Below are 72089 nucleotides of genomic sequence, written 5' to 3' on the forward strand. Positions count from 1 at the left end.
CAGAGACTAAAGAATTCATAACCTTTCGTTCCTTTGGGGTATCCTATAAACAAACATACCTCCGTCCTAGATCCTAGCTTAGTTGGATCCTTTTCCAATACATGAGTCGGGCAACACCAAACCTTGAGATGTGCTAGATTGGGCTTACGCCCAGTCCACAACTCATATGGAGTTTTAGGTACGGATTTTGATGGTAAATTGTCTAAAATATGACTTGCGGAAAGCAAGGCATGTCCCCAAAACGAAATAGGCAGACGTGCATAACTCATCATCGATCGAACCATGTTTAATAAGGTCCTGTTCCTTCTTTCAGCCACGCCGTTCTGCTGGGGCGTGCCCGGCGCAGTCAGTTGGGATTGAATTCCCACTTCCGATAAGTAGTCCAAAAATTCCGCACTGAGGTATTCGCCTCCACGATCAAATCGTAGGCATTTGATATTCTTCCCATGATACTTCTCCACAAGAGTCTTAAAGTCTTTAAACTTGTCAAAAGACTCTGACTTGTGAGCATCAAGTAGACATATCCAATTTTTGAGAAGTCATCAATAAATGTGATGAAGTATCGAAAACCACCTCTTGCCTCAGTTGACATTTGTCCACATACATCGGAATGAACGAGCTCAAGTACTTCCTTGGACCTATTGCCCTTAGCCTTAAAAGGCCTCTTGGTCATCTTGCCTTCTAAGCATGACTCACACTTATGAAAAGGTTCCTCCTCTAGACCTTTGATAAGATCTTGTTGAACAAGAGAATGGATCCTCCTTTCATTGGCATGACCAAGTCTAAGGTGCCACAAGTACGTTTCGTTCATTGAACTTGAAGGTTCCTTTCGTTTCTTTGAAATTGTCGATGTTGTATTGAGTTCTGATTTGCGATTATTAAATTGTGTAGAAGTGATTGTGTACAGATTGTTTTCCATGATACCACGACAGATATAAGAACCATCTTTCTTAATAACGCAGTTGTCATTAAAAGAAATCGAATATCCATCATAAACCAATTTAGAAACTGAAATTAAATTTCTTCTAAAAGAAGGTATCAACAAAACATTCTTCAAAATAAAAAATCTATCACTACTAAAACGCAAATAAATGTCTCCCACTGCAACGACCGCCACTTTGGTAGCGTCGCCCAGCTGGACTTCGATCTCACGATCATGTAGCCGTCTTGTCACCTGCATTAAGTCAGGATCAAAACAAATATGATCAGTGGCTCCTGTGTCAATAACCCAAGTGCAAATTGATGTCGAAGTCAAACAAGACTCGACAACTAGAGCCTGGTGCATACCTGTAGCCTTGCCCCGTTTAGGACAGTTTGGCTTCCAATGCCCCTTTTCTTCACACTTGAAACACTTCCCCGTGGGCTTCTTGTTAGCCCTCTTCTTCTTCTTTCCCTTAGCTATCTTGGTCGGTCCTGAGTTCGGTGCCTGCCTTTTTCTTTTGCTAGGCTTTAAGCAAGAGGAACGAGGCGCCGAAGTCATCATGGTCGCCTTAGCCTGGACCATAAGGTCCTCTGCCGACTGAAGTTCAGTCAACAACTCTGCCAAGGTGTAATTCCTTTTGTTCATCTCGAAGTTGAGCTTGAACTGTTGGAAGCTAGGGGGAAGACTTTGAAGGATGATAGTTACCTGGGACTCGGGATCGATTGTCCCTCCCAAGACCTCAATTTGGTTGAGGTGGCCCATCATCTCGAGGACGTGGTCCCTCACAGACGAGCCTTCCTTCATTGTCTTCGACATGATACTCCGAAAGGCTTGAGACTTCGCCGTTCGATTCTGAGTACCAAAAAGATTTTTGAGATTCTGCATAATCTCGGCTGCTGTTTCCATGGCTGAATGATGATGCTTGAGTACTGAAGACATAGAAGCCAACATGTAGCACTTAGCCATCTCATTCGCCTTATGCCACCGTCTGTGTGCATCTCTGACTCCTGCCGCAGCGGTAGCCGCCGGCACTGGAGGTCGCGGGGTGGTGAGCACAAAGATGTACTCATCTGCTGTGAGAACGATGTCCAAATTTTGTTTCCATTCTATGTAATTTTGGCCCTCGAGTTTATTTTCTTTGAGAATTGCGGAAAGAGGATTAAACGACATAATGACGATTTGATTTGCACTACAAAACAGAGTATTTTACTATTGTCATAAACTTATGTAAGAAGTTTGATTAGATTAACCATGAAACTTTTCAAAATCTTACAACTGTAAAATTAAAATTTTGTACCCTCCAGAGGAAGTCAATACGCATTAAAATCTTACAATTTTACTGGTCACAACACCGACGAATAGTCCAGAGACCACAGAGTGGCATGGCCGCCTAATGTTGCCTAAGCAAGACCATCTCTTTAGCATTACAAAGTCTCATTTCTGCAACACACTCCCATAACAATTTTTTTTTTTTTTTTTTTTTCAAACACACCCCAAAGGGCGGAGGGTTGAGGCGGACCCACACCTGTGCATTACTAAAACCATTGATTACAAACAAACATACACCGAGTCGCCCAAAAGTGACGACTCGCCAAGGCATGACAAATTAGAGTACAACGAGGGCCTCCCTAACAACTAGAGGTGGTCATCTATATACTCTCAAAATCCAATTACCATTTGATACAACCTTTGTATCCCCAACACTTCAATCCATCACCTAGCTAAGGCCCGCAATAGGGATACCTCCGCTAGGCACATGCTCTCCTGGATCAAGGTCCTCGATGTGGCCCTCGATCTCCCGGTTGGGGCGCCCACATGCTACACTCATGGAGCTAAGGCTCGCGTCATTCGCACCCGATGAGACACTCCCAAATGTCACCGTAACAACATTCTCCTTCAAATGCCAATCATCCACGTGTGGAGCCTTGGTGTGCATATCGCCCTCATGCACTTTTCCTTTCCTCCTCCTCGACACCAATTGGAAACCATCCTCATCCACATTTGGGTGACTCCTACTAGCCACTCTTGACTTCGACGATCCCGCACCCAATGTACCCTCGATGTGCTCCGCGTGGTTGTTACAATCTTTGGACTTCTCCAACTGTCCAATGGACGATGGAGTGCCATTCGCCTTTGGGCGCCACTCACGGTGGATGATCTTCGCGGCATGGCTTGAAAGGTTCTCCTTGTATGATGCTCGGCGACCCTTGTCTCTACCCCGAGACTTCCTTCCCGCTGCATGGCAATCCTCTTTCTCATGCCCAACATGTTTACAATTATCACAAAACAATGGAATACGGTCCCATGCCACTTTGTACCTCGAGTCTTTGCCTCGGATATTAAGGATGATCTCATCCGTCGGGGGAGTAGAGATGTCAATCTCTACGCAAATCCTTGCGAAGGAGAGTCGGCTTTGATGAATTGTGGCATGATCGGCTTGTAGTGGCTTGCCAAGGAGCTTACCGATTGCCAAGAGGGCCGATTCCTCATAGAGATGAGCCGGTATACCAATTATGTTGCACCACACGGCAACAATTGGCGACTCAAAGAACGTGTCAAAATCCGGCGCCCACTTGAACACCCTCATCGGATGGCAATCAACATACCAATTCGGACTCCCATTAGGGCCATTTAGCACCTTAGCATAATCGGTCACCTCTTGAAATTGGAGTAAAATATGCTTAGCATTCAAGTATTTCCATGTGAATGCTCCAACTAGCCCCATGCCACTAAGACTTTTTTGAATTTGGGTTGTGGACGGGAGTGAATAGGAGAACTTCCCGACAATAGCTAGCCCTAGCTTCTCCGAGAGAAAATCCGTTTCAAAATCGGAAAAGGAGAGCGATGGCGTACCTTCAAAAGAGCCGGCTGTACCCAAAGGCTTGGTCTTGCCGTCGTCCAAGGGGATTGGCTCGGACTTTCGATTCGGGGCCGATGAACCCTCCACGGCCCCGGTCCCCCCGCGGTTGGAATGATTCGTTGCCGCCTTCCACACATTCGCCGGCGGTGCCAGCGTTTCCGGCGAAGATTCCGTCGGTGCCAGTTTTTCCGGCGACGGCTCCGGCGGTTGTGCCACCGAGGCACGGTCTTCCATGCGTGCATCAGCCTCAAGGTGGATGTAAGTAGCACATGGTATTGCTTGTGAGTATAAATTGTCATTTTCCCCATTTGGAGCAACACCTCCTTCCCCATGCAAAGTGGTCTTTGTTTCTACCTCTTTTTGCAAGTCACATGATTCCAACACATCACATGCCAACCTATCTTCTAGCCTAGGACCCATAACAATGCTCATGTGCTGCTAACAAGATCAAGCTATCTCATAAATCCTGTGTGAACTTCTAAATCTCGCAGTTTCTTAGGATTATTGTCCCCACAGAGCAGGTGGCGATAATATTGGAAAATACATTCTAGTTCATACTATTTATATTTGAGAAGTCCGCCCTCATGAACTTGCTACTTTCTTAGGATTATTGTCCCCACAGAGCAGGTGGCGATAATATTGGAAAAATGCTTCATAAATTGGAGACCAATTGATGGAGACCATATACAAACGTTGAGTTCGTAATTACAGCTTAGATATTTTGGGTTATGGTTTTACTTTAATTATCCTTAGCCTTGAGGCTGTTTAAGGCTTAATTAAATTCTGTTGGTATTTAATCTACTGGATAATTAAATCTTTTATTAATTGGTATCTTCCTTTCGGGAATAATTATTCTAGAATATAATTCTTATTCATGTCTACTATAAGATTTGACTAAAATAAATGAATTATTTAATTCTTAATAAGACATGAAAAATTAAATTCAAATTAATTCCATGTTCAAGATTAGGAAGAGATATGTCATTATTTAATGTATTCATACATATCTATCCTTTTTAGGATCTTAGATATATAAATATTAGGAAATCATTAAATTATTCTTATCCATATCATCTAGGAATCAAAATATTATTATTTATTTCCGTAGATATAGAAAATAATAAAAATATTCCTTAAATCTAGATAAATATTAGGAAACTATTAAATTATTCGCATCTATATCATCTAGGAATAAAATAACATTATTTATTTCCATAGATATAGATAATAATAAAAATATTCCTAAAATCTAGGTAAATCTTAGAAAAAGATTTTATTTCCATTAAATAATAATATTTTAATGATATCTTTTAATAAAATAATAATATACTCATTAAAATAATCTTTCATCGTTATCTCATCGTACGAGGTTCGCACGAACGATGAACGATGAAAATCCGACGAGTTCTTCGTCGGACCACGACGAATGTAGCGTCTCGGCCACCAGCGCGCAGATGGCGCGCCAGCGTCTCGGCCGCCTGGCTCGTCGGGTGTCGCTGCTTCTCAGCCAGGCGCGCACACGGCGGCACGCGCCTCTCGGCCACCTGCTCAACGCCCGTCTCGGCCCGCCGTCTCGACGGGTGGCGTGAGGTCTCGGCCAGCGGCGCGCGCGGTGGCACGGCTGCTCTCAGCCAGCTCGAGCGCCCGTCTCGGTACGTAGGGTGACGCGGTCCTCGGCCAGGAGCTTGCGCGGTGGCGCGGCTCCTCTCGGCCAGTGTCTCGTCGCCCGGCTCGACCCTCCCGAGCCTGGATTCTCCCCTCGTCTCGGCACGTCGGGCCATATGGCGCACACGTCTCGGCCACGACTGGAGCTTCGTCTCGGGAAGCCTTCTGCCTAGGGTTGGCCTGGTGTCTCGTGGTGTCTCGGTGGTTCTCGGATGAACCACCACTCCGCGCCAGTCACCGCCATGTCGGCCTCTACCCGGATGTCGTCTGGTACGTGTGGTCTCAGCCGGCGGCGTGCACGAGTCTCTACTCGTCTGCGCGTCGCCCCGTGATCACGGCTCCTTGCTCCCACTGTCTCGACATCACTATCTCGATCGCACGTGGTGCGTTCGAGCAATTCAAGTTCATTGATTCGATAGTTCTTGAGTTCATCATGCATAAAATTTAACAAAAACACCAAGAACATGCTTCGCAATCAAATAACACATGCATACATGAATTTCGCGAAATTTAAATCCAAATAATCAGAGCCAAAGACTGGCTCTGATACCAACTCAAGGGGCTGGCAGCGGAAGCGTGAGTTCATAACGGATCACATGAATTTGATCTATTTAGCAGATTATTTAGACAAAATCTATTCGCGTAATTATCACATGTATCATGCTCATAACATGAATTAAAACATGCTTTAGCACATAAAATCCCTAAAACATGCTTACTGCGGAATTAGCCAATTTACCTCGTTGATTCAATCAAGAATCGTTGATGGCTTGCTCTGTCTCCACGAGCAGCCACTACAGAAGTAATATTGCACTGCCTTCCAAATCCGAAATTACAAGTATTACGAGTTTCCTTTAATTGCATTTGATTTATTTCCCGCGCTAAAGATAGAAACATTCATTAATTAATTAACGTCTGCTATAGACTTAATTAATTAACATATTTTGAATTCCAAGAGTGGACTTAGCAATAAACTCTTATTTATTATTCATAGAGTAATCAAACTCCAACTAGCTAGGTTCCGAATAATAAAACCTCGTTTCGAGCTCCTCTTGTGGATGTTATCAAACGAGACTCTCCTCGCGCACGTTTCAACATAATAGCAATCCTAGCACTCGAAAGGTGATTTCGAAAGGTGATTTCTAGTATACAAAACCCTAACACTCCAGTCATCATGGTTGGGTTACCACTATGACAATTCTTTAGTTTGTGGATTTTAAACTCATTCCCTCTAGCAACTTATTCATTTGATCACGGTTTAACCCTTTGGTTAGCGGATCCGCTAGATTATCTATTGACTTCACATAGTCAATTGTAATCACCCCTGTTGTGATCAAATGTCTCACGGTGTTATGTCGTCGACGTATATGTCGAGACCTACCATTATAGAAACCATTATTTGCCCTTCCAGTAGCCGCTTGACTATCGCAGTGGATCAGCACTGGTGGCACTGGCTTAGACCAACATGGAATATCATCTTCAAGGAAGTTCTTAAGCCACTCGGCTTCCTCTCCAGCCTTATCTAAGACAATGAACTCCGATTCCATTGTTGATCGGGCTATACATGTCTGTTTTGTGGATTTCCACGATACAGCACCACCCCCAATAGTAAAGACGTATCCACTTGTTGAAAGTGAGTCTCTATTATTGGATATCCAGTTTGCATCACAGTACCCTTCAATTACCGGGGGTATCTCGAGAAGTGTAGCCCAAGATTTTGAGTATGTTTTAAATATCTCAAAACCCTCACAAGAGCTCTCCAATGCTCTTTGCTTGGATTACTCGTGTAACGACTCAACTTGTTCACGGCACAAGCAATGTCAGGTCGAGTGCAATTAGTCAAGTACATAATGCATCCGATCACCCGTGCATACTCTTCTTGTGCAACAGGTTCGCCTTTGTTCTTGCTCAAGTGAACGTCGAGTTCAATTGGAGTCTTAACCGGCGCGCCATCATAGGCTTTGAATTTATTCAATATCTTCTCAACATAATGTGATTGTGTTAAGATGATTCCATCAGACGTTCTTAGAATCTTCATTCCAAGAATTACATCGGCTAGACCCATGTCTTTCATGTCAAAGTTTCTCTTTAACATGGCCTTTGTATCGTTAATTACTTGAGTGTTGCTACCCAAGATTAACATATCATCAACGTATAGACACACTATGACATGACCGTTATTAGTGCTCTTGATGTAGACACATTTGTCGCACTCGTTGATTTTAAACCCATTTGATAACATCACATTATCAAACTTCAAGTGCCATTGCAATGGCGCTTGTTTCAATCCATATAGAGACTTTACGAGCTTGGATACCTTTCTCTCTTGTCCAGGTACTACAAACCCTTCGGGTTGTTCCATATAGATTTCATCTTCTAGTTCACCATTTAGAAACGCGGTCTTTACATCCATTTGGTGAATCTCAAGATTGTGCAAAGCAGCAATAGCGAGAAGCACTCGGATAGATGTAATCCGTGTTACAGGTGAATAGGTATCGAAGAAGTCAAGTCCTTCCTTTTGTTTAAAACCCTTTACTACTAGTCTGGTTTTATACTTATCTACTGTTCCATCGGCCTTAATTTTTCTTTTAAGGACACATTTGCATCCTAAAGATTTAGCACCTTCGGGCAGATCAACCAACACCCACGTGTGGTTTAGCAAAATTGAATCAATTTCGCTTTGAACAACTTCTCTCCAATGTAACCCGTCTGGGCCATCGAAGGCTACTTTTATAGATGTCGGTTCTTCATCTAACATAAAAGCAATGTAGTCAGGACCAAATGTTTTTGGTGTTCTGACCCTACTACCACGTCTTAGTGCTGTATCATTTGGATCGGGCCTTGCACGCTTGCGCGATTCAGGTTCTGCATCCACTTTTAGAACTAGTGGCTTCTTCTTCCACTAGTTTAGAACTAGTGGCTTCTTCAATTCTTGTCTCAGAATTGGTTGAGACTTTTTCCTTGTCTTTGCAAGGAAATGTATTTTCGAGAAATACAGCATTTATTGACTCAATTGTTGTTCCTACTGTAATAGTCAATATTTCAGACTTGTGAACAATAAATCGATATGCACTACTATTAAGTGCATATCCAATGAAGATGCAATCAACCGTTTTAGGTCCGATTGTAACTTCTTTGGGTAGAGGAACCATCACCTTTACCAAACACCCCCACACTTTGAGGTATTTATAGGATATATTCCTTCCCTTCCACAACTCATAAGGAGTAACATCTTTTCCTTTGAGAGGGATTTTATTCAAGATATAGTTGGCTGTCAAAACAGCTTCCCCCCACATGTTATGCGGTAATCCTGAAGTTAGAAGCAGTGCATTCATCAACTCTTTTAGAGTTCGATTTTTGTGTTCTGCAACACCATTAGATTGTGGTGAATATGGTGTAGTCGTTTGATGAATTATACCACTTGCGTTGCATAACTCCTCAAACGGGGATACATATTCGCCTCCTCTATCGCTTCGAATCGTTTTGATTTTACAACCAAGTTGATTCTCAACTTCGTTCTTATAATTTTTGAACGCTTCTATTGCTTCATCTTTACTTCTTAAAAGATAAATGTAGCAATACCTTATGCAATCATCTATGAAAGTGATAAAGTACTTTTTACCACCTCTATTTTGCACCATCTTTAAATCACATACGTCCGTGTGAATTAATTCAAGGGGTTTTGTACTTCGTTCAACCGAGTGAAATGGCAACTTAGTCATTTTTGCTTCAAGACAAATTTCACATTTATCTTGGATATCCAATTCATTAACCTTTAGTAAATCTAAATTTACTAATCTTTTAATGGCTTTTGAATTTACATGTCCCAATCTACAATGCCACAAATTTGAACACTCAGTCAAGTAAGAGAAAGTAGATGCTTTATTCTTATTAGCCAAAGGCTTAGCAACACTGCGAGTCGTCACACTAAGCTTGAAAAGCCCGTCGGTTACATAATATTTTCTGAGGGATTTTCCAAACTTATACAATGCGAACCTATCAGACTCAAATATAAGTTTAAACCCCTTATTAACTAGTATTGATCCTGACACTAGGTTCTTGCTGATGTCTGGGACATGCAGCAATCCTTCAAAGTGATAGTGACGCCAGACGTCATCATGAGAATCACATTGCCGATCCCGAGGACTTCGGACGATGCTTGATTCCCCATGTTGATTTTCCTCCCTTCAACAGCAGTGTAGGAGGAAAACTTGCTTCTATCTGAGCAGACATGAGCAGTAACGCCGGTGTCGATGTACCAGCCACCCTTGTTATCTACAAGGTTAACTTCTTCGGTGACCACAACAATGAGGTCATTCTCGTCCCAGTCCTTGAACTCCTTCTCAACGACATGGGCTGTCGGCTTCTTCTTCTTGCTGCGGCAGTCTTTGGCAAAGTGGCCCGGTTTGCCACATTTGTAGCAATCGCCTTCAAACTTCTTTGTAGGCTGCTTTCCCTTCCCTTTGTCATTTGGACGATTTGGGCGAGGGCGTTAGTTGGAGGGACCGCCCCGCTCCAACAGATTGGCTTTGGCTTCAAGTGGGGTGAAGCCCTTAGCCTTTTGGTCGCTTTTGCGCACATCAGCCTCAATGCGCAATTTCACGATCAAGTCTTCAAGGGTCATCTGCTTTCGCTTGTGCTTGAGATAGCTCTTGAAGTCCTTCCAACTAGGAGGAAGCTTGTCAATGATCGTGCACCTTAGGAATTTCTCGGGCAAGGTCATCCCTTCAGCCACTAATGCGTGGATGATCATTTGGAGCTCTTGAACTTACTCCATGATGGGTCGAGAGTCAACCATCTTGTAGTCCATAAACTTGGATGCTACAACTTGTTCAGTACCTGCAGCATTATCTATGTTATACTTTTTTTCTAGGTTTTCCCATATTTGTTTAGATGTGGTTACATTGGACTATACATTGTAGAGGTTATCATCTAATGCACTTAATATAAAATTTTTACATAGATAATCCCCTTTTCTCCAAGCTTCATAGTCCGCCATGACTTCGAGCCTAGTCTCTTGATCACTTGGCGCGGGCGGCTTGTTTTCCGTGAGGAAGTTGGCGACGCCCAATGTTGTCAAGTAGAACAACATCTTTTGGTAACACCAAACTTTGGTGGCTTCTCGGCAGGTGGCATCATTCTTGGTGCCAAAGGTGCCGCACTTGGTCCATGGAAGGAACCAATTCCGTTGCCCCCGAAGGAGCTAACAACATGGTTGGGCATAGAACCCCTACCATTCATGTTGGGCATAGAGCCCGCCATGTTCGTACCAGCCCCGAAGGAACTAGCATCCGCGTGAGACCCGAAGGCCCCCGCATTCGTGTGAGACCCAAAGGCCCAAGCACTCGTGTGAGACCCGAAGGCCCCAGCACTCGATCCATTAAAGGATCCGAAGGAACCACTAAAAGTGGAACCAACCGATCCACTAGAGGTGGATCCACCAGTGGGCACAAGGGGTTGTTGATGAAGATGGGTAGCGCCCGGGAGTGGGTATCATCATCGGAATCGACGAAGTGTTGGCAGGTCCAGTGGTCGCCATGGTGGAGGGAATGGCAGCGACGGAGGTGGCAGCAGCGGTGTTGGATTTAGTTGACATCTCTAGCAAAAGGTGTTAAAGTTTCGAAAGTTTTAGTTCAGTTTAAGGTCCAAATTCCTTCAAAGGCAAGTTATCTCGTCTTGCGATTGTTGGTTTCTCGGATTACAAGAGATAAAAGCCGGGCATAATACAACCCAAAGAAGGAATACAAAAGAGGAAACTGAACTAGAATGAAATTACAATTGGAAAAACGAAACAGTAACCGTAAAAGTGTTGTTTAGCCGTGTCGAGGAGTCCTCTTTCCCCAAGACGAGATACGCCCCGGTAGTGCTCTTCGGATTGGCGTTTCGTCCCCAAAGATAAAACGGCTACGTCTCTGGTGAAGCAGCACCGCTATCAGTAGAGCTCCGGCGAACGGGATGGAGGAGAGGGCAGAGCTTCGACAGAAAGACAATGCAGAGAGAGAGAGCTTATGATGCAAATGCTTGTGAATGTTGTGCAAAGATGCATGGAATGGCTAGCCTATTTATAGGCTCAGTCCACTGCTGGGGGGTAAACAGCCATGATGGTTGTCATCATTGCGAGAGTGTAACTGCCGAACGTTACAACCGTTACGGGAGCTTGTGGCAGGTGTGTGCCTTTCGTGTGTGGAGCGTGTGGATTTCTCACGTGGTAGCCGTGTAGGCTTTGACTGTGCCACGCTTGACAATGTGTCAAGCCACTTGGATTGCTGACTCGGCGGTGGTCTAAAAAGATTAAGTTTGGGCCAAGCACCAAGCCCAAAGACCACCCAAAGACCAATTGACAAGATCCAAGTCCAAGTCCAAGTCCAAGATCGAGATCGGGATCGGGATCGGGACCAAGGCCCGCGGCCCCGCGGCCGATGACCGCGAGCACGAGCACATGCACGGGCTCTTTCACCCATCTTGGTCCACTATAATTATTAAGTAGCATAAAGTCACTTAATTTAAACACATTAAAAGATGTGTTACTTCTCCAATGTGGGATAATTAACACTAGTTAATTATTCCGTAAGCTCAAACTCCAAGCTTTAATTAAAAGCTAATTATGCCCAACTTTAATCCACTATTTCTCACTCACCGAAAATCGGATTTGAGAAAGTGAATATACTACATTTATCTACATAAAATTTAGATCGATGCTATATCATTTAATTTCACAAAATTAAATGTCTCGTCACATTTATTATTTGGTCAAAATCCATTGACCGGGCATATTTAATCCATGATTTTTACAGTTTGATTTTCGATTGGTCTCCTGTTCCTTTTCTTACCATTCATTCATTACCATCTTCCCATGTTGTACTTCTCTCCTTGGAGACTCAATGTAACATCCCAAATTTTTGTGACTCTTCTTATATGTTATTCGAATTTTAGATTCTTGGAATTATGAAACTTTCGTTTCTATGTGATTAAGTGTTTTGCGTGAAATAAATTTTCGTGGTTAATGTGGAATGATGAGCTTGATGTTTTATATTTTCCAATGTGGGGAAATAATTAATAGGATCATGCATTTATATTTTTCGAGCCAATTCATTGGAATTTTCGGCCCTTCCTAATTATTGAAATAGTATTTCATTTCTTGGATTTAATTAATTGTCTTGGGATACTTATCCAAATTAAATCCAAACCAATTGACCCCTAAATGGTACTACATGGAATTCGAACTCCATTTTTATTTTCCTTGGGAGTTTTCGAAAATCTCCTATAGGAGAAAAAATTATTTTCATTTGATTTAATTGGTGCTTTATTGACTCTCTTCCTATGAATCTAATCCAATTAATTTCTTCACCTAAAATAAATAGAGAGTTGGGACATTCCTTGGTTAGTAATTTTCGGCCCCTCCACTAAATTTTGGAGGATATTTTATTTGTTTCCTAATTTGTGGAATCCCTTTTTATTCAAATAAATTCATATGTCTAATTAATTGGGGATGTGAATATTTTTCTCCTACTTTTCTTCCATATCACACGCCCCCTATGCAATATTTTCCTTGTGGGAATTTAATTAATTGTTGCCTATTTTATGGGAGCCTTTTTCCTATAAATAAATTGCCTAATTTAAATCCTATTCTTTTAATTGGGGATTTAAATAATTTCCTTGTGCAATTCCTTATGGAAATTTTCGGCCCCCACCATTATTTCATACTTGGAGATTTAATTTATTTTGTTCCCTTGTTCATGAAATATTCACTTTTATTTCCTAAGTTGTGAATATATTCTCTCCAAGTAAATACCAAATAAATTCCTTGCTATTCCTACATGGAATTTTCAAAAATTTCCTCCCCTTCCAACATGCTTATTTTATTCTTTTAATTGTGGGATTTATTTAATTGTATTTTTCCCCACAATTAATTAATTAATTGATTTTAAACCTAACCCTAATCCTATAAAAACACCTAAACTAAACCCTAGCCCCCATTCTCCCTCAATTTTCATGCCTCCCTCCTCCCTCTCCACATTCTCTCCAAAAAACTTCTTCCACCATTGTTTCTTGCATCCATTGAAGTTTATTTTCAAGAATCTCCTACGAATCACCTCGTTTCTTGGTTCTACCGATTCGTTTTGTCAAAGAAGGTATATTGGCTTCACTTTTCCTCATTCTTTTAATTTGAACCATGTTCTTGAATCCTACATGCATGTAGTGGGTGTAGGAATCGTAGATCGCAAGTTTAATCGGGGGGAAAAGTGAGTTTGCTTGAAAACTTTGATAAATATACGTTTTCAATTGATTTGTGTGAAGTTTGATTTGAATCTTTGGTGAATGATGTAAGTTTATGTGCAAACATGTTTAAGAGAGTCTTATCAAGCATGATTGGGTGTTATAAGCATGAGAATTGGTGTTTGGATGATTGAGAAGGAAACCCTAATTTAGAAATTGTGTATCTGTTATCTGTGATGTTCGACCAGTAGCTTCTGATGAGTAATTGACCTACCAAACGGCCGAATTTTGATATGAAAATTTTACTGAGTAAACTTCAAGGTGTTACCTATGTCTCGTGTGAATTTCAGCCCTTTTTATCGAAAAATGAATTTTTAATAAATTTTGAAGTTGACTGCGCAAATCAGCTAGAAACTCGTGTTCTCGCCAAGAATGTTTCAATTTCTGTTTGACTGACCAAATGACCTCCGATTGATGTGATTCTTGAACAAGATGAAAATTTGAAGTGTCATCTGAGTCGTGTTAAATTTTTATCCTTTTTGGGCATTGGATAAATTTATGGTAAATTTTTCAAATGAACTGCGCAGTGCTGTCAGAAATTGTATGTTCCGACCAGAGAGTTTAATATGTGATATGACTGACTAAATGACGTGATTTCGGTGTGAAAATTTTCATGGATGAACTTGAATGTGCCCTCTATATTGTGACCAAAATTTAGCTTCATATGAGGTCGGGTGAATTTATAGTGATTTTTACAAAATGGTCGCGCAGTTCTGCCAATTTTCTGCCTTGTTAAAATGACACCTAGTTTCAATTCTCAAAGTATTATATGATGCATGTATGTCCAAGGAATGTGTTTAAATGTTGAAATCACTTGTGATAAGTTGGAATGTGTTACGTGTGTCTTTACACCATTTTGACGTATGTTGGGTTGGGGAATGTGAGAAAAACGATGAGAGAGAAAACGATAGGACATGCATAGTAAAATGTTGATGTGGAAGGCTGACTTGTGTTGTCATTGACAAGGGTGTTGTGTACTCGTGAACTCGAGGATCGTGAGTTGCTATAAGTTGGGTTGTGAATTTGCTAAGCGATCGAGGTGGGCTTTCTTTTCAAACCTCTTTATTTTTTAGAAAATATGATGTGGTCTTATAAGGGTGGTTTAAAGTGTTATGTCATGCCGTGATTGTTTTGATGCTGAGATTTTTGCCTGATGCCTAGTTCGTTTGAGCTTGCTCCGTTAGGCTATAGGGCTATGTTGAGATTGTGCTTGATGCCTAGTTTGTGAGTTCGCTCCATTAGGCTATAGGGCTATGATAAACGAATTCGGGTCTGAGTAGGGCCGCAAACCCTATCAGGCTGTGTACATAGAGGGGATCGTGAGCCGCCCTTGCTAGTCGGCCGGTCTCGTGGGCGAATAGTGTGGCCACACTTTCGTCGCACTATGGTAAGAAGATGTGATTGATTGATTGATGTGGAAAATGAGGAGATAAATTGTCTGGCCAGACTTGGATTTTTTGTGTTCTCGTGATATTTCTTACTATATAAAACTCGAGATCACTGGTATGGATGACATAACTTATTAAAATGTTTTCGGCATGAGCCCATTGAGTACATCAAGTACTCAGCCCTGCATATTATTTTCTTATGTGCAGGTTGAGCAGGATGTTGCGGAGGATGTTGAGCTAGCCTTAGGATGCGTCGTGTCTTCATACATAGGCGTGATCCTTGACTCTCCCTTTGAACCTTATTTCCGCTGCTAGGTTTTGAATCATGTTTCAATACTTAAATCTTTTCGTACTATGTTGAGCATGTTTTGATCACGTTAGGTTTTAAACGTCTATTTACATTATTGTCTGGAAATGATGTCTTTCAAGTGAGTCAAACTACATGTTTTTCTTAGAAGTTGATTGGGTCTTAAATAACTATTTTTCTCCGCTGCTTCTTTTAAAAATGTTTATCATTTGTTGTTTTATTTAATAGCAAAGTTATAATTTTAAGTTTCTTTAAAACAAAAAGAAAATTTTTCTTCATCCTTTAAGTTAATTAAGTTTTCAATAGAAATCTACCCTTTACATGTTGTATCACGATCGCCGCGTTTGTAGCAACCCTAGTATGGGCGGTCGTGACACTCAACTCCCTAATTTTTTTGTCGGGCCGGGACATCATTGTAGTTTCTTTTCTCTGGTCTCTCTCTTCTCCCGGAAGCTTAGCAAACTGAGGCCGTGTGCCCGACGTGTTTGCAATCAGAGCAGAATGATGGGATCTTATCCCATTTGATTTGTTGTATGGTTTCTCTCCCGCATAGGTCAATGAAAATCTCTTCCGGAGCTGGTTTCGTAATATCAATTTCCACGCAAATGCGGGCAAATGGGAGTCTGGTTTTATGCGCTGTTGCCCGGTCAATCTAAATAGGATTTCCTAGGACTTTCCCAATGGCAAACAACGTTGACGCATCAAAGAGGTGGATGGGGAGTCCGATCATGTTACACCAGATTGCCGCGATAGGAGATTCACGGAAGACGTCAAAGTCAGGTGCCATTTGAAGACCCTCAACGGGTGCCGATCGACATACCACACCGGGGGTGCCTTTAGGTCCGCTAAGTATACGTGCATAATCCACCATGTCTTCGAGTTGGATGAGGATATGCTTCGCATTGATGTATTTCCATGTAAATCCCTTCTTCATCTTCATGTTATCAAGAGCTTTCTGAATTTGTTTTGTTGCGGGGATTGAATGTGAGAATTTTCCCACAATAGCATGGCCTATGTTCTCAGCTAGATGTTGTGTTTCGGCTCCGGAGAAGTAAATTGAGGGGATACCGTTGCTGAGAGATACATGGCCCGTGTTCCGTAGTTTCTCGGGTTCAAACACTTGAGGGTCGGTGGGGTCCGGGCGTTCGAGAAGGAGGTTCGCCAACGTCACCGGCCTGCTGGCCTCCCCGTCGCCACTTGAGTTGCCAGCCGGGTGTGGCCTTGCTGAGGATGTGTCGCTTGCACCCGCCCATGCCTCTGCACTCGGCACGCTCGGCACTTCTCTCGGCGTTCTTTGTTGCCCTGATTTGGGTGGTTTCCTGTTTTAGGCTTTCCCTGCAACGCCGAGGCTTCCCCAGTTTCTGACGAATTGTGCAGCTTCCTGTTGGAGTGTGGCGCCAGGGGTGGGAAGTGAACAAGTGGGGCAGTGTAGGGTGCTACTTGTTGTACTGGTATCATCGCTCCACGGTCGGAGCAGGTGTCATTTCCGAGTTCACCTCCCTCATTGACAATTGCCGCCGGACGTATTACCATTGGTTCTAGACTGAGGAGGGGCTGAGTCCATCTCCTCGGCGGTATCGGGGTGGGCTAGGTGAAGTAGGGAGTAGGCTGGCTGGGCCTGTGTATCGGTTTTGATGCTGTCATGTGATCTCTCAAGATGGAATGGCACCAATTGTCTTTCAATGAGAATATTTGTTTGTTTTACCAATTCTGGTAAGTTGACAAGACCGTCCTCGGTATTCTTTGTTTCGACTTCTGTTGCAGGTACACCCACCCCAGTCCAGAGCCTTTGTCCTAGCGGCAAGGAGCTTAGCCATTATTGCATGAGGTGCCGAGTTCGAACCCTCTTGACATCAGTTATAATTTCCTCCTTTATATAGGAGTTAATTTTTTAAAAAAGGTACACCCACCCCAGCGTCCAGATTTGTCTCTTCCCCAACTTCAACGGTCATCTCCTGACACTCCCGGGGAACCTCCTTTTCCGGTGGCTGAGTCTTACCGGGGCGCAGATTGTCTTTTTTCGCCGGCAGGGGTGCAAAACTTACCTCCTTCATGTTTTTGACCATCTCCACCTCCTTTTTCCGAATTGGGTCCTTGTCTTCGAAGATGGAGCAGAGCATGGCCACCTTGCATTTGGCTCTATCATCGGCATCTCCAGCCACTTCCACGTCTCCAGAGCCACAATCAATTTTCTTTCGGATCTGCTTATCTTCAGCGATTGGTGAGAGGATGAGTGTCTTCCGCCCTACTCCTTTGGTTGGCTGGACCGGTGTGTTCTTCCTTGGTCGGGGTGTCGCCTTCGAATTCTTGGCAATCACTTTTTGCACCGGCCGTTTTGACACCAGCGATTATTGCTTAGACTGGAAGATCATTGAGTTGTTGTGGTCATTTTCACCTGAAGTTACTGACTGAGTCCCGTCGCCGGGGTCCTCCGCCATTGTTGGCGAGTCAGCCGTTACTCCGCCGGCAAAATCGATGGGAGGGGTGAGATCAGGCCTACTGACAAAGTGAAGCCGAGCGCCCACTAGGGGTTGCGCGCCGCTGGAACTGGTGGGGCACGAAGGTTCCTCTCAAGGCAGGTAGTGATCACGGCAAAAGAACGAAGTCCGGTGGTGGGGATTCCGTTGAACCGTGCGAGAGAGAGAGACGTTTAGAGAGAGACAATTTTTAGCCAAGATAACTTTTATTATTTGGGTTTACTTAGCTAACAAACAAATCATTTCAGTCCTTTTTTTTCTTTTTTTTTCAACCTAATGCTATGCTGGTTTGGTTTGTTGATCGTCACCCCATGAGAGTTTTTAAATGGACGCCAGACTTTGATCCATTTTTTGAATCACCTATTGCGGCGGTGTGTTGCAATTTAATAGGACTTCCAATACACTTGTTTGAGAAATCTGCATTGTTTGCAATTGGGAGCCTCCTTGGTGATCCGTTACAGGTAGACCATGTGACAGTCACTCGGTCTAGATTGTCCTTTGCGAGACTATGCATTGAAATAGATATATCCAAGGCTCTGGCCCAGGAGATTATAATCAACCTACAAGGGAGGGAGATCAGACATGCAGTTAAGTGGGATCGTATTCCCCTATTTTTTCAGGAGTGTAGACATGTGGGACATTCTAGTGAGGTGTGCTACGCAAATGGTAATAGGGAGAAGCCAATGCGAAGGGATTTCAAGAGGTCGGATGAGAACGAAGAGCATCAGGAGGGAAGGGAGGAAGGGAATGGCTCGGGAATGGATGGAGAAGAGTGGAGTGAGGGTCTAGGTTCAGAGGGGGGGGAGGAGCAAGGGGGTGGGGAGTTTCTGCAACAAGGAAAGAGGCGTGAGAGAAGGAAGGGGAAAGGAGGTGGGGGAGCCTCAGGCCTGAAGGGGGGATTCCTGGGGAAGGGGTTCATCGGGGTGGTGTCGAGGATGGAGGGGGAGGGAGTAGGATAGGGGTTCCTGGAGCCTCGGACTTTTCTGTTTGGCCAGGTGGTCAGGATGGGAGACAAGGCGGTGTAAGGGAGCAGGTAGGGGGAGAGTTGGTTCGGACAGAAAGAGGAGGATCTGGCCATGCATCTGGGAACATATATTTGGTTTTGAGTTCTTTATCCTTAGAGTCAGAGGACATCTCCTTTGGACAGCGAGCAAGGGAGGCTATGACGAAGATGCAATATTTAAAGATGCTTCCGAGTGGGGATTTTGATACTGAGGTGTATGAGGATGAGAAAGAATGGGAGGATGAGGAGGATAGGGAGAATGAGACCATGTTGGAGCAATTGGTGGAGAAGAGGGGGGCTGACTTAGAATTGGAAAGGACGGTGGAGCAAAACTTTGTTAAAAAAAGGAAGATTAAGTGAGGGGGTTGCCTCGGCGATAGTTTCCCATGTCGCTTAATATTCTGATTTGGAATGCCCGGGGTGTGGCTAATGTAAACACTCAGAACGTCATCAAGAGATTGGTGAAGGATAATAAGATCTCAATTTTGGCAATCATTGAGCCGCTTATCAGGCCTAAGCCTGACTTCTTCAGTAGGGTTTTTGGTCTGAGATTTAAGGGATCGAACATTAATGGACATATTTGGGTGTTCGTTGCGGAAGGAATTGAGGTGGATGGGTGGGATGACTCGGAACAAATTTTTCATGGTAGATATAGCCTCCCAACATTATCTGCCCCGATCTTTATTTCAGCGGCCTATGGGAAGTGCTCGAGGGAGGGAAGAGTGGAAATGTGGACTAAGCTGAGGGAGTTGGCAGCAAGGTTAGATGGATGTCCTTGGTTGGTAGGAGGTGATTTCAACATATTTGTTTCAGAGGAGGAGAGACAGGGAAGTATGAGGAGGCAAGGTAGGAAAATCAGGGAGATGATGGATTTTGCGGAGACAATTAGTGACTGTCAATTGCTAGATGTGGGTGCGGACGGACTCAAATTCACATGGGCAAGAGGGGAGACGTTTGAAAGATTAGATAGAGTGCTCCTTGGTGAGGGGTGGACAAATGTCTTTGAGACGACTAGGGTAACCAATTTATCTAGGGTGCTCTCTGATCATAGTCCCCTTTTGGTTGTCTGCCGAGTTCCGGGGCCTCGGGTTAAACCATCCTTTCGGTTTCAAAATATGTAGGTTCGTCATCATTTGTTTCTAAAGGAAGTGGAAAGGTGTTGGAGGGAGGAAACGGGAACTAAGGGCATGATTAATGTGCAAATCAAATTGAGCCGGCTTAAACGTAGCTTGAGGATCTGGAATCGAGTGGTCTTTGGCAATATTTTTGAAAGGCTAAAAGAAGCTGAGATGGAGGCTAAGCAGGCTGCAGAGAATTATGAACATAACCCCTTGCCCTGATCTTCGATCAGAAATGAACAGAACCGCGGCGGTTTTTCTTTTAAAACTTAAAATGGAGGAAGATTTTTGGCGACAGAAGGCGGCTCTTAAATGGGTGGCCGAGGGGGAAAGGAACACAAGATTTTTTCAAGGATGGGTGAAGCAGAAAAGGGTTAAGTCGAGAATCCTTATGATTGAGGAGGGAGAGCAGGTGCTTACTGAAGAGGAGGACATCCGTAAATCAGCAGAGAATTTCTTTAAGGGGTTGCTGACGGAGGATGTAGGACCGCTTGTAGATCCAGATCTGGATATTATTTCTTCTCTACTCCCGCATGTGGACATGGATTTGCTGGAGAAGGCTCCTGTGGCAGAGGAAGTTAGGCAGATTATTTTTAGCATGAATGCGGATAATGCTGCAGGGCCGGATGGGTACTCTGCATTGTTCTTTCAAAGTTGCTGGGACATTATTGGTGGAGATGTGACCGAGGCTGTTTTGGACTTCTTTGGTGGCTCCCAGATTCCAAGAGGTATTGCAGCGACTCTAATTGTTCTTGTACCAAAGAAGAAGAATCCGACAAGATGGGCAGAGTTCAGGCCGATCAGCTTGTGTAATGTAATGAATAAAATTATTTCCAAGCTTCTTGCCTCAAGGATGCCCCGCTGCTACCTTTGCTCGCAGTTCCAAATCAAAGCGGCTTTGTTAAAGGACGGCTACTTAGTGACAATGTACTTTTGGCTAAGGACTTGTTTCATGAAATCTGGAAAGGTGTGACGTCTCCAAATATGGTGTTAAAGCTTGATATGGAGAAAGCTTATGATCATGTCCAATGGTCATTTTTACTCAAAGTTCTATGAAAGATGGGATTATCGGAGAAATGGCTAATGATGATTGGGAACTGTATAACCCCCTGTTGGTTTTTGGTCTTAATTAATGGGAGTGTGGCTGGTTTCTTCAAGTCGGCAAGAGGGCTCAGACAAGGAGATCCAATCTCCCCCTCGCTATTTATCTTTGCAGCTAATTACCTGTCGAGGTTGCTTGACCGCCTTATTTTGGATCGAAAGGAAATGTTATATCGCACGGCAAGATACACTATGGGGATCTCGCATTTGGCTTATGCAGATGATATAATGATCTTCTCGCAGGCCAAAAGTTCTTCTATTTTGCAGATAACGGAGTGTTTAAAACACTACATGGAGGTATCGGGCCGGAAAGTGAATGTGAGTAAGAGCTGTTTCTACTTGGATAAAAAGCATATTGCTTGGGCAAGAGAAGTGAGGGAGGTTAGCAGGTTTCAACAGGGGAGTCTTCTTTTCTTTTACCTCGGAGCTCCAATCTTTAAGGGTCGGAAAAAAACAAGTCTTTTCCTCTTTATCCGAGAAAAAATCTCGGCCAGAGTCCATAGTTGGAGTCACAGGCATTTGTCATTTTGGGGTCGGCTAACTCTGATAAAGAGCGTCCTGGGAGCTCTTCCAATACATATTTTTCAGGTGCTGGAGCTCACAAAGGGGGCGATGAGACAGATTGAGCAAGTGATGCTCGGTTCTTGTGGGGTTCTTGTAATACTTCAAAAAAGACACATTGGATTAAGTGGCAGGGAGTGTGTTTGCCCTCAGATGAAGGGGGTTTGGGCATTCGAAGCTTGGCTGATACTGTGGAGGCTTTTAGCATAAAGATGTGGTGGCGGTTTAGAGGGCAGGAATCTTTGTGGGCTCGTTATATGATGCAGAAGGATTGTTCAATTTCTTTTCCTTTGGTGATTTATAGATCTAACCGATTTAGCCCGATGTGGAGGAGATTGTTCAAGGTTGGGGAATTATGCAGGGAGCAGGTCAGGTGGGTGGTGGGGGATGGAAACATTAACTTTTGGTATGATTCCTGGGTGAAAGAATACCCGCTAGCAAGCAGGTATAACTCCAGGCCGTTGCTTCCTTCTTTGAAAGTCAGTGATTTGTGGACGGGGGAACAGTGGAATGAAATGGAACTCTGGAGGATGATGGAGGAAGAGGGGCTGCCGGAGGATGTTGTTGTGCAGATTTTGCAAATTCCTTTTGATAGGAGGGTTAGGGATAGGGGTAGATGGAAATTAACTGGAAATGAGGAGTTTTCTGTAGCCTCAGCTTGGGAATTGGTGAGAAGTAAAGCTGGGAAGAGGCTCATCTTTGAAATGATTTGGGGTAAAGGTATTAGACTTTCTACCTCCATATTCCTATGGCGCCTTCTTGCCAACAGAATTCCTGTGGACACTAAGTTGCAATGGAGGGGAGTTTCCTTGGCATCCATGTGTAGATGTTGTCAAAAACCCCAGGTGGAATCGAGGCTGCATTTATTTGTAAATGGGGAGGCAGCTAGGAGAATTTGGCAGCATTTCTCGAGATGGTTCCCCCAAGCTTCGGAGTTTGGGGAGGTCGGTGAGAATCTGGAACTACGGTTTAGGTGGTGGCAAAGACAACTGAATGTACGTTCAGGTCAGCATATTAGTACCATTATTCCTTGCCTCATTTTGTGGTTTATCTGGACAGAAAGAAATGAAAGTGTGCATAGGGAGAAGGTGTTTGAGGTTGGGAATGTGATAAAGAAAGTAAATACTCAGTTGAGATACTTGGTCTTAGCAAAGTTGATAGGCCCAGATCAGTGGAGGGGCTGCTGCCCACAATTGGATGTGATGGTTGGTGTGACGAGTGTGGGACGGAGGGGGAGAGTTGAGAGGGTGCAGTGGCGGCCGCCAGATATGGGTTGGGTGAAAATCAATGTGGATGGTGCTTTTTCGCCTAATACACATAGGGCCGGTGGGGGGGTGTGGTAAGAGATTGTGAGGGAGAGATACTTTCTGCATTTGCTGCAGGTTTTGAAGTAAGATCAGGTTTGGGAGCTGAGGTGGCAGCTGTTTTGGTTGGCGTGGCCCTGGCAAAGCAATATGGCAGGAACATTTGGATTGAATCTGACGCGGAATCAGTGGTTCGATGGCTTGACACGGGTCAGCTGGGCCGTCGGAGGTATGTGTTGAGTTGGCCAAAGTTAGGAGAGAGCTGGGGGGAAGTAACTGGAAAATTTAGTCCAAAAGAATTAAAACCAAATCATTTCAGTCCAAAAGAATTAAAAACTTTCATTGTATGATCCCTGTTGTGTAATAACATCAATATATGATCATTTTGGTTGATATAATATTATAGTAATTGTCATATCTTAAAGAATTTTGATTTAAATCTATATTTATAACAATAAAATTTAATAAATTACAAAATGTTACTAAACTTTAGTTGATGAGAAGTATAATAAAATTTTAATAAATTATTAATATATACTTAAAATATTAAAAGATATACAATTAGTATATATATACACATGTTAATATTAAGATTTAGTGAATAATAAAATAGTAGAAATAAAGTTTAGTAAATAACTTATACATAGAATATTAGAATAAATTAGTTGGCTTAAAATGTAATAAATAGTATTTATAATTTAGATTACTGAAATATATAATTAAATATTTAATAAACGAAAATATTCTATTATGTATAATTAAGGTTATCATTATATCAAGACAAATGAAGTCGCACAGTGGTTAGAAAGTTGGGTTTGCATCCATGAGGTGCAAGGTTCGACCCCTTTTCGGGTTAGTTTTTTGAAAAAAGCCTCACAATTGAAAAAACCGATCCAACCAGCCAGCGGTTCACGGTCCAACCGGCCGGCCCACTCGATTCAGAATGGCCCAATGTGCTGACGGTTTTATATAGTGAATCGGACCGAACTGAGCACCAGTTTGCGGCCGAACCGGTTCAACCGACCGGTCCGGTTCGGTTTTTAAAACACTAGTCTCCCCCATATCTCTCCATCAGTTAGCTTACATAGCTAACCAAGTCTGCCATCATTGACTATTTTGTTGACTCGTACTTGGTCAAACCACTTCTCCATTTGCACTCTCCACACTTATCAGTCTACGGCAAGAAACAAAAACATTACTCCCTTCGTCACTAAAAAATATGAACTTTTTCATTTTTAGTCGGTCGTGAAAAGTATGAACTTTCTAATTTTAGAATTCACTACACTACTAATAATGTGGACTCATCTCCACTAACACTATTTCTACCACCCTTTCTCTTCATCTCTCTTAATTTATCAATTGTTCATTAAAACTCGTGCCTAACCAAAAGTTTATACTCCTCCATCCCATAAAAGTAGGGACTTTGGGGATGACACATATTTTAATGTGAAATTGCTAAAGTGAGAGAGATGTAGAAAGAAAAAGTGATTGATGTATTGTTAGTGGAGAATGGATCTCACCTTATAAGCTATTTTTGTGAGATGAGCTATTTTTGTGAGATTGGCCAAAACACAAAAAAAGACTATTTTTAGGGGACGGAGTAAGTAATATTTAGGGACGGAGAGAGTATATTTTATTGTATAACTTTTGGTTCTCTGTAAACATGTTCTAAAGTCATCTTCGTCAAACATTTTCCATGGTCGCAACCCCAATTATGCAATCATGATCTTGACCTCATAACAACTTGGTATGAAAGCCAAGCTCATTTGGACATAAGAGCAAATGAAGCAATTGGGAATTTCCTATTTTCAACTTTGTTTTTTACCTTGTTTTCAAAAATATTGGCCCTAACCAGGTCAATGCTTGTGGACGGAAAATGGTTTCTCTAGGTGGAAGACTAGATGACTCCATCATGATCAAAGTTATCAAACTTTGGATGGATACGGAACTTGAGTGTCTAGCTTTTTTAGGGGTTATTACCTCCTTGGTAGCGCATTATGCTAAGACTTCAATCAGGCATATCAATAACAAGAAAAGATGACAAGAAATTATTTTGACCGGAGATTCATGATCTACAAGGTGAATGCGATACTTAAGAGAGCTTGAATCTCAAAAATACAAGTTGCCTAAAGCAATGAATTCCAAGAGTTTTAATATGCGTTGTGCAAGTTAAGTATCTATGATCCCCTCAGTTAACTTGGGTGCGAGTGTTGGAAATATTATATATAAATCATGAGATAATATTAGAGATTGATATAAATCTACAATAGACAGGAAATATCCCAGCCCGGTGAGATTTAGGCCCATCCCATTCTGGGCCCATGTCTAGAGCGGACCGAGCCGGGCCTGGGCTCTGATATGCATAGGTGGGCCCAGCCCAGCCCGAGCCCATCTGGTAAGTGGGTCGGGCCGGGCTGGGCCGAGCCCGAATTAACTCCCAAGCCCGCCCCATTCATTACTGGGCTGTTGGGCCGTGTCGGCCCGGCCCACTTGACAAGTTTAAACCCAATAAACCTGATATATTAGGTAGTGGTAATTAATATCTAACCGTGCTAGGATTGCTATTATATTCAATCGTGCGCGCGGTGAGTCTCGTTTGATAATGTCCTCAAGAGGAGCTCAAAACAAGGCTTTATTATTCGAAACCTAGCTAATTGGAGTTTGATCACTCTATGAATAAATTAGCGTTTCTTGCTAAGTCTACTCTTGGAATGAATAAGATGTTAATTAATTAAGTCCATAGCAGACACTAATGAATTAATGGACATTTCTATCTTAAGCGCGGGAAATGAACGATAAACAACGGAAATACGAATTACTTGGAATTTTGGATTTGGATGGGAAGTGCGATATTATTTCTGTAGTGACTGCTAATAATATTCCAATATAAGCTTGTATTAAATTGTGTGTACAATTTCATTAGTAAAAAGCTAATTGGGGGAAGTCATATCCAAAACCTTCCATAGATCCCTAACTAGGCACAATATGTAACTTAATATAAATAGGAGAATAAAGGAGACAGAAAAAATTAATTAATTTTTGCACAAAATTTCGTCCCCCTCCTGATTCACATAGGAGGCGATTTTCTCTCCTTCTCCGTGAGGGATTTTTATCTTCTTTATTTAAGTCCTAGTATCCTGGTGAGATCAGCCCACACTGAGATCAGCGTACAGTTCAGGAACCAGTCAGAAAATCTGTGGTCTAGAACTCGACATCTTCACGAGGAGAAGTAGCGACCAATCTTTGATTCTTTGGAGAATCATCAAAGTATTAATCCTACTCCGTAGAAATGCATGTTTTAGGTTTCAATTATACATAAAGCATGTTTTAATCCAAGTTATGAGCATGATACATGTGATAATTAAGCGAACATAATTTGTCTAAATAATTTGTTAAATAGATCAGAATTATTAGGTAATTGATTTTATCATGCGCTTCCGCTGTCAACCCCTTCACACTCGACCACACAAGGAATCGAGTTTAGAGTTTCGTACAACACGATTTATTTAAATATCAGCGTCTTAGGGAAAAGTAGAAATTAGCACAACGGAAATGACTGAAACACGGTTCCATGTATGAAGACAAGAACCTCCGAGAGTACTGCATGATTTAGAAATAAGCCCACTTGATTCAGCACTCTCCCCTTCATCGCGGCTCAACCTGCAGATTTAATACATGCAGGGCTGAGTACAAAACGTACTCAATGAACACATTGCCGAAAGATATAAATATACATGTATAAAAGAAATATTGTCAAGCCGTTATAACAATAACACTTGGGAGTTTTTTGTTAAAAATGCCCAAGCATACTAAAATCCTTTGCTTAAAAGTTTGACTGCAGTCTCCGTTCCTTCCATAATCCGCCATATCTGAACATTCCTTCTTGTGCAGGGAAAGTGACCACATTCCACGGACACCGGACCGACCAACCCTGTCACGACCGCCCATACTAGGGGTACTACAAACGCGGCGATCGTGATCCAACATGCAATGACAGCATTTTATTTGAAAACTTAATTAATTAAAAGAATGAAAAACATTTTGGTTTAAAGAAAGAAGTTTAAGGTTATAATTTACTATTAATTAGAAACGACTTATGATAAATATTTTTATTTTAAAAGAAGCAGCGGAGAAAATAAATATTAAAACCCAATTAACTTCTAAAGAAACATTTAGATTAAAACACGTAAACACCATTTTAAAGTAACATTGTAAATACCCGGTTAAAAACCTAACACAACCAAACATGCTCAAACACAGTACGAAAAAGATTAAAGTCTTGAGACATAGTTCAAAATATAGCAGCGGAAATAAGGTTTAAAGAGAGTCAAGGATAACGCCTATGTATGAAGACACAACGCATCCTAAGTTCTTAGGCCAACTCAACATTCTCCGCAACATCCCGCTCAACCTGCACACAAAGAAAAAGAATATGCAGGGCTGAGTACTTGTTGTACTCAATGGGTTCATGCCGAAAACATTTTAATATAGTTATGTCATCCATACCAGTGATCTCGAGTTTTATATGTAGTAAGAAATATCACGAGAACACAAAAATATTTCAAGTCTGGCCAGACAATTTATCTCCCCACTTTTCACATCAATCCATCAATCACAATCATCATATCACAGTGCGACGAAAGTGTGGCCACACTATTCGCCCACGAGACCGGCCGACTAGCAAGGACGGCTCACGATCCCACCAGTGTACACAACCTGATAGGGTTTGCGGGCCTACTCAGACCCGAATTCATTTCACAACACAGCCATATAGCCTAACGGTAGGCATCAGGCAACAATCTCATAAACCAAAAACAACATGGCATGACATAACAGTTAAACCACCCTTATAACACCATAACATATTTTCGGAAAATAAAGAGATTTGAAAGAGAAAGCCCACCTCGTTCGCTTAACAAAATTCAATCCAACTTAAGGCAACTCTCGTTCCATGTGCTCACGTACACACAATAATCCTTGCCAACATCACAACATAAGTCAGCCTTCCATAAACGCATATTTCTATGCATGTCCTATCGTTCCTCTCTCATCGTTTTTCTCAATTTACCCAACCCAACGTTCAACACAAGAGGGAACAACACGGCATAACATATTTTAACGTGCAACACCTAACCACACCAATAAACACACTCCTTGGACATACATGTATCATATAACACCATTAGACTTGAAAATAAGCACTATTTTTTTAAGGCAGAAAAATGGCAGAACTGCGCGACCGTTTTGTAAAAATCACTAAAAATCCATATGATGTCCAATAAGGCTGAAATTTTCACACAATGCAGAAGACACATCAAATGTCACCCTGTTACAAATTTACATCAAAAGGAGGTCATTTGGTCGGTCAAACAGAAAACGAAACATTCTGGCCGAGAACACAAGTTTCTGGCAGAATTGCGCAGTCAACTTCAAACATTTTTTAAAAATTCATTTTTCGACAAAAAGAGCTGAATTTCACACGAGACACAGAAAACACCTTGAAATTTACTCAGTAAAATTTTCATATCAACATTCGATCATTTGATAGGTCAATTACATATCAGAAATTACTGTTCGAACGTCACAGATTTCAGGCTCACAAATTCGAAATTAGGGTTTCTTCCTCAATCATCCAAATACAATTTTTCATGCTTATAACACACAATCATGCTTAAAAGGTTCTCATAATCATGTTTGCACATAAACTCACATCATTCACCAAAGATTAAAATCAAACTTCACATGAACTCAATCAAAATCGCATAATTATCAAAGTTCTCATGCAACCACACTTTCCCACGGATTAATTTTGCGATCTATCATCCGACACTCACTATATGCATGTAGGGTTCAAGAACAAGGATTATATGAAAGGATTGAGGGAAAGTGAATCAAATATACCTTCTTTGAAGAAAACGTATCGGTTGAAAATGAATTGATGCGATTCGTCGGAGACTCTTGAAAATAAACTTCAACGGATGCAAGAACAAGGATTGGATGGAGGATTTTTGGAGAGGATATGAGTGGGAGAAGAGAGGCGTGTGAGGGAGAGAATGAGGGAGGGGGCGTGTGAAATTATGGGGGCTAGGGTTAGGGTTTAGTTTATTTTATGTACTAGGTTTAATTCACACCCAATTAAAAGTAATTAAATTGTGGAAGGAATAAAATAAAAATCCCACAATGTGGAGCAAGGTAGGCGTGTGATTTGAGGGTGAGAAATTCGAAATTTGCTGATTTAATTAGCAAGGAAAAATAGCAATATTTACTTGGAGAGAAATATAGTCACAACTTAGGAAATAAAATAGTGGGTATTTCACAATTAAGTGAACAAAATAATTTAAATCTCAAAGTAGGAAAATAAGGAAGGGGCTGAAAATTTAAGAGGAATTGCACAAGGGAATTATTTAAATCCTCAATTAAATAGGATAGGATTTAAATTTGGTAATTTCTTTATAGGAAAAAGGCTCCCATAAAATAGGTAACAATAAATAAATTCCCACAAGGAAAAATAATAGCATGGGGCGTGTGATATGGTGGGTGCAACACAAGGAAATATTCACATCCCCAATTAATTTGGCTTAGGTATTAATTTGAATAAAAGGGTCTCACAAAAAAAGGAAACAATAAATTCTCCTCTACAAAATAATGAGGGGGCCGAAAATAATTAGGCTTAACTAGCCAAGGAATTATTTCAAATCTTTATTTAATTTGGGTGAAGAAATAAAATATGACATGATTTAATTGGATTTAATTCAAAAGAATGGAGTCAATAAAGCACCAATTAAATCAAAGAAAATATTTCATCCTCCTATTTTAAATAGGGGATTTGCGAAACTCCCAAGGATAATAGGCTAGAGTTCGAATTTCATGTAGTACAATTTAGGGATCATTTAGTTTGGATTTAATTTGGATAAATATCCCAAAGCAATTAATTAAATCCAAGAAATGAAATACTATTTCAATAATTAGGAAGGGCCGAAAATTCCAATGAATTAGCTCGAAAAAAAATATAAATGCATGATCTTATTAATTATTTCCCCACATTGGAAAATATAAAATATCAAGCACTTCATTCCACATCACTCACGACAAATATTTCACGCAATTCACTTAATCACATAGAAACAAAAGTTTCATAATCGAAATTTCAAATAAACATATAAAAAGAGTCACAAAAATTTGGGATGTTACATCCTTCCCCTCTAAACAGAAATTTCGTCCCGAAATTTGATCGTCTCACATAAATAACTCGGGAAACTTTTCTTTCATTTTATCTTCTAACTCCCACGTGGCTTCCTCGGGACCATGGTGCTTCCACAACACCTTCACGGACGCTATCGATTTGTTTCGTAACTCTTGTACCTTCCGATCTAGGATCACCTCGGGCCTTTCCTCGTAGCTCATGTCGGGGGTTAAGACCACTTCCTCTTGATGAATTACATGACGTATTTGCGCAACTGCGACACTTGGAACACGTTGTGCACGTTCCCAAAGCTGGGAGGTAACGCCAATCGATACGCTACAGGACCTACTTCATCGATAATCTCGTACGGTCCTATAAAACGCGGTTTCAGCTTGTCTTTCACTCCAAACCTCACAACTCCTCTTATCCGGGATACCTTCAAGAACACTTTGTCACCAACGTCGAATTTGATTTCCGTTCGACGCACGTCAGCATACGACTTCTGCCTATCTTGAGCTTCCTTGATCCTTGCGCGGATTTGATGCACAATTTCGGTCATTTCCTTTATAGCGTCGGGTCCTAACATCTTCCTCTCGCCAATTTCATCCCAATAAAGTGGGAATTGACACTTCCTGACATACAAGGCTTCATACGGAGCCATATCGATTGTCGCTTGGTAGGCGAACTCAACCAACGGTAGAACAGTTTCCCAACTTTCCCCTCCATCTAAGAAAACGGCTCGTAGCATATCCTCAAGCGTTTGAATCGTCCTCTCTGACTGCCCGTCCGATTGCGGGTGATAAGCAGTGCTGAAGTTTAATTGCGTGCCCAATTCTCGTTGCAAACTCATCCAAAACTTTGATGTGAACTTCGTATCGCGGTCGGACACAATGGTCTTTGGCACCCCATGCAAACGCACACTCTAATTCATGTAGAGTTTTGCTAATTTGTCCACGCCATAAGTAATTCGAATAGGTAAAATGTGCGCGCTTTTAGTTAGTCGATCGATGATCACCCAAATCGCAGTGTTGCCTTTCTGTGACTTTGGCAAACCCGTCACGAGATCCATAGCTAGATGCTTCTACTTCCATTCGGGAATTTCGAGTGGTTGTAACTTCCCATATTGCCGTTGGTGTAAGACCTTCACTTGTTGGCATGCTAGACATCGTGCCACATATGACGTTACGTCTCATTTCATTCCATTCCACCAAAACCGTTGCTTCAGATCTCGATACATCTTCGTGCTTCCGGGGTGAGCAGTGTAAGGCGTGTCGTGCGCTTCACTCAAAATCTCATCTTTTAGTGCCTCATCGCTCGGCACACACAATCGTCCATCGTACGTCAATGCATTATCCGCCTCCTCACGGTAATAATCGAGCCTCTCGGCTCTCACCTTTACACGTAATTCTTCCAACTTCCCATCACGCCGTTGGGCTTCTATGAGCTTGGTTCTCAAATCTGGCTCAATCACTAGCGTCGCTATACTTCCTCCTACTGTCTCGGGCGCTTTTACTATTTCCAATCTCATTCTGTCGAATTCGCGAATCAACGCTTCCTCTTGCGTTAGGAAATAAGCTAATTGAGGTTGGTTCTTCCGATTCAAAGCATCAGCGACTACATTCGCCTTGCCCGGATGATAGTGAATACCACAGTCATAATCTTTCACGATCTCTAACCAACGTCGTTGTCGCATGTTTAGCTCCTTCTGCTTGAAGAAGTATTTGAGACTCTTGTGATCCGTATATATCTCACATCTCACTCCATAGAGGTGGTGTCTCCAAATTTTCAGTGCATGCACCATTGCTGCTAACTCTAAATCATGAGTCGGAAAATTCAATTCATTCGGTCTCAACTGTCGGGAAGCGTATACTATCACTTTCCCATCTTGCATCAACACGCATCCAAGTCCTACTTTTGATGCATCAGTATAGACGGCGAAGTCTTTGTCGGTTGCCGGCACGGCTAGAACCGGTGCTGTCGTCAACTTTTCCTTCAACAGTTGGAAACTCGCCTCGCACTCCAGCGTCCAAACCACTTTGATCCCTTCTTTAGCAGTTGTGTCATGGGTCTCGCGATTTTAGAGAATCCTTCAATGAAACGTCGATCGCATCCCGCCAATCCCAAGAAACTTTGGATTTCACTCGGCGTTTTCGGCGATTTCCAATTCTGCACGGCCTCGACCTTTACTGGGTCTACTTGAATTCCATTTTCCGTCACAATATGACCAAGAAAGTTTACTCGAGTCAACCAAAACTCGCACTTACTAAACTTGGCATAAAGTTTCTCCTTTCGCAACGTTTCCAACACTGTCTGTAGATGCCATCCATGTTCCTCCTCGTTCTTTGAGTATACTAAATCATCGTCGATGAAGACCAACACGAACTTGTCGAGATACTCGTGGAAGACTCAGTTCATCAAGTCCATGAAGACAGCCGGGGCGTTGGTCAGCCTGATTGGCATCACGACGAATTTATAATGGCCATAACGAGTGTGAAAAGCAGTCTTAGGCACATCCTCTCGTCGGACCTTTAGTTGATAATATCCCGACCTCAAGTCCATTTTCGAAAAAAATACGCCCGCTCCTCAAAGTTGGTCAAACAAATCATCAATCATCGGCAGTGGGTACTTATTTTTCAAGGTCATCTTGTTGAGCTCACGATAGTCGATGCACATCCTCATCGTTCCATCCCTTTTCTTTACGAACAACACAGGCGCTCCCATGGTGACACACTAGGTCGAATAAATCCCAAATCTAGCAGTTCTTGCAACTGAATCTTCAACTCTGCCAACTCTTTAGGGGCCATTCGGTATGGTGCTTTCGATACTGGCCCAGACCCTGGTTCCAAATCAATCGTGAACTCTAATTTTCTGTCGGGTGGCGGTCCAGGCAAAGCTTCAGGAACCACATCGGGAAAATCTCATACTACTGCCACGTCTTCCACTTCCAAATCCTTCTTTTCCTCTCCGTTCAAATACACAAGATACGCCGAACGTCCTTTTCTTATCATCGTGGTTGCTTGCAATGCGGATATTATGGGGGTTCGTAGGTTCATGGAGCTTGTATTCGGCTCTTTGCCCGGGGCTTGAAAAGAAATCTTTGCTTGGTTCTCGGTAAGCCAATCCATTCCCAAAATTATGTCTACGTTCTATAAAGGCATAACGTGCAAAAGTTGGGCCACTACTCCTTATTCTCCTAACACAAACTCTATGTTCGAGCAAGTTTGCACAAAATCAATCAAACCTCCAACAGGTGAAGACACCCTCAAACCCAAATCAACATGTCTACAAACACGTCTGCATAAAGTGTATTCGAAAAGCTCAACCTCACTCTTTCCTCCAAGTCTAGCATTAAGAACTCGAAAATTGATCAAGCAGTCTTACTTGGATATGAACTGATTTCAAAATGGTAGCAACACTGCTGAAAGTGTCTTAAGCAGAAAGGCTACAGAATTAATCAAGAAAACAACATCTCTAGCTCGACTCTCTCGGATCTCACTAACTTGCAACAATTGGTTATGATCATCTCCACGGAGCTTGAAAGAACATAAGATAGATCATGAATATAGGGTGGAATCGAATTAAATCTCAAGTCTCATAGAAGGCTACCAAGGTCAAAGGAAGTTTTGAAAGAAAATCTAGTGGATTGAGTTTGTTAAGGCAAGGTACAAAATGTAGGCCTTAACTATGTTTTGTAGAAAGAAAAGTTCTGATATGGAAATGATACGTATAGTGGAACATAACCAAAGGAATTTCACTCTGTAAGAAAGAACTTTGACACAGCCATTGTTACAAAAGGAAAGGCTGAAAAAAATAGTTACAAGAAGAATATCCCATAGAAAGCATGTCTGTGAAATGTGAACATATTGAAGGACATAACTGCAAGCAGCCTTAGGGATGAAGTTTAATAGCAAAGGCTCACAAGGTCAAAATATTGTTCGTAAATAATAGGTCAAGGAAGACTACAATCAATCTAGGTGTCCAAAGTTATGAAGGAAACTCCACTTTCCAATAACTGAAAGTGAGTTATGAATCAATGGATGAAAAGGAATAATATGCGTTATTGCAAAGAGTGAGTGAAACAAGACGTTAAATAGACAAGGGCTCACGATTATTTGAAAGGTATTGAAAGACAACTTCTTAGAATCCAAGTAAGAACTGTTGATTAAAAAGTTCGTTCTAGCTATTAAAATTGCACCTCCTCATTCATCTTTCGCGAGCCAAAACTGGTAACATCGCTCTAGGAACTGTAGATTCCACGCTGAGATTCTTCGTATCGTTGCCACTAATAATTATAGTCGGAATCCATATCTTCATAATATTCTTTGCACCTCATAAAAACCATTCTCTTAAAACATCATAATTTTACTCGCGCTGCCAACGTGCTATAACAGTCGTCCTCGTCGCATCACCACTTTTGACGCAAGAATGAGTTTACATATTGGATCACAAGTATGAGTTCTCCCCGTTGTAGGATTAAATCATTTGGCTTCTCCTCTTGAAGTTCTTTTTGTACGTAATGTCTCTTCGTATTCTCTTTATTCTTATCGTTCAGGAAAACGATGGTGAATTTGTAATTATCTAATGGAGTTCGAATTCGCACTACATATTTCCATTTATCTTATCCCTCAAAAAAGTGATATTGTAGTTGTAACAACTAAGTTCGATATCATTCGATCAAACAGATATCTTGGGCATTCTATGTTTGCAACAAAGTTCATAGCATCATACTTTCTTCTATCAATACTTTCATAAAGTACCTCACACTTTTATGTTCATAATTCATCACTTAAAACATGATTCACATACCAAATGATTCAACATGCATAAACGTATATCGCCATGCATAACGACGTCATATTCCTCATTCACTTCCAGATCTAAATTTTCCCAAAAGAAACGAACTAACTTGCTTACGTTCAAGGTTCAAAAATTTTCCGAAATTTTCAACAATTTTCCATAACATGTTATAGTTTTGTCAATCAAATTCCACTATGAACAACTAGTCCTTACCATTGTAAAACATCAACCTCAAAATTATTATTTTTTTTTTCCACATACTCAGACACCATGCACTTCACATCTATGTTTGAAACAATCATTTTCAGATGACCCATCCTTTTTCTCTCAAAAATTTTCAACATTCTCAAGCAACTCATAAATTTTTCATCTTTCATGTAAAACACTCCATCATTCCTCTTCACAACTCGCTCTTTTTACAAACATCAGAAAATACTTCTCAATTTGAAAACAATCTCTCATAGAAAGATTTTACTTCATTGCTCGTGTAAACATTTTTCTCCTCTTTCATTCTCAAAATTTTCTCAAAACATCTTTTATCTCATTGTTGTTTGTGATGGTTCCTAAGCTCGTCACGTATTTTCAAGTTTAATATTATCTTAAGGCTTCATACCTTCACATGCTAACATCGTAGTATTTTCGCACGTGATACACATTCACAACATCACAAATTTCATGCTCATGTGTTATCACTTTCACCCATTTGACATATACTTGGGTCATTACACAGATCTTGTTCATGTCACACATAATCATACCATATCAATATCATGTCCGTACATACAACACGTGCTTAAATCATCTTGTCAATTCATGCTCATATTCCACATACTCATACTATCACAATATCGCTTTCACACATGTAATACGTGTTTAGATCATCATGCCAATCATGCTCACATTCAACTTATTTATGTCCTCACATAATTTATACTCAAATTTCAACATGATAATAACGTCACATCATCACGTAGTTACATGCTCATGCATACTTTTGCCCAAAACATCATTCTCAACTTTATACATCGTTCCCTCATTTCATCAATAACTTAAAACATACCTCACTTTCCTTGGTTGAGCGTGATGTTGTGGATGTTGAATCTTCATGACACTTCTAGTCTAAGGTTCACTAATTAGACTTAAAGTAAAAGAAGACAATCGGACTGGAGCGAAAGAACGAAGCTCTGATACCACTCTGTCACGACCGCCCATACTAGGGGTACTACAAACGCGGCGATCGTGATCCAACATGCAAGGATAGCCTTTTATTTGAAAACTTAATTAATTTAAAAGAATGAAAAACATTTTGGTTTAAAGAAAGAAGTTTAAGGTTGTAATTTACTATTAATTAGAAACGGCTTATGATAAATATTTTTATTTTAAAAGAAGCAGCGGAGAAAATAAATATTAAAACCCAATTAACTTCTAAAGAAACATTTAGATTAAAACACGTAAACACCATTTTAAAGTAACATTGTAAATACCCGGTTAAAAACCTAACACAACCAAACATGCTCAAACACAGTACGAAAAAGATTAAAGTCTTGAGACATAGTTCAAAATATAGCAGCGGAAATAAGGTTTAAAGAGAGTCAAGGATAACGCCTATGTATGAAGACACAACGCATCCTAAGTTCTTAGGCCAACTCAACATCCTCCGCAACATCCCGCTCAACCTGCGCACAAAGAAAAAGAATATGCAGGGCTGAGTACTTGTTGTACTCAATGGGTTCATGCCGAAAACATTTTAATATAGTTATGTCATCCATACCAGTGATCTCGAGTTTTATATGTAGTAAGAAATATCACGAGAACACAAAAATATTTCAAGTCTGGCCAGATAATTTATCTCCCCACTTTTCACATCAATCCATCAATCACAATCATCATATCACAGTGCGACGAAAGTGTGGCCACACTATTCGCCCACGAGACCGGCCGATTAGCAAGGACGGCTCACGATCCCACCAGTGTACACAACCTGATAGGGTTTGCGAGCCTACTCAGACCCGAATTCATTTCACAACACAGCCATATAGCCTAACGGTAGGCATCAGGCAACATTCTCATAAACCAAAAACAACATGGCATGACATAACAGTTAAACCACCCTTATAACACCATAACATATTTTCGGAAAATAAAGAGATTTGAAAGAGAAAGCCCACCTCGTTCGTTTAACAAAATTCAATCCAACTTAAGGCAACTCTCGTTCCCTGTGCTCACGTACACACAATAATCCTTGCCAACATCACAACATAAGTCAGCCTTCCATAAACGCATATTCTATACATGTCCTATCGTTCCTCTCTCATCGTTTTTCTCAATTTACCCAACCCAACGTTCAACACAAGAGGGAACAACACGCCATAACATATTTTAACGTGCAACACCTAACCACACCAATAAACACATCCCTTGGACATACATGCATCATATAACACCATTAGACTTGAAAATAAGCACTATTTTTTTAAGGCAGAAAAATGGCAGAACTGCGCGACCGTTTTGTAAAAATCACTAAATATCCATATGATGTCCAATGAGGCTGAAGTTTTCACACAATGCAGAAGACACATCAAATTGCCCCCAGTTACAAATTTACATCAAAAGGAGGTCATTTGGTCAGTCAAACAGAAAATGAAACATTCTGGCCGAGAACACAAGTTTCTGGCAGAATTGCGCAGTCAAATTCAAACAATTTTTAAAAATTCATTTTTTCGACAAAAAAGGCTGAAATTCACACGAGACACCTTGAAATTTACTCAGTAAAATTTTCATATCCACATTCGATCATTTGATAGGTCAATTACACATTAGAAACCGTTGTTTGAACGTCACAGATTTCAGGCTCACAAATTCAAAATTAGGGTTTCTTCCTCAATCATCCAAATACAATTTTTCATGCTTATAAACACAATCATGCTTAAAAGGTTCTCATAATCATGCTTGCACATAAACTCACATCATTCACCAAAGATTCAAATCAAACTTCACATGAACTCAATTAAAATCGCATAATTATCAAAGTTCTCATGCAACCACACTTTCCCACCGATTAATTTTGCGATCTATCATTCCTACACTCACTATATGCATGTAGGGTTCAAGAACAAGGATTATATGAAAAGATTGAGGGAAAGTGAATCAAATATACCTTACTTGAAGAAAACGAATTGATGCAATTCGTCGGAGACTCTTGAAAATAAACTTCAACGGATGCAAGAAAAAGGATTGGATGGAGGATTTTTGGAGAGGATATGAGTGGGAGAAGAGAGGCGTGTGAGGGAGAGAATGAGGGAGGGGGCGTGTGAAATTATGGGGGCTAGGGTTAGGGTTTAGTTTATTTTATGTACTAGGTTTAATTCACACCCAATTAAAAGTAATTAAATTGTGGAAGGAATAAAATAAAAATCCCACAATGTGGAGCAAGGTAGGCGTGTGATTTGAGGGTGAGAAATTCGAAATTTGCTGATTTAATTAGCAAGGAAAAATAGCAATATTTACTTGGAGAGAAATATAGTCATAACTTAGGAAATAAAATAGTGGGTATTTCACAATTAAGGGAACAAAATAATTTAAATCTCCAAGTAGGAAAATAAGGAAGGGGCCGAAAATTTAAGAGTAATTGCACAAGGGAATATTCACATCCCCAATTAATTTGGCTTAGGTATTAATTTGAATAAAAGGGTCTCACAAAAAAAGGAAACAATAAATTCTCCTCTACAAAATAATGAGGGGGCCGAAAATAATTAGGCTTAACTAGCCAAGGAATTATTTCAAATCTTTATTTAATTTGGGTGAAGAAATAAAATATGACATGATTTAATTTGATTTAATTCAAAAGAAGGGAGTCAACAAAGCACCAATTATATCAAAGAAAATAATTCATCCTCCTATTTTAAATAGGGGATTTTCGAAACTCCCAAGGATAATAGGCTAGAGTTCGAATTTCATGTAGTACAATTTAGGGATCATTTGGTTTGGATTTAATTTGGATAAATATCCCAAAACAATTAATTAAATCCAAGAAATGAAATATTATTTCAATAATTAGGAAGGGCCGAAAATTCCAATGAATTGGCTCGAAAAAAAATATAAATGCATGATCTTATTAATTATTTACCCACATTGGAAAATATAAAATATCAAGCACTTCATTTCACATCACTCACGACAATTATTTCACGCAATTTACTTAATCACATAGAAACAAAAGTTTCATAATCGAAATTTCAAATAAACATATAAAAAGAGTCACAAAATTTGGGATGTTACAAACCCTCTCGATGACACACAGTCCACGTGTACACTAGTCCGAGTAGGGACTCTCCCTTTGATGGGACCCGAATTCGATTCCTTACTTTATTTGGCATAGCACATTCGGTATAACCAGACAGATAGACAACATTACATAAAAACAAAACATTTATGGCAAGACAATATCATTTGCATACATAAAAATATCTCAAAAACATTTCATATTTTCATTTGTATGTAGGATAGAAAGTTCACCTTAAACCTTGCAACTTTGCTAAGAAAAAACCTCCTCCTTAGGATGCGACTTCCTTGCGATTGCCTTAGTTAAAGAAAATTAATAATGACCATTTAGCTTCAAGATAAGTAAAAGTAGATGTCATGCACCTATGATCATATCTCGTCCCATTCCTTTAAACTATTAACTACATTAATTCAACTAAGAGATTTAATTCATTTGCAAGACATTAACTAAATCAAGAGGTTAAATATTTTAACCATAAATTTATCTTACTCCAATTATGCAAGGCACAAAAAAATTTAAGGCAATAAATCCCAAAGCTTCAACTTAGACATAACTTACTAGTTAAATAATTCTAACTTCAAGAATTAATTATAATCATCATAAAAGTTAGACTAGTCCAACATTAATATTTATCGAATACTTTGGATCAACTATTTTAATTTTAAAGAGTCCATTTAATAAAGAATAAATAAAAAAGGCTCAAAACTTAATTAAAGAGTCCATTTAATAAAGAATAAATAAAAGTTAGACTAGTCCATCTCACTCCAGCTCTTCCCACTGCCCCAACCAGCGACACGCCAACAGGCGCGACGCTCTCGGCCAGGTGTTCCTTCGGGTGGCGCCGGACCTTCCGCCTAGGGTTCGGCCTGGCGTCTCGGCACCTCGGCTCCTTCTCGGTCGAACTGCCGTGCCACTCCATCTGCCGTGCCACTCCAACATCCGTTTCGATCTCGACGCGGGTTCTGCCTGGGTTTGCGGTCTTGGCCGGCGAAGTGCACGAGCCCACGCTCGTCTGCACGTTGCCTTATGACCGCGATCCCTCGGCTCCCACTCAATCGACAACCCTACCTCGATCGCGCGTGGTGGGATTTGTGTCGGTGCGAGCACCGATGAAAAGCACATCTCGTACATTCGAGCAATTCAAGTTCATTGATTCGACAGTTCTTGAGTTCAACATGCATAAAAATTTAAACAAAAACACAAGAACATTCTTCGCAATCAAATTGGACACGCATGCATGAATTTCGCAAAATTTAAATCCAAATAATCAGAGCCAAAGACTGGCTCTGATACCAATTGAAGGGGTTGGCAGCGGAAGCGTGCGTAAAAATCCGATCACATGAATTTGATCTATTTAGCAGATTATTCAGACAAATTCTATTCGTGCAATTATCACATGTATGATGCTCATAACTTGAATTAAAACATGCTTTAGCATATAAAATCCCTAAAACATGCTTACTACGAAATTAGCCAATTTACCTCGTTGATTCAATCAAGAATCGATGATGGCTTGCTCCGTCTCCACGTTAAGATCTTCAATACAAGACCTCGGATCTTCTGACTGGTGTCCCGGACTATACGCTGATATTTGTGTGGGCAAATCTCACCAACGTACTAGGACTCGAATAATGGAAGACAAAAACTGCTCACAGAGGAGGCACAAATTTCGAACTCTCTCTCTCTAGAGGGGGACGAAATTTTTTATGTAGAAAAAAAATGTTTTTTGTCTCCTTTATTCTCCTATTTATATTAAGTTACAAATTGGGCCCAGTCAGGGATCTAAGGAAGAATTGGATCAGGCTTCACCCAATTAGCTTTTTACTAATTAAATTGAACCCACAATTTAATATAAGCTTATATTGGAATATTACAAGCAGCCACTACAAAAGTAATATTGCACTACCTTTCCAAATCCGAAATTTCAAGTATTCCGGGTTTCCTTTATTTGCGTTCAATTCATTTCCCGCACTTAAGATAGAAACATCCATTAATTAATTAATGTCTGCTATGGACTTAATTAATCAACATATTTAATCTCCAAGAGTGGACTTAGCAAGAAACTCTTATTTATTATTCATAGAGTAATCAAACTCCAACTAGCTAGGTTCCGAATAATAAAACCTTGTGTTGAGCTCCTCTTGTGGATGTTATCAAACGAGACTCTCCTTGCGCACGATTCAACGTAATAGCAATCCTAGCACCGCTAGATAATGATCACCACTACCCAATATACCTGGATCGTTGGGTTATGAAAAACCCGCACCTTTGGTAAGTCAAAGTAGTAGATACTCAATATCGTATGCTCAATGCTAACGTACATTGATTAAGAAATTATTATCAAGACCTCGTCTTTCAGTAGATAGCCTAAAGACTCGTCTTGCTGTTAGATCCATTCAGTTGTATACCACACCAACGCCATCTTATTTCAATAAGGCTTAGAAATAATCGGCCTGACATTGCAACCTTTCACGATAGGTAGTCTAGGCCTATCTGGGTTGTGAAATTCTTATTTTTCTTTGTTTAGAACTGACCGTGTTACCTTAAAGTGGACGACGCCCACAACCGGTCAACTAGAACAAAGACTTAGACTTTGTTACGTTCTTATATATTTAAATATGCAATAAACAACCATTAAATGTAAAACATAACAACATTATGACAAAAATAATCTGTTTTATTCATAGAAAAATAACAAGTAGAGTTTTACAGTATCCAATCACTCGAAAGGTGATTTCTAGTATACAAAACCCTAACACTTGCTACCTACAAAAGATTATCCTCTCTTTTCTACTGGGCTAACATGGAGTAACAAATCAGAAACTTTATAAAAGAATGTAATACTTGTCTTTTTTTTTAAATTCCCAACTGGGAATATCACAAAACAACTAGAGTGCATTATGATTAAGCTTGATTCCCCAATCCAGCTCACATCCGGCACAATTGATAATCCAAACCCTAAAACTTCCAATTCCATAAACGAATCAATAATTAAGCTTGCAAAAAGTTCAAATCCTATAACAAAAGCAAATTTTGGAAAATCAATCTCTCAAATCAGTGATGAGCGTGAAATAAGCCATTTCTGAATGCAATTAGGGTGGAATCCATGATTGCATTTATCCAGCACTCTGATCTTCTCCCCCACAACGAACTCCGAATAAAAGTGTTAGTATCATTTTCTCTTCTTCTTTGATTTTTTACAGAAAAAAAGAGCCAATTCCGAATAAACTCACAGTAGAATTTGGGGCAATGTTCAAAACTGGAGTAATCCGAACTCTATTGTTGTACGATCTGCTGCCGCTCTTCCTCAGCGACGACTTATTGTAATGGTAGAATTGATTATTAAGCTCCGGTGCCAAAGAGCTTCGCCGATTAATCGGCGGTTCCCGCATCGAATTCTACTTTTGCATCACTTTGGCCAATTCCGAGGGCTTCGGATTGGGAACAGATCCCGGAGTTGCTCTACTTCAGAAACTGTAGTGATCGCAGCAGGCCGTCGCCGCCGCGATCGCAGTAGACGCTGCTGCTGCACCGGAATTTCCAGAATGAATTTTTCGATTGCTTTGCCCTCTTCCTCCTCGTTCGAGAATGTGATACTTGTCAACATTTTAAATATGATAATAGTGCTTCACCAGGGCTGCTCCAACCTCTACCTATTCCTGAAGCCGCTTGGTCACAAGTCAGCCTTAATTTCATTGAGGGACTCCCTTTATCTCAAGGGAAATCAACCATATTGGTGGTGGTGGACAGATTGACTAAATATGCCGATTTCATGTGTCTTACTCACCCTTATTCAACTCTTTCAGTAGCTCAGGCCTTCTTGGACCACGTTTTTAAACTCCATGGACTTCCTACTATACTCATCAGTGATAGAGACAAGGTCTTTCTCAGCCAATTCTGGTCGGACTTCTTCAAGCTGCAAGGCGTGGAGCTACATTTGTCCACTGCTTACCATCCTCAATCGGATGGCTAAACAGAGGTTGTTAACCGATGCTTGGAGACTTATCTCCGTTGTATGTGTGGAGATCAACCTACCAACTGGAGTAAGTGGCTTAGTCTCGCAGAATTCTGGTACAACACCTCCTTTCACACAACCATTGGAACTACCCCGTTTGAGGCTCTATATGGATATCCCCCCCCTTCATATTCCTTATTTTAGGGGAGATTCGACAGTACATGATGTGGATGAAAGCCGGGCACAACATCGCATGAAGCAGCAACATGACAAGCATCGCTCGAATCGCCACTTTGCTTTGGGCAATTGGGTTTATTTGAAACTCCAACCGTACCGCCAGAACACCCTTCGTGATAGGCAATTCCATAAGCTCAGTCCACGATTCTTTGGCCGCTTCAAAGAGAGAGATAAATTCGGAGAAGTTGCATATAAACTGGCCTACAGGCGGACGCTCGAATCCATCCTGTTTTCCATGTATCACAGTTAAAGAAAAAAGTTGGGCCACTCTCACAACTCCATGGCACTCTCCCTGTTATGGGCAACTCCACTTTTTTGGAACCAATCCAGATATTGGATCGCCGCCTAGTCAAGAGATGAAACCAACCGGCAACTCAAGTATTAATCCACTGGGCTAACTCCTTCCCCGAAGACGCAACTTGGGAATTTTTGCATGGTATTCAAGAGAGGTTTCCACAATTCCAACCTTGAGGGCAAGGTTACTTGAGGGGGGGATGTTTGATGCATGATATAGGTCTACTAAATACGTGCTGACGTTTGCATGAACGCATGCACACGAGAACGTTGTGTTGAGAGTTGAAACGAGAGAAGTTAGAGCGGTTAAGAGTTAGTTAGAGTTAGTTACAGTTTTTTTAGTCAAACACCTTCACAGTGGAGGGTTCGTGGGTCCCTCATCCCTATATTTCACGGAAAACGATGTACAAAACAAGGTCATGCCCAAAAGTAGCACGCCTACACAAATTAAGCAAGAGTAGTACAAGGTCTGAGCCTGCAAGCCCCGGACCTCAACATACTCTCTCTTCAAAAAACAATTAAGCACCAAGAAGGTTCTGAAGCAAATTGTGGTCATCTCCTCGGACCCGGATATTAGGGATCCCCGTTTCTTCCAAACGGATCATTGCCTTGAGGAGCCGCGGGGCTGTGATGTTAGTCATGCGGTACATTTAAGCTTTCTCCATGCCCATCTTGGCGAGGAAATCAGCCGCCATGTTGCCTTCACGGTGGATGAAGGAGGCACGAGCTTTCTCCATGCCCATCTTGAGGATCATCAGACATGCAACTTCATGTCGGGTATGAGCCGGACCCTGACTTGCACCATTGAGTAGTCTGAGCGCTTGCTCGGAGTCCGATTCAATCCAAATTGGTTGATTGAATTCCTTTGCCACGGTCAAGCCAAGGTGGATGGCCTTGAGCTCTGCCTCCATGGCCGAGTGGGCGTCAAGAGGTGTTGCAAAGGCGACAAGCATCTTCCCCGCGGAGTCCTGGATAATCCCTCCCCCTCCGGCTCTGTCTGTTGCTTCCACATATGCTCCGTCTGTGTTAACTTTGATCCAGGGCCAATCTGGGGTTGCCACTTGATCAGCATGGCGAGTGGTCTCGGTAATCTTGGCTCGGCCTCGATCGGTATGTTCATCTTGAGCTTCACACCCTTCCAATGTTTCGGCTTGGTGGATCCATTGGCCATGCTATTTCGGACATACGTTTGGGCCTGCCAGACCATTTGATGTACCTTAGAACATTACACTATAAGAATAAGGAGGGGACATGCCGGGAGTGGCTTGACACCTGCATACTCTGCAGCGTCTCTTGGTTCCGGATCGGTGGAGTCATCCAGTCTCTTGTACTACTCTCGGTCTTCATCACTCACCCGGATGTTGGGAATTCCCATCTCGTCCATACGGGCAATGGCTTTTAGCACTCTTGGGGCTGTTTCTGCAGACATGCGGCAGAAGGTGGTTCGGTCAAGACCGAATTTGGCTAGGTAATCGACTGCTTTGTTTCCTTCCTTATGGGTGAATGTGGTTCGGATGGTGTGGTGGCGCATGAGGATGCCAATGCACGCCATGGCTCGGCGGGTGTGTGCAGGCTTCCATGAAGTGCTATGAATGAGCTTGACCACTTGTTCTGCATCCGCTTCGACCCAAATTAGCCGCATAAATTCCTTGGCCAGGTCAATGCCATGGATAATTGCCAAAAGTTCGGCCTCCAAAGCTGATTGTGCTTCGAGAGGGCACGAGAAAGGGCCACCATAACTTGGTGCTGAAGGCTCGCAGAACCTCTTTGAACTTGTGTATGCCTAAACCTCCCTCGGCGGTAGGAAGGCAAACTTGGTCCCATCCGATCCAATGGGTCCTTTTCTTGTCATTGGATGATCCCCAAAAGAACCTATCCAATTGTTGGTCCAGCTGCTTGAGAGCACCGGCGGTTGGTTCAATGGCTTGAAAGATGTGAATTGGCACTGCTTAGAGAGTGCTCTTGATAAGCGCCAGCCTCCCCCCAAAAGAGAGGTGTCGGTGAGCCCATCCGGAGATTCTTACGGTATTTTCTCATGAAAGAACATAAACATGTTAGTCCGTTTAACACCACGATAAATGGGCACGCCTAAATAAAGGAAAGGGAATGTACCTCGTGAGAAACCCCATTCCATCTGGATTGAGTTGGCCCATTGTTCGTGACACTTGGCGATGCAGAAGTTACTCTTGGCGAGGTTAATTTGTTGGCCCGACACCTCCGCATATTCATCAAGGCATGATCTCAGTCATCTCAAGGAGTTTGGAGCCGCTTGAGTGAAAATGATGATATCATCGGCGTAGGCTAGATGGATTATCTCCATGCAGTGTCGAGAAGCCTTGAAAGTCATGTCTCGACGTCCCAGGATCAGCTTATCAAGCACCCGCGAGAGGTAGTCTGCCGCGATCACAAACAAGGTCGGGGATATGGTGTCTCCTTGCCTTAGCCCTCGGGTGGATTTGAAGAATCCCGATGAAGCCCCATTAACTAATACCGAGAACCAACACGTGCCAATGCATCTTTCAATCAAGGAGATCCATGCCTCCGGGAAGCCCATCTTTCGAAGGATCTTGAGGATGAAGGGCCATTGGACACGGTCATAGGCCTTGGCCATGTCGATTTTAATTGCCACATTCGGGGTTGGCGCGCATCTTGGTAGCTCGTGGAACATCTCTTGGGCAAGGAGGGCATTGCCGTTTAAGAGCCGCCCCTTCACGAAGCCACTTTGGTTCGGGGTGATGACCCGAGGGAGGAAGGGCGTGAGTCTCTTTGTGAGGATTTTTGTGATGAATTTATTGATAACGTTACATAGGCTGATAGGCCGATAATCCCCCCAAGTCTCCGGCACATGCTTCTTAGGAATGAGAACAATGCCCGTCGCCGTGATGCCCCGGGGGAGGAAAGCACCAAGAAAGAATTGTCTCAACGCCTTCACCACGTCCGGACCCCCGATGTCCCAGCATGTTTGGTAAAAGGTGGCTGGAAAACCTTCCAGCCCCGGTGCACTATTTCAAGAAATGTCAAAAACGGCCCGCTTGACTTCATCTTCATTCGGAGGTTTAGGAAGGTCCTCCAGATGGTCCGAGGAGGGGAGTTGTTGGATCGGATTGAGGTCTGGTTCAGCGAACTCCGGGTTTGCGGGGGCAAGCAACTTTTGGAAGAAATCGACAGCTGAATCCTTGATCATGTTCTCATCTGTGACTTCTTGCCCATTCACACTGATTCTGTGGATACGCAGGCGGATCCTCTTTTGTTTTACCCAACTTTGATAGAATCTCGTATTCTTGTCTCCATACGCTACCCATCGGAGTGCCGCTTCCTGGCACCAAAAATCTTCCTCCATCTTGAGGAGGAGTATGTATTTGGCGATACGCTTATTCACAAGTGTTCTGTTTTCTAGTGACGGATGTGTCTCGAACTCGCTTTGAGTCAGTGCCACATTCTCCTCCATGGACCTAAGGTTCATGTGTATGTTCCCAAACACTTCTCTATTCCACTGCTTGAGTGCCCGTTTAACCCTTGCGAGCTTTATCTGAAGGTCGAGGAGGCCCTCCGCCTCGGTGGGTTGCCTCTAATCCTCTAGGACTAACGCCTTAAACCCTTCATGCCGAATCCACATGTTTTAGAATTTAAAGGCCCTTCCTCCCGTGTGGTTGTTGGCTCTTTTGCATCTAACCAGCACCGGTCCGTGGTCCGAGGATACTCGATGCAACTTAGTGACCCTTGTGGCTTCGAAGATCTGGGTCCACGCCTCGCTCACCAAAATTCTATCGAGCCTTTCAAAGAGTCCATTCTTGGCCCATGTGAAGGTCGAGCCATCAAATCTCGGGTCGAGTAATCTGCAGTCCTCAATGGCCTCGGCGAAGTCAATCATCTCGGCTTGCCGGTTGGTGTCGTTGCCAACTCTATCTTGGGGTATCAAAATGGTATTGAAGTCTCCACCGACGATCCATGGGTAACCTTCGGTGAGGAGATGGAGGTCCCTCATCTTATCCCCAAGGTATTGTCTTTCCGTCCTTGCACACTTAGCATAAATAGCCGAAACATGAATGTGACTAGGAATGCGAGGTGAGGAGAATTTACCGGAGAGGACCTTATCCGTGTCATCCTCCGTTTTTTTTATTATAAACACCACGAAGTTGGAGGGTTGAGGCGGACCCACACCTGTACATTACCAAAGTCAATTGTAACGAACAACCAAAACACCGAATCGCCCAAAAGTGGCGATTCGCAACAACCAATTAGAGTTCAACGAGGGCCTCCCTATCAACCAGAGTGGTCATCAATGTACTCTTAGAAATTCTATTACAATTGAAATGACGGAACCTTCTCATCACAAAACATAACTTCATCCCTCAATTGAGACCCGCAATAGGGATACCCCCGCGATGGATAATCCCTCCCGGATCAAGTTCCTCGATGAAGCCATCCTTCTCCCGGTCGGGGAGCCCACATGAGACATTCATTGAGCAAGTGCTCGGCTCGTTCGCACTAGGTTCATCTCGAAGAAATGAAACCCTAGCCACATTTTGAGCGCCAGTAATCGATGTGTTGAGCTTTAGAGTGTGTTTCTCCCTTACGAGCCTTGCCTTTCCTTTTTCGTGACACCAATTGGAACCCATCCTCATCCACACTTGGTTGACTCCCAAAGGCCTCTCTTGAGCTCGGCGGATCGGCATCCATTGTGCCCTCCTTGTTCTCCTCTTGGTTGGCACTTTCTTTCCCCTTATTCTTGTGATCAATGTTCGGTGAAGTGCCAACCCTAGTCGACGCCTTTGGACGCCACTCTCGGCGGGTGGCCTTGGGGATAAGGTTCGAGTAAGCCTCCTTTGTTGGTCCATGACTATCCTTACCTCCTCCACGTGACTTCCTTCCTGATGCGTGACAATCATCTTTCAAGTGCCCAACATGCTTACAATTGGCACAAAACAACGGAATACGGTCCCATTCCACTTTGTATCTTGATTCTTTTCCTCGGATATTGATGATAATTTCTTCCGTCGGGGGGATAGAGATATCAATCTCTACACATATCCTAGCGAAGGAGAGACGGGTTTGATGAATTGTGGCATGGTCGGCTTGTATTGGCTTGCATAGGAGTTTGCTGATTGCCATGATAGTCGATTCCTCATATAGATGGGTCGGGATTCCTACGATGTTACACCAAAAGGAAACAATCGGCGTTTCAAAGAAGGTATCATAATCCGGTGCCCATTTGAACACCCTCATCGGGTGGATACCAACATACCAATTTGGACTCCCATTAGGACCATTTAAAACCTTAGCATAGTCGGCCACCTCTTGGAATTGGAGTAAAATGTGCTTAGCATTCAAGTATTTCCAAGAGAATGAGCCAACTAATCCCAAACCTCCTAGGGTTTTTTTAATTTGATATGTGGATGGGAGCAAATGGGAGAACTTTCCAACAATGGCTAGCCCTAGCTTCTCTGAGAGGTAATCCGTTTCTAAATCGGAAAAGGAAAGGGATGGTGTACCTTCAAAACATCCGGCTATCCCCAAGGATTTTATCTTGCCGGCGTCGAAGATGATTGGCTCGGCCTTCTGCGGGTTGTGCGCGGCTGATGCTCCCTCCACGGTCCCCATCCCCACGTGGACGAGGGGTTCTTTCGCTCCTTCCAAGTTTTCGCTGGCGACGCCAGCTTTTTCGGCGAGGATTCCGGCAGCTGAGCACCGGGAACTCGGCCCCCCTTGCATTCATCCAAGACGAGATGAGATGAGGTGAGGGAGGATGTGTGACACATGTTGTTGCATTTGAATTCAAATTAGCATTTTCCAAAAATGGACCAACAAATCCTTGCCCATGCAAAGTGGAATCCGAGTCATCCTCCGTGGCAAAGCTCGCCCCCTCCTCTACAAAAATCCAAATCTTTCCATTAGCGTTCGAGCCCATGTAGACTAGCCCCAACGCTTTAGAGAACCTCTCCGGGTTAGGGCTTGTGAGCGGCTCCATTATTGCAAGAAAAATGACATTATGAGACTTGATTAATCTTTTCAAAACGTTTTGGGTTGGCGCATTCGCGATCCCCCTAACGTTCCAAAACATGAAATTAAAAGACATAATTAACAAAGGTGGTTCATACCCGGCGGGTGTGAAGTCCCCCCCTGAAATTCGATGATTTATTGATCATGGCATACTTGGCTTGTCTCGGCCTCCATGATTAGATAGGTAGTACCACCGGCCTCGATGCAAGGATGTACCTCCATGTCGAGACTTTCACTCCCCCCATGCTCATCGGCATCATACGCGTCATTATCCATGAGGGAATAGTATTGGTTGGTGCTCATGTGGTTTCTGATTCTTTGAGCCCCATAGTTACCATCCGAGAGTTGGGATACCGAGCCTTTCGGGCCCCAGTGTGTCGATGAGGGCACCCACTTCGGCCGCTAAGGCTACTTCTTGCTGCACCCGACGATCCTTCTTCTCGAGGGTAGATGAAAGGCGCAAAGCCCTTAAGTGGCTTGGAGATCGTTTGCCCGGTTCTACTTACTCTATCAAATTGGCATCCTGGCGCCGTGTCGCTTGGTTCATGGTGTTCACCTAGAATGTTCGACCCCATCCTATCAGACTCCTCGGTTTTGTTAGATGCCGAGGTATTGTTGCTTTGACCCCCCTTCCCCTTTGCTTTTCCTTGTTGTCTCCACTCCTTACCATTCATGAATTGTTTTGCCAGTTCTTGTGGACGTTGGGTGCCTACAGTCTCATGTTGTGGCTAGTTGGGTGGAATGATATTATAGTTTCTCTTACTTTGCTGTTCCGTCTTTCCTGCCGCATAGCATACTTCACTTTTGTGACCAACGTGCTTACACTCCCGACAATATGAAGGTATTTTATCCCACCTAACTTGTTGCACCATCTCGCATCCACAAATGTCCAAGATAATCTCCTCGGGGGAATTCTTGGAGATGTCAATTTCGACGCAAATTCGGGCCAAAGAGAATCTCGTTTTGTTAGCCGTGGCCGGATCTACTTGGATCGGAGTGCCTAAGAGCTTGCCGATGGCGAAGTGTGCCGATTGATCAAAGAGGTGAATGGGAAGGCCAATTAGGTTTCACCATATTGCCGCGATTGGGGACTCACAATATGCATCAAATTCCGAGGACCATTTGAAGACCCTCATGGGGTGGCGGTCTATGAACTAGATTGGAGTACCTTTTGGTCCACTAAGAAACCGGGCGTAGTCCGCAATATCCTCAAATAGAACAAGAATGTGTTTAGCATTAATATACTTCCATGAGAAACCACGACAAAACTTGATGTTATCTAGGGCCTTTTGGATTTGGGGAGAGGCCGGGATAGAATGAGAAAACTTACCGACAATGGCATGTCCGAGGCTATTTGCCAGCTTCTGGATTTCTGCTCCGGAGAAGTAGATGGCTGGGATACCGTTCGATGTGGTCGCATATCCAATGGTTTGAATGTTCTCCAGAACGAAGGCTTCCGGTCCACCCGGGTTTGGACTATCCCGGATCATGTCGGCCATGGAGATTGGTGAAACGGCTGGCAGCGGAAGTGTGCGTTCAAAACGGATCACATGAATTTGATATAATTAGCAGATTATTTAGACAAAATCTATTTGCGTAATTATCACATGTATCATGCTCATAACTTGAATTAAAACATGCTTTAGCACAAAAAATCCCTAAAACATGCTTACTACGGAATTAGCCAATTTACCTTGTTGATTCAATCAAGAATCGATGATGGCTTGCTCCGTCTCCACGTGAAGATATTCAATACAAGACCTCAGATCTTCTGACTGGTGTCCCGGACTATACGCTGATATTTGTGTGGGCAAATCTCACCAATGTACTAGGACTCGAATAATGGAAGACAGAACTCAGCTCACGGAGGAGGCACAAATTTCGAGCTCTCTCTTTAGAGGGGAACGAAAATTTTGATAATAAATTGTTATGTTTTTTGTCTCCTTTATTCTCCTATTTATATAAGTCACATATTGGGCCCAATCAGGGATCTAAGGAAGAATTTGGAACAGGCCTCACCCAATTAGCTTTTTACTAATTAAATTGAACCCACAATTTAATATAAGCTTATATTGGAATATTACGAGCAGCCACTACAGAAGTAATATTGCACTGCCTTCCAAATCCGAAATTACAAGTATTCCGGGTTTCCTTTAATTGCATTTGATTCATTTCCCGCGCTTAAGATGGAAACAACCATTAATTAATTAATGTCTGCTATAGACTTAATTAATTAACATATTTCGAATTCCAAGAGTGGACTTAGCAAGAAACTCTTATTTATTATTCATAGAGTAATCAAACTCCAACTAGCTAGGTTCCGAATAATAAAACCTCGTTTTGAGCTCCTCTTGTGGATGTTATCAAACGAGACTCTCCTCGCGCACGTTTCAACATAATAGCAATCCTAGCACCTCTAGATAATGATCGCCACTACCCAATATACCTGGATCGTTGGGTTACAAAAAACCCGCACCTTTGGTAAGTCAAAGTAGTGGATCCTCAATATCGTATGCTCAATGCTAACGTACATTGATTAAGAAATTAATTTTCAAGACCTCGTCTTTCAGTAGATAGCATAAAGACTCGTCTTGCTGTTAGATCCATTCAGTGCTATACCACACCAACGTCATCTTATTTCAATAAGGTTTAGAAATAATCGGGCTGACATTGCAACCTTTCGCGATAGGTAGTCTAGGCCTATCTAGGTTGTGAAATTCTTATTTTTCTTTGTTTAGAACTGACCGTGTTACCTTAAATAGGACGACGCCCACAACCGGTCTACTAAAACAAAGACTTAGACTTTGTTACGTTTGCTCATACATTTAAATATGTAATAAACAACCATTAAATGTAAAACATAACAACATTATGACAAAAATAATCTGTTGCATTTATTTGAAAATAACCATTAGAGTTTTACAGTATCCATTCACTCGAAAGGTGATTTATAGTATTCAAAACCCTAACAATCTCCCACTTATACTCAAAACAGCTTTCGAGTATACAAAATAGTAGTGCACACGTCTAAATTTCTCCCACTTATACTGAAAGCGAGTTGAGGTCTTGAATGAGTCGAACTCACATCCCTTCAACGTGGCACTCGAACGGTTTTACCGCCAAAGCCTTTGAAAAAGGATCTGCCAGGTTGTTCTCTGACGCAATCTTGACCACTTTTATGTCTCCTCTCTGCACTATATCTCTAATGATATGATACTTCCGCTCTATGTGTTTTCTCGCTTTGTGAGCTCTTGGTTCTTTCGAGTTTGCCACAGCACCAGATTTGTCACAATAAATGGTGATGCTCTTGGGCAGATTCGAAACCACACCTAAATCCATAAGGAAGTTCTTGAACCATACAGCCTCTTTTGCAGCCTCCGAAGCGGCCACATACTCGGCTTCCATGGTCGAGTCCGCGATGCATTTCTGCTTCACACTCTTCCAAATTACGGCTCCACCTCCTAAGGTGAACACATATCCTGAAGTAGATTTGCTCGAGTCCTGATCAGCTTGAAAGTCTGAGTCAGTATATCCCAAAGGACAGAGCTCGGCTGCATTGTAAACTAGAGCATAGTCCTTAGTCCGTTTAAGGTACTTGAGTATGTTCTTTACGGCAGTCCAATGTCCTTGGCCCGGATTCGACTGATATCTTGCCACCATGCCAACAGCAAAGCAAATATCTGGTCTAGTACAAAGCATAGCATACATGAGACTTCCAATTGCCAAAGCATATGGAATCCTTCTCATTGCTTGTATCTTAGACGGCATTTTAGGGCACATCTCTTGAGATAAATGGATGCCATGTCTAAAAGGTAAGAAACCTTTCTTGGCGTCCTGCATGCTAAAACGACTAAGTACTGTTTCGATGTAAGATTCTTGAGATAAGCACAACATCTTCTTCTCTCGATTCCGAAGAACCTTGATCCCGAGGATGTGTCCCGCGTCTCCCATATCCTTCATCTCGAACTGGTTTGATAACCATGTTCGAACTGATGACAACATCTTTTTATTGTTTCCAATTAGAAGAATGTCATCTACATATAAAACTAAGAACACCACATTCCCCTTATCAACTTTCTTATACACGCAGCTTTCACTTGGGCACTTTTCGAATCCAAACTTACAAACAGTTTGATCGAAACATTGGTTCCACGATCTGGATGCTTGCTTGAGGCCATAAATGGTTTCTTAAGCTTCCAAACCATGTGTTCTTTGCCCTTTATGGCATAACCTTCGGGTTGTTCCATGTAGATGGTCTCCTCAAGACTGCCTTTTAGAAACACAGTCTTAACGTCCATCTGCCATACATCCCAATCCATATAAGCTGCAATAGACAACAGTATCCGGATCGATTTGAGCATGGCCACTGGGGAGAAGGTCTCATCATAATCGATGCCTTCCTTTTGGGTATACCCCTTGGCCACTAGTCTTGCTTTGAAGACTTTAACTCATCCATCAGGTCCACGTTTACGTTTATATATCCACTTACTCCCAATGGCAGTACAACCTTCGGGTAGGACGGACAAATCGTAGACGTCTTTGTCTATCATAGATTGTAGTTCCGAATCCATTGCTTTTACCCATTCGCAATGATCGACATCTGCCTGCGCATCCGCAAAGTTCCAGGGATCTAATACATTGCTGTCCGAGGAGTGATCCATAGATTCTCCCAAACCAATGTATTTGTCGGGCTCATGTGAGACCCTCCCACTGCAGCGCGGCACTACAATATTTTGAGTAGAAGTTGAAGTTTCGGGAATTGTTTTTACACTTGGTACTTGTTCTTGGTTAATGGAACTTGTGACAAAAGTTAGCTCATCAAGAGCCACTTCACTGCTGGGTTTATGATTCATTACATTGTCTTCCTCTAAGAATGTCGCGTGAGTGCTCACAATGACTTTCTTATCTCGGAGACTAAAGAATTCATAACCTTTCGTTCCTTTGGGGTATCCTATAAGCAAACATACCTCCGTCCTAGATCCTAGCTTAGTTGGATCCTTTTCCAATACATGAGCCGGGCAACCCCAAACCTTGAGATGTGCTAGATTGGGCTTACGCCCAGTCCACAACTCATATGGAGTTTTAGGTACGGATTTTGATGGTAAATTGTCTAAAATGTGACTTGCGGAAAGCAAGGCATGTCCCCAAAATGAAATAGGCAGACGTGCATAACTCATCATCGATCGAACCATGTTTAATAAGGTCCTGTTCCTTCTTTCAGCCACGCCGTTCTGCTGGGGCGTGCCCGGCGCAGTCAGTTGGGATTGAATTCCCACTTCCGATAAGTAGTCCAAAAATTCGGCACTGAGGTATTCGCCTCCACGATCAGATCGTAGGCATTTGATATTCTTCCCATGATACTTCTCCACAAGAGTCTTAAAGTCTTTAAACTTGTCAAAAGACTCTGACTTGTGACGCATCAAGTAGACATATCCAATTTTCGAGAAATCATCAATAAATGTGATGAAGTATCGAAAACCACCTCTTGCCTCAGTTGACATTGGTCCACATACATCGGAATGAACGAGCTCAAGTACTTCCTTGGCTCTATTGCCCTTAGCCTTAAAAGGCCTCTTGGTCATCTTGCTTTCTAAGCATGACTCACACTTATGAAAAGGTTCCTCCTCTAGACCTTTGATAAGATCTTGTTGAACAAGAGAATGGATCCTCCTTTCATTGGCATGACCAATTCTAAGGTGCCACAAGTACGTTTCGTTCATTGAACTTGAAGGTTCCTTTCGTTTCTTTGAAATTTTCGATGTTGTATTAAGTTCTGATTTGCGATTTTTAAACTGTGTAGATGTGATTGTGTACGGATTGTTTTCCATGATACCACGACAGATATAAGAACCATCTTTCTTAATAACGCAGTTGTCATTAAAAGAAATCGAATATCCATCATAAACCAATTTAGAAACTGAAATTAAATTTCTTCTAAAAGAAGGTATCAACAAAACATTCTTCAAACTCAAAAATCTATCACTACTAAAAGGCAAATAAATGTCTCCCACTGCAACGGCGGCCACTTTGGTAGCCTCGCCCAGCTGGACTTCGATCTCACGATCATGTAGCCGTCTTGTCACCTGCATTAAGTCAGGATCAAAACAAATATGATCAGTGGCACCTGTGTCAATAACCCAAATGCAAATTGATGTCGAAGTCAAACAAGACTCGACAACTAGAGCCTGGTGCATACCTGTAGCCTTGCCCCGTTTAGGACAGTCTGGCTTCCAATGCCCCTTCTCTCCACACTTGAAACACTTCCCCGTGGGCTTCTTGATAGCCCTCTTCTTCTTCTTTCCCTTAGCTATCTTGACCGGTCCTGAGTTCGGTGCCTGCCTTTTTCCTTTGCTAGGCTTTAAGCCAGAGGAACGATGTCCAAATTTTGTTTCCATTCTATGTAATTTTGGCCCTCGAGTTTATTTTCTTTGAGAATTGCAGAAAGAGGATTGAACGACATATTGACGATTTCGATTGCACTGCATAACAGAGTATTTTACTATTGTCATAAGTTTGATTAGATTAACCATAAAACTTTTTAAAATCTTACAACTGTAAAATTAAAATTTTGTACCCTCCAGAGGAAGTCAATACGCATTAAAATCTTACAGTTTTACTAGTCACAACACCGACGAATAGTCCAGAGACCACAGAGTGGCATGGCCGCCGAATGTTGCCTAAGCAAGACCATCTCTTTAGCATTACAGAGTCTTGTTTCTACAACACACTCCCATAACAATGCTTATGTGTTGCTAACAAGATCAAGCTATCTCATAAATTCTGAATCTCATAGTTTCTTAGGATTATTGTCCCCACAGGGCAGGTGGCGATAATATTGGAAACCACATTCTAGTTCATACTATTTATATTTGAGAAGTCCGCCCTTATGAACTTGCTATTTTCTTAGGATTATTGTCCCCACAGAGCAGGTGGCAATAATATTAGAAAAATGCTTCATAAATTGCAGACCAATTGATGGAGACCATATACAAACGTTGAGTTTGTAATTATAGCTTAGATATTTCGGTTATGGTTTTTCTTTAATTATCCTTAGTCTTAGGGCAGAGAAAGACTTGGTTAAATTCTGTTGGTATTTAATCTACTGGATAATTAAATCTTTTATTAATTGGTATCTTCCTTTAGGGAATAATTATTCTAGAATATAATTCTTATTCATGTCTACTATAAGAGTTGACTAAAATAAATGAATTATTTAATTCTTAATAAGACATGAAAAATTAAATTCAAATTAATTCCATGTTCAAGATTAGGAAGAGATATTTCATTATTTAATGTATTCATACATATCTATCCTTTTTAGGATCTTAGATATATAAATATTAGGAAACTATTAAATTATTCTTATCCATATCATCTAGGAATCAAAATATTATTATTTATTTCCATAGATATAGAAAATAATAAAAATATTCCTTAAATCTAGATAAATATTAGGAAACTATTAAATTATTCTCATCTATATCATCTAGGAATAAAATAATATTATTTATTTCCATAGATATAGATAATAATAAAAATATTCCTAAAATCTAGGTAAATCTTCCAAAAAGATTTTATTTCCATTAAATAATAATATTTTAATGATATCTTTTAATAAAATAATTAAATAATCATTAAAAAAACTTTCATCGTTATCTCATCGTACGAGGTTCGCACGAACGATGAACGATGAAAATCCGACGAGTTCTTCGTCGGACCATGACGCACGAAGCGTCTCGGCCACCAGCGCGCAGATGGCGCGCCAGCGTCTCGGCCAGCGGCTCGTCGGGTGTCGCCAGCGTCTCGGCCAGGAGCGTGCGCAGAGGCGCGGCTCCTCTTGGCCAGCGGCGAGCACCCGTCACGGCGTCTCGGCTAGTCGGGTGCCGACGCTTCTCGGCCAGGCGCGCACGCAGCGGCGTGCGTCTCTCGGCCAGTTTCTCGGCGCCCGTCTCGGCGCGAGCTCTCGGCCAGCGGCGCGCACGGTGGCGCGCCCGCTCTCGGCCAGCTCCAACCTTCCCCCTAGGGTTCGGCCTGGCGTCTCGGTACCTCGGCACGTTCTCGGTTGAACTGCGGTGCCAGTCCATCAGCCGCGTCGACCTCGCCCGGGTTCCGTCTGGTGCGTGTGGTCTCGGCCGGCGGCGCGCACGAGCCCTACTCGTCTGCGCGTCGCCCTGTGATCACGGCTCCTGGCTCCCACTGTCTTGACATCCCTACCTCGATCGCATGTGGTGCGTTCGAGCAATTCAAGTTCTTTGATTCGATAGTTCTTGAGTTCATCATGCATAAAATTAAACAAAAACACCAAGAACATGCTTCGCAATCAAATAACACATGCATACATGAATTTAAGTCACATATTGGGCCCAGTCAGGGATCTAAGGAAGAATTTGGAACAGGCCTCACCCAATTAACATTTTACTAAATAAATTGAACCCACAATTTAATATAAGCTTATATTGGAATATTACTAGCAGCCACTACAGAAGTAATATTGCACTGCCTTCCAAATCTGAAATTACAAGTATTCCGGGTTTTCTTTAATTGCATTTGATTCATTTCCCGCGCTTAAGATGGAAACATCCATTAATTAATTAATGTCTGCTATAGACTTAATTAATTAACATATTTCGAATTCCAAGAGTGGACTTAGCAAGAAACTCTTATTTATTATTCATAGAGTAATCAAACTCCAACTAGCTAGGTTCCGAATAATAAAACCTCATTTCGAGCTCCTCTTGTGGATGTTATCAAACGAGACTCTCCTCGCGCATGTTTGGTAAGTCAAAGTAGTGGATCCTCAATATACCTGGATCGTTGGGTTACGAAAAACCCGCACCTTTGGTAAGTCAAAGTAGTGGATCCTCAATATCGTATGCTCAATTCTAACGTACATTGATTAAGAAATTAATTTTCAAGACCTCGTCTTTCAGTAGATAGCATAAAGACTCGTCTTGCTGTTAGATCCATTCAGTGCTATACCACACCAACGTCATCTTATTTCAATAAGTTTTAGAAATAATCGAACTGACATTGCAACCTTTCGCGATAGGTAGTCTAGGCCTATCTAGGTTGTGAAATTCTTATTTTTCTTTGTTTAGAACAGACCGTGTTACCTTAAATTGGACGACGCCCACAACCGGTCTACTAAAACAAAGACTTAGACTTTGTTACGTTCGCTCATACATTTAAATATGTAATAAACAACCATTAAATGTAAAACATAACAACATTATGACAAAAATAATCTGTTGCATTTATTGGCGTTTCGCTCGGCGGCTCCACTTCCTTCCCGGGGTAGGTTGTTTGTCAAGGGTTTGTTCCATCCCTCCCCGCCCATGGCCGGATTTCCTTTGGCGGTCTCTCCTTGGGGGTCGGCGTGTGTGTCACCTTCGGCGCTCGGCTTTATGGCATCACGTGACGTCTCCCCCACTACGACGGTCCGATTGGGGCCAGCCGCCTTGTTCTAGGTCTTGGGGTCAACCGTGTCTCGAGGCATATGATTGTCGGCCTTAGCTTTCGGCCAAGTCTGAGCCGGCCTAGCATGCGGCTCACCAATTTCAAAAGTGTCTCAAATTTTCCGAGTCCTTCCTCTTTTAAGAGGCGGGAAGTCCTTAAGGGGGGGAACATAAGCAACCAAATGCATGATCGGCGGTGTTTCGATTCCCGGTAACACAAGAGGGTAGGGTTCCTCCACCATGTGAGCTTCCTCCGGTTGGTTGACGGCAAGGAGGGGCTGTGCCACCATGGAGTCAAGCCTCTCCGCCGAGTCCAAGGACGCAAGCTGTAACAAATCGTCATGTTTTGGCTGCATTGGGAGGACGGTAGTTGGTTCTTCATGTGACAACCCGGCTTGGTAAGGGATAAAGAAGCTTTTTAAAGGTGCTTTTGTTCTTTTATCCAAATCGGGTATTTTAACTTCCACAACATCCAAGGACTCTTGAACATCACATGGGGCAGCAATATTCGCTTGGGGGGCGTGTGAGTGTACTACCTCATTTTTGCCGACAGGGGAAAAGACGCCGCCGTTGCCCTGGCTGGAATCCGGCGATTTTGCGGAAGTTCCTTTGTCATCGTAAGTTCCGAAATCCGCTTCATCCTCTTTCTCATTGTGAGTGAGAGCTACACTACCTTCCAAAGTCACTTTCTTACTAGCATCATGGCCCGAAGTCGCTGGGAAGATAGCCACCTTGCAATGTTGGTTTTTTCTGGCGGGACTGTCTTCTCCACCGAATGATAACTTTTTGCGGAGTTGTTTATCCTCCGGGAGGGACGAGGTGATGAATCTTTTCCGGCCATTCCCTTTGGAGGGTGGTGCCGGCATGTTATTTCTCAATTTACATCGGGATTTTGTGACTTAAAGCTTCATGGACTTGGTTGGCTCTTTGGGGGAGATGTCTTCGGGAGATCGGAAGACCATTAGTTGGTCCGAGATGACTCGGGCTTCCTCGGGGCCTGGTGTAGGGTCCGGCGGGTGTTCCGCCATAGTCGGCCGTGGAGAAGGCCACCAAGGAGGGTAGCCGAGTTTGGTGGTTGGCCGGAGTGTTGACAAAGTGGTGGTGGAAGGAGCCTCGGAGGGGAGGTGGTGTGTTGGTGCGGTGGTCGTCGGATTGGGCGTGCCGGTCGGAGGGGGTGTGTTGAGGTGCGGGGGTGTGTGGGGTGTGCGGGGGTCAAGAGCCGGCCGGCGGGAACTCAGCAATATAAGCTGATTCTATTTCATTTTGTATTCATTCATTCACAAATTAATGCAAAGCTCTTCTTCTCTCAATCTCTCTTCTCCCTCGCATAGTTCTATCTGTGTAGGTGCGATTCCGATCGCCGTTCTTACCTCCGGCAGCCCCAATTCTGCACCAGGAACTTACTTAGATGATGAGAAAAAGCTTGATGAATGAACAATATGCAACTCTCCTCTCCTTGCTAGCTAGACTCTTGAAGCACTTTCCTCTAAACTTGAATGTGTGGAAACATGAATTTTTGTGGGTGGAATGGATAAGTTTATATGATGAAACTGATGAGAGATTGTGATGGGAAAAAGGGTTGATAGGGATGTTCTATTTATAGTGAATTTCTTACCGTGTGATGTTGAATGTGGCGACAAGATACGTAAGGCTCCTCTCCTCTTATTCTTCATACTCATCATGGTGTTGGGGATTTTGTTCCTCTGATTCTAATTAACTCACCGTTGGAGCATGCATGGGGAGGATTTATTCATGCAAGATTTTGAAAATGATAATGCGTGTGTGCTATGGCTAGCTGCAACGGGACGAGCAATTTTGTTTAGGTTTGTATACTCAATGTCATACACTAACTAAACATTGCACAATTATGCCAACTGTTGAGGTTTTGGGGCACTTTAGGCCTTTCTTTGCTGCGTGCATTTGAATAAGCAATATATCTGGGATATTAAGAAACCTATTTAATATAGTAAGCATTATATCTGGGTTGTCGAGTAGTACTAGTTCAGTCATGCATTTTAGCTCATTCATCAGATCGATATTTGCCATGTTTTTCTGTTAATTGTGGCTTCATTATAAAAACTTTTTTATATAGTATATGTTATGTGCAGGCTCTTCCACTATATCTGGATAAGTTGTTTCCTATTGTTGCTGTCATTCCGTCGACTGTTGGTGAGTCAACACTTTTTTTTACTGCATTTGGTCATACTTCTTCGATGAGATTAACTCATACATATGTTTATGTTGGTTGAACAGATAATCCCTCAAGCAGCTTGCTCTAGACATGGTTGGTTGCGGGTGCTTATTGTGTATGGCTTGTGCACATTTTGATGATCATTTGCTACCCGATTGCTTACCCTGTTGAAAAGGTAACGCAATTATTTTTGTAATTTTGGCAGCTGATAGTTGACAATTATGTGTTTACGGGATACTAACTTGAACATTTGCTTAACAGCCTATGAAATTGATCAAACGGAAGACATGACAATGCTGAGTTGGTTCAAAAAAGGAAAGAATGAGGACAGAGATTACTGCTGCCCCATTTGCTTTGATGACTTCCACATTCTATGTTGGGCTAACTGTCGCCATTGGTTTTGTGGCAAGTCTCTCTCTTTCTGCATTTTTTTCTTTTCAACTTCAACTTGAAATGAAGAAATTGGAGTCTTAAATTTGTGGGTTTTGTTTTCTTGTTGCCTCTGCCTAAAAAAGAAATGCAGCTTCTATTTATCAATATTTGATTAAATGTGGGAGGAAATGAATAGATTAAATGTGTTTCATGGAAAATTTCCAGTATTGCAAGTGTCATAGGTGTCGATCCTTGATATCTAATCTGGTTCCCTTCAGCCAGGAAGACAAGTTCGCAAGATACTCAGAGAGCTCAAGCGACACAATTAGTTCAAGTACTTTTGTTTAGTTTTCTGTACAAGTAAATATTGGTGTATGCTGCTTTTACATTCATATGCAATGTCTTGACATGTTTCCTCTAGATGGATGTAATGAGATTGAATGGATAACTGCTAACTCATATCTGTTAATACCAAGTCTCATTGCCATTTGACAGGCCTTTTGTTGCCGTCTCTTTTACTTTTAGAATAGCTACTTCAGTATAACGGTTTTTTAGTTTCTAAACTCTCGTGGACATTTCATGTGATTCCAATTATATAAATGTATATATTTATTGGTTTATCTATCATGATTCTCATTTGGTTGGTTATTATGGATTGTTTATTGCTTTAATGCAGGTAGAAACATGATTTTGTGTATAGGTTTAAAGAAAAATAATAAAATAGTGCTAATATGTTTCTGGAAGATTACCAACGGGTAAATGCCGTTGGTAATTTGAAAATAAAAATATCAATAATTACCAACGGGCAAACGTCGTTGGTAAATACCCTAAACCCTAATCAACAATTACCAACGGAACTTCCGTTGGGAATTTTACCGACGTCTTTGTTCCCTTGGTAAAAAAATTTATGAGTTGGTAATCCATTGGTAACACAGTTTACCAACGGATAAATTGCTATTACCCACGGATTTTTGTAGGGTCTTTCATTTCAATATGCTGAATAAATAGGTTATAAAGTCTAATATGTAGATGCATCAAAACATTTGTATATCTATCAATATCTAAAGGGACAGTTTTTGTGAAACTTTTTTTAATGACGATTTTGGCCTTTTTTGCGGGAAATTTGGCAGAATGACTGCTGTATTTTGATATTTTTTTTTGCATTTTTAACCTGTTTCCTAGATTGATTGTATTTTTTTGTGAAAAGTAGTGTAGAGGCAGATCTATACACTGCCATTTTGAGGGCTACTTTGTAGAGGCACACGAGTTACAATATTTGATATTACATATACATATAACTATTATATATAACACAAAAAATCCTAACAATGAATAAAATGGTTTAATAGAATCTGTATTGAGAATTAATCTTATTGCTGCAATCCATACCTGAAAAATGAAATACATCATTAGTCAAAATCCAAGCAAATGTTTAGATATAGTATCACTACTTAATCTAAGCAAATCTAAGCAAATTATCATATATAGTATCACTACTACTCTAAGCATTCCAACTTACATTTTGGTGGCTATTTGTATTAAATATTGAATTTATTAAAAGGATGTATGACAAGTTTCAGAATCAACTGGAATGTTTAAGTTTTATTTACCTCAAGTCATTAAAGTAAATTATATATGAAGACATTTGACAGAATAAGTTAATTTCATTTATGGTCTATGTATCTACAAATGTGTTATTAAGTATTTGGATAGGCTCTCTTTCTTTACTTATGTTGGTGTGTGAATGTGTAGATATGGACAGGGGGGAATGAAATTAGTATGTACATTATATCTAATCATAATATCTATTATAAACTTCTGTTGAAGGCTCTCTTTCTTTAGTTATGTTGGTGTGTGAATGTGTAGATATGGACAGGTTCAATTTCATTAGTATGTACATTATATCTAATCATAATATCTACTATAAACTTATGTTGAATATATACCTTATGAATTCATATCTAAATCCATGTCAAAGTATTAGTAGAGATAATAAATTGAATATATGGCATACCTTATGTATGGCTTTTTCCTCTATTCCTCCTATTTTGTGGTTCTGTTGTAGACCATAATAGGTGCCATGCTTGAAGCAGTCCTCTGCAGCTGTATAAAATGATTGTGTCTTTAGGTTCTGTTATAGAATGGTCTCTCCATTTCTTGCTATAGGAGAGGCGGCTCATGTCTTTAGGGTTTTATTTAAAACCATTGGTATTCCTACAATTAATGCTGTTGTTAAATAATGCAGAAATCTAAAATAAGCTATTTAATATTAGAGTTGATTCGGCCCATATATTGAATATCCAATTACATTTATGTTTTAAGATTTCCTTATATTGCAATTAATAAGGGGCCGTTTATTGGGAATCTGCAGCCTTTTCTAGGTAGTGCATGCCTTAATTCAATATGTTTAAAATATCTCTAAATAGGTAATTTTCATAATGATATATGTTAACAATATTAAAATGGATATTTGTTATTTCCTATTAGTACATGTGAAGGGGTTTTTCTCATCATTATGTTTTTTAGGCAGTAGGCTTCTTTCTACACGCCATTTCTTCCCTGATTATCTCTATAAATACCCATTTCTGTTCAAAACCCTTCAAGCCATTCCATTCACTTCATCATTTCTGCTTATTCAGATTTTAGGTAGCTCTCAAAACTTTTAAGCTGCTATTTCTCAAGTTGTGTCCATTCAGAGTTTAATCACTTACATAAACTGTTTGTTATACATTTATTGTTTCTGTTTTTACATGGATCCAATTATTATTTATTAGCATTATGTATGCTGAGAGGTCTAACCTGTGTTTATTGCTTTGTTTCCCTCCTTTGTTGTCACTTTAATGGTCCTTCATTTCACACCTTATAAGATGTCGAAATAAATAGAATGAGTTTTAGACAGAAAATATATATCAACATATACAGTGTGATATGTGTTCAGCATTTGTGACTACTCTTTTATACACTTTTTGGCAGGAGATATTATTAGAAGTTTTATATAAAAATAGTGTTTCATGGCCTATATTTGTAGCTTTCATTTTAGGGCCTCCCTCATGCATTGCTAATGGGGTATAAGATACCTGCAGAACAGTGTAAAAGAGTGTTAAATAATAGCTTTGTATCAGTTGTTGAAGTCATTACCTATATATGTAGCTTTCATTTTAGGACCTCCTTCATGCATTGCTGATGGATTATAAGATATCTGCAGAACAGTGGAAAAGAGTGTTAAATAATAGGAACAAATGTTGAGTTGTTGAAGTCATTATATATGGCTGTATTTGAAGCATTTTTTTGTCTTTTTACAGGTTTACTTGTGAAATAATGGCTCCATTCATTACATGTGTTAACAATCTCAGCAAGTCAATCACCAACTCAACAATCAAAGTCAGGTGTGTTCGGGCTTATCAAGGTTTACCCGAAGATAAGGATGATAAAAGCTTAGAATGTGTGTTTCATGACTCGAAGGTATATATTCATTAATGCAGAATATGCAAGCTAACAGATTCTATTTTTTGAACTACAGTTAAGAACTGATGGTGTTCTTTATAACATAAATCTTTGTTCTGATTTTCAGGGTACTAGAATTCAAGCTACATTTCCAAATAGTTTGGTCCAGAACTTTGGAAGTAAACTCAGGGAAGGAGGGATTTTTTGTATTAAAAATTTCTTTGTCAGGCCTAATACACTCAGAAACAAAGCATCAAATCACCAATTTAGATTGCTAATGAATGTCAAGATAGAGATGGTTGAGGTTAATGATCATAGTTTTTGAGAGAAATGTTTGACTTCAAGCCCTTTGCTGAAATATCACAATATGAAAATGTTGATGATTCATCCTTCTTTGGTATGATTTTATTGCTCCTTGCATTTACTTTAGTGTACTTCTTCAATTTACTTGCCACTGATTATTGAATTGAGTTTCAATCTACTTAATTTTGAATCAAATTGCAACTGTATATTCCTCTTAGTTTCTGTAACAGTTGTTAACTTATTGTGTTATGCTTTCTGGAAGTTAATGCAATTGATATCTGTAGTGGATTGACTATTATGCTGAAATTTATTGTTCATTTTGTGTAGTGGATCTAGCCTCAAATCTGCAAGTTAGAAGAAATGTTGATTAAGTTTTCATATTTGTAATTTCTGTTTGTTAGATGTCATTGGTGTGATAACCGGACCTGGTAGAGTGATCTCTCAATCTAAGTATAGATTGATTGAGATTGAGATTTCTGATGAGAGGTAAGTTCATTTCTGGGCCTGGTATTCACATTTTATATTGTACATATGTTAAACTAACTAAGTGCATATCTTCTTTAACAGCCATAACAAACTATTTTGTACAATTTGGGAATCAAATGTGGACTTATATCTGGATCAGTTGAAGAAGAGTGAAGGGACAATTCCAATTGTTATTATTCAGTTTTGCAAGCGCAATCTATTTAGAGGTTCTTTATATTTCAGGTCTTTTGTACTCTTTTTTTATTTGTCATTCAGTGTGGTAATCATTAAGTGATTGTGTTTTAGGTGAAATTCGCATTTCTACACATTTTCAAGCTTCTAAGGTTGTCATAAATGCTGATGTTAAAGAAGTTACAGAATTTAGGATGAGGTATTCATTATCCATAATTTGATTTTCAAGTCAAATGTCTAGGACATCATTTTTTGTTTATTCCTACTGATTAGTATTCACATATTACTCAGTTTATCTAAATGTAATTTTATTTTATTTAGGATAAGGGATGATAGCAGATTTGTTCAGCAAGTTTCTGTCATTGAAGGAGGACAAAGGCTTGGGGGTGAGTATGATGATCTACAATTGAAGTCCCTTGAGGATTTATCTTGCCTAGAGGTATTGAATAAGTTTCACATCTCTGTCTTTTATTGGTCTCATTTATCTTTAGTTTTATGTGTAACTTTTCAATAGTTTATTTCTTTTTGTGATTCATAGGAAGGTTCATGTTGGGTATTTGGCAAAATTGATTCAGTTGAGTGCCACTATGGTGAATGGTATTTTTTGGCTTGTAAGACATGTGTTAAGAAGGTCAGAGAGGTTGATAACAAGTTCAATTGTTATGGATGTACAAAAACCCATACTTATGCTGTTAAAAGGTTTGATACTTTGTCTCTGATAGTTTAGATTATAACTGAAATGTAGTTAAGTAATTTGTATGTATTCTTTTATCTTATTCAGGTTCAAGTTTGTGGTGAATGTTGTTGATCATACTAGCAATGCATCTTTGTTATTGTGGGATAGGGAAGGCACCCAATTGTTAGGGAGAAATGTGACTGATTTCTTAGGAAATGGTGGCCAGGTTTGTATGTCTAAACACTGTAATTTGCTTTCTTTTTCTATCATGGAGAGTTCTAATGTAATTTAAAATTTATTTCAGCAGGTTGCTCCTAATAATTCTATTCCTTCACTTATCGAAGAGATACTTGTAGGTCAAAACGTGCTGTTTAAACTTCAGTTGAAAAACCATATTGAATATTACAGAAGTTACCCTTTCACTGTCAACAAAGTGTGTAATATCCCTGAAGTAGTTGATAGGTATACTCCTAAAGACTTGGGTGAACAGATCTTTAACTTTGAACCTAAGTTATCTGATCTACTTTTTGGAGCTGATCTTGCTGAGGTATTTTAATTTTGATATTATTCAGCAGTTGTACACCTTTCTGCATTTTTTAAAAGTTGTGTGGAGTGTTTTTTTCTGAATTATTTTTACTTATAGGTGTCTCAGAAGCCCTATGGTACAAGTGATCTGGCCATTCTTGATAATGATGATAGCAGTGAGTTTTCTGTTGGAGGCTCTCAATTAAATTTTGGAGTTGATGTTGTTGAGGTATTTCTGTATATATTATAGCTATATTGTTTATTTTGTAATTAGTTATCATATTTTGTAATTGTAATTATTTATAATATTTTCCTTTGAATATAGGGTTCTCAGAAAGTGTTTGTTACACCTGATCTTTCCACTGTTTGTAATGAGAAACATAAAGGATGGGGTGTTGAAGGCTCTGCAAAGCGATGCTTGGATTTAGATTTTGACTGTTGTGATGATGCTGATGAAGTTCAGATGAAGAAGAAAGACAAAATTGCTGGTTCTAATTAGATGGGCAGGCTGTTTTGGTGTCTATGAACTGCTGTGTTTTTTACTTAGCATTTTAAAACAATTGTCAGTCTGTTTTTTGTGTTGGTTATGGATATTATCTCTGAAATTGACAATTTTTGATGCTGTTAGGGCATATTTTTGTTTTCCATGTTGTGAAGTTAGTAATATAGGATCTTCAGACTGAATTTTGAATTTTCAGCTATCTCAACATTTTATATGCAAGTTTTTACTTTATTGTTCTGTTTTTCCTCTTATTAGGTTATAGGGTTTAGTGTTATTGTTCTGTTTTTAATGTTTGACAATGTTTAAGGATGAAATATATCATAAAGCTCAGTAAAAGAGTTTTACTAATTTAATAAACATACTTGCAATTTTTTTCATGCATTACATACATTAGTTCATAAAATTAAGTAAAGTTTATTAATCTTAGAGGCAATTATTCTGATTCATTTTAGTTATACATATATTACTGTAACATTTATACTATAAACCAATATTAGCTTCAAAAAGAAGATAGACTAACCTGTATAACACTGGAAGTCTTGTGGGATTGTCTAAAAGGTCTTCTTGGTTATGTGACATAGCAAAGGTAGCAAAAAGGAGATAGACTCAACAGGACTTGCATTTGAAAACACAATAGTATGTTAGATAATATAATTTTGAGAGGTTGAGGAAAAGTAATCTATGTATAACAAGGTAGGACAAACCTATAATCTTCCCCCACTTCAAACTTCAAGCATATAACCAAGAAAGTGTGTAGCAAATTCTCATTTCATGCAAAAGGTGCTTCTGCCAGATAAAGACCACAACATTGTAGAATTTTAAAAGTGAATATAACTGATTAATAAGTGTAGAATAAATGAATAAGTGTAAGTAAAGTTTCCCTCCCACTACTCTAACAGGTGCTTCAAGGCCATCCCCGTTTCTTTCTCTATGTTCCTGCGGACAAAAAATTAATAGTAAACAGTGAATAAAGGTTGAGTTATCTTTCATCAAATTGGTGTCATTATTTGTAGGACTGAGTTTATTTAGTTTAATCAGCATTCAGTAGCAGATATATGTCAAAGGAACATGATCTTTTATCTTGGATTTATTGTTGATTAATCAAACACAATGAAAATAGAATGCAGACTGATATTATAATTTTTGTCAAAGAGAAAGGAGAATGATATTGTACACACTGCAGTCAGCATTAATGCATTAAACTGATAGGTTAATCTTGATGTTGATATACGTAAAGTTAAAGTCCTAATTCCAAGCAAATTCTATATTTTGAACATAACAAGCATAATTATTGGCACATTATCATGGATTTGTTATTAAAAGCTGTCTGATTAAGTGTTTAACTTGATCTAATCTGATACTCCATATTTTTTCTTAAATTCCTATTCTTCTACTCCAGATTCTTTCTTAATGTCCTAATCTTTGACTCCATATTTTTTGTTAGAGAAACTTTTCTGGTCTTTATCCTTTTAATTTCTAAAATAACACTTTAAATAATATGTGTTTGTGGGATAATCTGAAAGGTCTTCTTGGTATATGTGAATTTTTTATTCCTTTAAATATGCAGTTCTCCAGTGATTAGTATATCCTTACTATACTCTGAAGATTCTTATATCTCCAAAGATAAGTTGTTATTACATGCTCTGTCATTCTAGTTGAGAATCTTATTGAATGAAGAAGTTAAAAAGGTCAGCTATACTTAAAAGTTCTGCTCTTCAACAGATTACAACTCCAACATCAGGTAAAACATGTAACTCTTACTCTTCTGAAATTTTCCCTAAAGCTCTATGATTTTTTTTGTTTAATTCATTTAGTACATGTACCTTTTGTATTACATCCTAACATTTATTCCACCTGTATAAAAATGAAGAAGAGCCTTTGCTATGCAATGATTTGGGAAATGTTATGCAGAAACAGATTGTGGACTTTTATTGTTAGTAGTTGGATCCAGTAGCCAAATCAAGCAATTCTGTTTATCTGTAATGGCAAAAAATAAACTTTGAAATTTATTCACTATGGTGATGCTCCAGGTTCAATTATTTGTCTATTTCTGCCTTCTAATCAATTGTGTCCAACGATTACAGATGTGTTTTGGCCATTTGTGTCAAACAATCTGTGACAACATCTAAGTCTGTAGCTGCATTCAGATGTGGGCTTCTTTGATTGCTTCTAAGCATGCATTTCCAATCAGATATAGGGTTCTTTTGTAGGTTCTAAACATGCATTTGCAGTGAGCTTCTAACCTAATCAAGCAACGTACAGTGAATGGAAATATCAGATTACATACTTTGTGAAATTTGTGTTACCTTTTTAGAATTGGATTGCTCGGTTTTGGTGAGGAAACTGTGATTCCCTTCTGATCCATTATCCAAGTGATGAGCGAGTATGTCCTGGACACTGTCGTCTGGAATTAGGTTTCGATTTTGAGGCTTCCATTTTTTCTCGGTCTGTGGGTTAGGGTTTTGAGGTATTTGATTATGGGAATCGATTGAGGGATCGATGCTTATGGTTTAGGGGAGGCCGAGCTAGAAATATATTAAGATTGACGGTAAGCAGAACCTGAGACATTCGAATTAGCCGTGTATGGAGTCGCTTCGCCGGAGACGGAGTCGATTCACCGTTCATAGGCCGCGACGTAGGTGGAGTAACAGGGAGATAGATTGGTCTGCTGTTTCATCAGGAAGTAGGGAGTCTTGATTCTCAAACCCTAGATGCTTAGGTATTATTATTGTGCCTCCATAATTTGGGCTAATTCAGTTGGGCTTCTGTTTTAAATTTTAGGGGCCCAATTTTATGCTTCTAATTGTTAGGGGTGTTTGGGCCTTGAAATTAAAAATGATAGTGATGGGTTGGATTAACTTAACATTGATTAGATGGATTAATATTTCATTAACATTGCTTGAAATTTAGAAAATTGGGCTAAATTGCAAATAACTACGACAAATGATTGAAGTTATTTAACAATCAAATAATTTAGTTTCATATTTAGAAAGGACTTTATTTATAATTCGCTCCCATTTTGTCAACGAATCGAGTTCTATAATAAAATTTGTTACTCTAAGAATTATCTATCCTTGGTCCAAAATTTATTAATTGTTTTTTATAAAACAATTATTACAAACTCTTCGAATTCTCTAAAAGAGTGAAAAAACAATTCCATTGTGATTATTTAGTATTATTTTGCCCTTTTTTATTCTGCCTTTTATTAGACTTTTTATTTTTGAGTTGATAGTATTATTATGCCTTTTATTAGACTTTGTATTTTTACTTTCTGACAATATGCATAGGAGTGGGAAATTGTTATATAGACAAAAATATAATGAATACATAGAGAATAATTGTTTACATTTTCTGAAGTGAAAGCATAATTCCAATTGTAGGCCCTTACTTATTTGTTTTGCGAAGATGTTAATTTGTACTATTGTTTAAAGTATGAAAGAATACTTTTGGTAAAAGTAATCTTTTAAATTTATTAACAATGTATTATATTTATTTTAATTTGGATAGTAATACTCAAATCATATATTTTGGACTAATGTGATTCAAATTTTGCTCTATATTTTGTAGTTGTTGTGTGTGGATCACTTGAAAGTCCTATTGTTATAAGTGATGATGTGCTTGATGAACGCAATCAGTCTATTGTTAATGGCAGATCTTTCGGTTCATCTTATGTTAATCAAGATGGAGGTATGTTTTATCGTATCTTGGTTACTGACTTAATTTTCTAATTTTGTATTTTCCTGATTATATATGTCAAATTGTATATGTGAATAGTTTATGCTTTACTAATTTTTTGTATAGAATTTTGGGATATTAGTGATCCTTCGTATATGTGTTCACATTGTGGAGCATTATTTTGGTATGAGGAACGTCTTGGCAAACCCAATAAGGCCACAAATCCAAGATATTCGGGTTGTTGTATGAATGTGAATGTTGAGATTCCTAAGTTGACTTCTCCACCTGACGTTTTGCACCAATTAATGTTCTCTAATGACGCCAAAAGCAGTCACTATTTGAAAAATATTCGTTCATATAATTCGATGTTTGGTTTTACCTCCATGGGAGGTAAAGCTGACAATAGTGTTAAGTGGTCCCCCTGTTTTTCGTTTACACGGGCAAAATTACCACTTAATTGGTAGTTTACTACCATTAGACGGTTGTGATCCGAAGTTTGCCCAGTTATATGTGTATGATACAGACAACGAGATTAATTACAGAATAATGTCCGTGAGG

At 40.7% G+C, this 72089-nt stretch overlaps 1 protein-coding gene and 1 long non-coding RNA gene across 3 annotated transcripts; both read left to right on the forward strand.

The window, feature by feature from the left end:
• The first annotated feature begins 19285 nt into the window (after positions 1-19285).
• LOC121804048 lies at positions 19286-20239 on the forward strand. The gene is made up of 2 exons (XM_042203598.1): positions 19286-19915; positions 20021-20239. The coding sequence occupies exons 1-2, from the start codon at positions 19286-19288 to the stop codon at positions 20237-20239; spliced, it is 849 nt and encodes a 282-aa protein (XP_042059532.1).
• Positions 20240-60419: 40180 nt separating this feature from the next.
• Positions 60420-62219, forward strand: LOC121803361. 2 transcript variants are annotated; one of them, XR_006050967.1, is made up of 4 exons: positions 60420-61009; positions 61295-61355; positions 61440-61552; positions 61639-62219. It is a non-coding gene; the product is annotated as an uncharacterized LOC121803361 (long non-coding RNA). The 2 variants fall into 2 exon arrangements; XR_006050966.1 differs by having other exon boundaries at positions 60420-61355.
• Positions 62220-72089: the final 9870 nt, after the last annotated feature.

The sequence above is a fragment of the Salvia splendens genome, chromosome 5, assembly GCF_004379255.2.
Source record: "Salvia splendens isolate huo1 chromosome 5, SspV2, whole genome shotgun sequence".
Classification (NCBI taxonomy): Eukaryota; Viridiplantae; Streptophyta; class Magnoliopsida; order Lamiales; family Lamiaceae; genus Salvia; species Salvia splendens.

Coding starts and splice junctions, on each gene's coding strand:
- LOC121804048 (XM_042203598.1), top strand. CDS start 19,286: ATGTCGCTTAATATTCTGATTTGGAATGCCCGGGGTGTGGCTAATGTA. Junction 19,916..20,020: donor ATGTCTTTGAGACGACTAGG/GTAACCAATTTA, acceptor CAAAATATGTAG/GTTCGTCATCATTTGTTTCT.